Source organism: Ranitomeya imitator, chromosome 5, assembly GCF_032444005.1.
Source record: "Ranitomeya imitator isolate aRanImi1 chromosome 5, aRanImi1.pri, whole genome shotgun sequence".
Lineage (NCBI taxonomy): Eukaryota > Metazoa > Chordata > Amphibia > Anura > Dendrobatidae > Ranitomeya > Ranitomeya imitator.
This window is the reverse complement of record NC_091286.1, coordinates 315579607-315651695: the sequence shown is the minus strand read 5'-3', so window position 1 is coordinate 315651695 and position 72089 is coordinate 315579607. Positions and strand designations below refer to the sequence as shown.

The 72089-nt window shown below is 45.0% G+C and overlaps 1 protein-coding gene across 2 annotated transcripts; it reads right to left on the bottom strand.

The window, feature by feature from the left end:
• Positions 1-29211: 29211 nt before the first annotated feature.
• On the bottom strand, positions 29212-67603 carry PNISR (PNN interacting serine and arginine rich protein). 2 transcript variants are annotated; one of them, XM_069726325.1, is made up of 12 exons: positions 67455-67603; positions 51109-51224; positions 49486-49674; positions 48501-48733; positions 48218-48398; positions 45247-45434; positions 44912-45091; positions 42192-42291; positions 41647-41700; positions 40514-40681; positions 29716-30751; positions 29212-29569 (listed from the first exon to the last, which is right to left on the bottom strand). In XM_069726325.1, exons 2-12 carry the CDS (start codon positions 51194-51196, stop codon positions 29539-29541), a joined length of 2448 nt encoding a protein of 815 aa, XP_069582426.1. In that variant the 5' UTR covers positions 51197-51224; positions 67455-67603; the 3' UTR covers positions 29212-29538. The 2 variants fall into 2 exon arrangements, with proteins under 2 accessions (XP_069582426.1, XP_069582427.1); XM_069726326.1 differs by having other exon boundaries at positions 67519-67598.
• Positions 67604-72089: the final 4486 nt, after the last annotated feature.

Sequence of the window (72089 nt, the reverse complement as noted above, 5' to 3'; positions counted from 1 at the left end):
GACCAATGCTGCCCGTGTACCCCTGGACCCTATTTTAAAGTGCCTACAGCCTGCTTTTGTTATGTTAGATATACACTTATAGTGTTACTGATCATGGTACATAACTGGTAATTATTAAATATTTATAGTACCACAGATAGGACTATACAACACCCTATCATCAAATATCAAAACCATACCCAAAAAAAAAGATGACATAAGGTGAAATTAAGAGTACAAAACACAATACTTTATTATTAAAACATTATAGACCATACATGCTTGAAAGCAATAAAAAGAACAAAACAAGCTGAGTGTCATAAAACAATGGCAGGAGGAAGGTTAGGGAAAGGTCCTAATACATAATCCAACAATAAAGGGGATACAACCCCATATAATTGTCACTATAAACGGCGGGATATCCTCTCCTAAAGAATCAGGAGTAAGTGGTAGAAACAACGCAACTAAGACCAGCACCATGCGGAGAAATCCCCACAAATTCATAAGGACATGCGGACGCCCCCTGGACGCCCGATAATTTCTGGGAGGGGCAATTATCTGGAAAAGGTGAATCAGTGGATTGATTCCCAATTGCAGCCCCTGGTTGAGAGTTTACCTTCTTTTTTGAAGGATACTGGGGATTTTTTGAGGCGGATAGACAGCATACATTTGGAGGATGATGAGACGTTGGTCACTGCCGACATTGAATCATTATATACTAATATAAGACATCAAGATGGATTGCGGGCTGTTAATTTTTTTCTGGGTATGTCCCACCTATCCAGTAAAATTGTTACTTTGATCCTTCAATTGTTAGAATTTGCTTTAACCCACAATTTCTTTATTTTTAAGGGGTCCTTTTTCCTGCAGCTCCAGGGGACGGCTATGGGGGCGCCGTTTGCTCCGGCGTATGCCAATCTGTTCCTGGGGCTGTGGGAGAGGGACCTCTCCCTGCCGGATCATCCGTCGTCGATGGGCCGCGTCCTCTTTTGGGCGCGGTACATCGATGACATTTTGATGATCTGGCAGGGATCTAATAAATATTTACTGGATTTTATGTCGACATTGAACACCAACGATCTCAACATCTTTTTGACCTATAAATATGACAGGGACACTATTGAGTTTCTAGATGTTATGATTAGAAGGGATGACTATGGCGAACTCCAGACTGACATTTATCGCAAGCCCACATCTACGAACTCATTGTTGCATGTCTCCTCCGCCCATCCGGGTCATGTCATACGAGCTATTCCTATAGGACAGTTCCTCCGTCTTCGAAGACTATGCTCCACAGAAAGGGATTTTTTGACACAGGCAGAGGATTTAAAGGGGAGATTATTGTCACGAGGCTACAGTAATCGTAGCATTAAAAGGGCTTTCAATAGAGCAAGACATTCGTCTCGCCACTCTCTATTATATGATACCAAGAATAGGCATGACAGGGAGATCGTCCGTTTCGTGATGAACTATCATTATCAATTTCCGCGCATGCGTAAGATTTTGAAAAAATCGTGGCATGTACTTAAGGCCGACCCTGTGGTAGCTAAATTTATCCCTGATGTGGGCATTGCTGTTAGATGCGCAAAAAATTTGAGAGATATCTTGGTGCAGAGTCACTATACTGGAACACCAGTGATGACATTTTTAGACTCCATGCCAGCCAAGTGGGGATGTGGCCCATGTGGCCACTGTGTGGCTTGCCCCAATGTTGAGCGCATTAAGGTTTTCTCTAATTCAGACGGATCACGGGAATTCACAATTAGAAAGAATATTACATGTTCCAGTAAGAATGTTATATATTATGCGGTATGCCCGTGCAACAAAATTTATATCGGTATGACTACGAGATTATTAAAAATACGTGTCAGAGAGCATGTACGGGGCATTACCGCAGCGACTGATGCCGATGATGTTTCTCTCCTAAAGACTTTGCCCTGACATTTTAGGAAATTTCATAACTGTGATGCCAGGCTCCTTAAAATCAGGGGTATTGACCAATTGGAGGTGGGAATACGAGGAGGGGGCACTTTTAAACAAAGTGGATGACGCTGCCACTCTATATAACACCACAATAGCTGTAGCTTTGGAATCTGCTGCCCCACTTACACATACCAAAGCTCGCAAAATCAAGACAGCCCTGGCACACCAGCCTGACCAAAGAACTGAGGCGAGCATCCAGGGATGCTGAGCACAGATGGAAAAGATCCCACTCCAACGAGCACTTCATCGCATTCAAACAGTCCCTCACTACTTTCAAGAACACACTCGCCACAGCTAAACAAACCTACTTCTCATCTCTCATATCCTCTCTGTCTCACAACCTTAAACAGTTATTCAACACCTTCAATTCTCTCCTCCGTCCCCCAGCACCTCCTCCCTCCCCACTTATCTCATCAAGACTTTGCCTCATTTTTCAAGCAGAAGATTGATAGCATCAGAGACAGTTTTGGTCAACAACCCCCAGAGCCCTTCCTCCCGACTTCCCAGCCCTCTACCTCCAAAACCAACTTCTCCTCCATTACAGAAGATCAACTCTCCACTCTACTCTCAAGATCGCATCTCACCACCTGTGCACTTGACCGACTCCCATCCCAAACCTCACCAGTCTTCATCCCAACCCTAACCTATCTCTTCAACCTATCACTAACTGGTGTTTTCCCCTCAAGCTTTAAACATGCCTCCATCACACCTATCCTCAAAAAGCCCTCTCTTGACCCATCCTCTGTATCTAGCTATCGCCCTATATCACTTCTCCCTTATGCCTCCAAACTACTGGAACAACACGTTTACCTTGAACTGTCCTCCCATCTCTCTTCTTGCTCCCTCTTTGACCGCTTACAATCTGGCTTCCGGTCACACCATTCCACTGAAACTGCCCTAACTAAGGTCACCAATGACCTCTTAACCACCAAGAGCAAGCAACACTACTCTGTCCTCCTCCTCCTGGACCTGTCGGCTGCCTTTGACACAGTGGACCATTCCCTATTATTACAGATCCTCTCATCCCTTGGCATCACAGACTTGGCCCTATCCTGGATCTCATCATACCTAACAGACCGGACATTCAGCGTCTCCCACTCACACACCACCTCCTCACCTCGCCCCCTATTTGTCGGAGTCCCTATAGGTTCAGTCCTTGGGCCTCTGCTCGTCTCCATTTACACCTTTGGCCTGGGACAGCTCATAGAATCTCATGGCTTTCAGTATCACCTCTTATGCTGATGACACACAGATCTACATCTCTGGACCAGATATCACCTCCCTACTAACCAAAATCCCTCAATGTCTGTCCACTATTTCATCCTTCTTCTCCGCTAGATTTCTGAAACTTAACATGGACAAAACAGAATTCATCATCTTTCCCCCATCTCACGCGACCCCCCCAACGAACATATCCATTACAGTAAATGGCTGCCCACTCTCCCCAGTCCAACAAGCTCGCTGCCTCGGGGTAATCCTTGATGCTGATCTCTCCTTCAAACCACATATCCAAGCCCTTTCCACTTCCTGCCGACTTCAACTCAAAAATATTTCACAAATCCGTTCATTCCTCAACCAAGAATCTGCAAAAACCCTAGTCCATGCTCTCATCATCTCTCGCCTTGCCTACTGCAACCTCCTGCTCTGTGGCCTCCCCTCTAACACTCTCGCACCCCTCCAATCTTATCTAAACTCTGCTGCCCGACTAATCCACCTGTCCCACCGCTATTCCCCAGCCTCTTCCCTCTGTCAATCCCTTCACTGGCTCCCCATTGCCCAGAGACTTCACTACAAAACCCTAACCATGACGTACAAAGCCATCCACAACCTGTCTCCTCCATACATCTGTGATCTTGTCTCCCGGTACTTACCTACACGCAACCTCCGATCCTCACAAGACCTCCTTCTCTACTCCCCTCTTATCTCCTCTTCCCACAATCGTATACAAGATTTCTCTCGCGTATCACCCTGTTATGAACAGGTAATTCAGAACCACAATGGACCTTGAAGTTCAGAGCACACAAAGTGACCTGACAATTACCAAAAACATAGGACAAGCTCTGAGACGTGGAAACTCTGCTGACCACAATCCCTAATCCTATCACACCACACTAGAGGTAGCCGTGGATTGCGCCTAACGCTCCCTATGCAACTCGGCACAGCCTGAGAAACTAACTAGCCCTGAAGATAGAAAAATAAGCCTACCTTGCCTCAGAGAAATTCCCCAAAGGAAAAGGCAGCCCCCCACATATAATGACTGTGAGTAAAGATGAAAATACAAACACAGAGATGAAATAGATTTAGCAAAGTGAGGCCCGACTTACTGAATAGACCGAGGATAGGAAAGATAGCTTTGCGGTCAACACAAAAACCTACAAACAACCACGCAGAGGGACAAAAAGACCCTCCGTACCAACTAACGGTACGGAGGTGCTCCCTCTGCGTCTCAGAGCTTCCAGCAAGCAAGAAAAACCAATTAAGCAAGCTGGACAGAAAAATATAGCAAACAAAAGTAACACAAGCAGAACTTAGCTTATGCAGGATAGACAGGCCACAGGAACGATCCAGGAGGAAGCAAGACCAATACTAGAACATTGACTGGAGGCCAGGATCAAATCACCAGGTGGAGTTAAATAGAGCAGCACCCAACGACTTAACCTCATCACCTGAGGAAGGAAACTCAGAAGCCGCAGTACCACTCTCATCCACCAAAGGAAGCTCATAGACAGAACCAGCCGAAGTACCACTCACGACCACAGGAGGGAGCTTGGCCACAGAATTCACAACATCACCCCTACTCTGGAACCCTCTACCACAACATATCAGACTCTTGCCTACCATCAAAACCTTCAAAAAGAACCTGAAGACCCACCTCTTCCGACAAGCCTACAACCTGCAGTAACCACCGATTGACCAAACAGCTGCAGGACCAGCTCTATCCTCACCTACTGTATTCTCACCCATCCCTTGTAGATTGTGAGCCTTCGCGGGCAGGGTCTTCACTCCTCCTGTACCAGTTATGACTTGTATTGTTTAAGATTATTGTACTTGTTTTTATTATGTATACCCCTCCTCACATGTAAAGCGCCATGGAATAAATGGCGCTATAACAATAAATAATAATACCACTGATTGAATAAAATCCTTAATACCAGATCATAGCAGTACCCCACCTTATCCTTGCTGGCATCCGAGTTGAAGTGGAGGTTTGTGCCCATCACTGATCCAGCCAGGATGTGATCCATCAAGTCACACTCACCTCATCAAGTTATAAAACCTTTGAAAAACCTGTCATCAGATACTTCTTACAGAAATAGCAGCCCTACTTGCAAAGTCATATGCAGACACAATTGCACAACATGATGCAGCAGGTCCCCCATAATAGAGACAGGGCAATACAGGTGCAAAATACTAATAAAACAACCACTTACTAACCCACCATATGTAAACCTGTATGCATTTTTAATACTAGGCATCCACCCCGCAAATGTTTGGTGGGTTAGTAATTGTTTTAATAATTAGTATTTTGCACCAGTGTTGTCTTTGCCTTTATCATGGGGGACCTGCTTCATCCTGTTGAACATTTGTGCCTAGTTCAAATTTACACAGCTTGGAATTGAAATATTTGCTCAAAAAAAGACATGGTCAAAATATTTCCTTGCTTAATTGTGCACACATAATTCTGCAAACAGATTCCAACTCTTATTTATGTACGGCGCTTAGGAGACTGAGGGCAGTGATTTGACTGGTTGTGAATTGATCTGATCAGATGGTGAATTCCAGGGATCCTGATTGGAAACTTGAGTGCCATCACTGAACAACATTCAGAAAAAAATGTAAATGAAATCCATTTAAAAGGATTATTTTATTCCATTATGCAAATACACCAAACAATATACACACACCACTCACAAAAAGTTAGGGATATTTGACTTTCCGGAAAAATTTTGCGATGATCCGAAAATGCACTCTAACGTTTTCAGGTGAACTTATTATGACCTTCTCTAAACTTTTGAATACACGTCCAACTGTTTAACGTTTCAGTACTTTTTACACAATTTGCTGCTCTTGAACAAGGAGCGTAATGGCAAAATTCACAACAGGTGGTAGATCCATGAATCACCCAATAAATGTCAGGGTTTAATTAGAAGTGAAAAAAAAAATTATAGATTTTCTAAAATTTAATTATCTGCTCGGTCCAGTGCATGTTCTAATTGTTAAATTAGAATTGGTATTAAACAGTCCTCCTCATCATGCTGTTCACATTTTGACATCATGAGACCAAGACGACGCCTAATAACTGAAGTGGCCACTCAGCTAGAGTGTCAAAGTATCATCAGCAGGTTGCAACAGAGAAATAGACTGGAAAAGTTACCGAGAGGCAGAGAAGTGGACGTCACTTGGCCACATTCAATACTTCATTGTGAACAATGCGTTTGATGAATGCCACACAACTCCAGTCACATTTAAGAGAGGGGAGAGGCACTCAAGTGTCACTTCTGACCATTAAGAAGTTTAGCGTGGGATGCGGTGCTGGACAACTTGCAAGGACACCTGACCACATTATTATTTGTTTATATAGCACCATTAATTCTATGGTGCTGTACATGAGAAGGGGTTACATCAAAATACAAATATCACTTACAGTAAACAAAACTAACAATGACAGACTGATACAGAGGGGCGAGGATCGTGCCCTTTGCGGCTTACATTCTACAGGATTATGGAGGAGACAGTAGGTCAGGGGTTGCGGTAGCTCTGATGGTGTTGAGGTGGCCGTGTGGTCATTACAGGCTGTAAGCTTACATAGTAACATAGTAAGGCCAAAATAAGACATTTGTCCATCCAGTTCAGCCTATATTCCATCATAATAAATCCCCAGATCTACGTCCTTCTACAGAACCTAATAATTGTATGATACAATATTGTTCTGCTCCAGGAAGACATCCAGGCCTCTCTTGAACCCCTCGACTGAGTTCGCCATCACCACCTCCTCAGGCAAGCAATTCCAGATTCTCACCGCCCTAACAGTAAAGAATCCTCTTCTATGTTGGTGGAAAAACCTTCTTTCCTCCAGACGCAAAGAATGCCCCCTTGTGCCCGTCACCTTCCTTGGTATAAACAGATCCTCAGCGAGATATTTGTATTGTCCCCTTATATACTTATACATGGTTATTAGATCGCCCCTCAGTCGTCTTTTTTCTAGACTAAATAATCCTAATTTCGCTAATCTATCTGGGTATTGTAGTTCTCCCATCCCCTTTATTAATTTTGTTGCCCTCCTTTGTACTCTCTCTAGTTCCATTATATCCTTCCTGAGCACCGGTGCCCAAAACTGGACACAGTACTCCATGTGCGGTCTAACTAGGGATTTGTACAGGGGCAGTATAATGCTCTCATCATGTGTATCCAGACCTCTTTTAATGCACCCCATGATCCTGTTTGCCTTGGCAGCTGCTGCCTGGCACTGGCTGCTCCAGGTAAGTTTATCATTAACTAGGATCCCCAAGTCCTTCTCCCTGTCAGATTTACCCAGTGGTTTCCCATTCAGTGTGTAATGGTGATATTGATTCCTTCTTCCCATGTGTATAACCTTACATTTATCATTGTTAAACCTCATCTGCCACCTTTCAGCCCAAGTTTCCAACTTATCCAGATCCATCTGTAGCAGAATACTATCTTCTCTTGTATTAACTGCTTTACATAGTTTTGTATCATCTGCAAATATCGATATTTTACTGTGTAAACCTTCTACCAGATCATTAATGAATATGTTGAAGAGAACAGGTCCCAATACTGACCCCTGCGGTACCCCACTGGTCACAGCGACCCAGTTAGAGACTATACCATTTATAACCACCCTCTGCTTTCTATCACTAAGCCAGTTACTAACCCATTTACACACATTTTCCCCCAGACCAAGCATTCTCATTTTGTGTACCAACCTCTTGTGCGGCACGGTATCAAACGCTTTGGAAAAATCGAGATATACCACGTCCAATGACTCACCGTGGTCCAGCCTATAGCTTACCTCTTCATAAAAACTGATTAGATTGGTTTGACAGGAGCGATTTCTCATAAACCCATGCTGATATGGAGTTAAACAGTTATTCTCATTGAGATAATCCAGAATAACATCCCTCAGAAACCCTTCAAATATTTAACCAACAATAGAGGTTAGACTTACTGGCCTATAATTTCCAGGTTCACTTTTAGAGCCCTTTTTGAATATTGGCACCACATTTGCTATGCGCCAGTCCTGCGGAACAGACCCTGTCGCTATAGAGTCCCTAAAAATAAGAAATAATGGTTTATCTATTACATTACTTAGTTCTCTTAGTACTCGTGGGTGTATGCCATCCGGACCCGGAGATTTATCTATTTTAATCTTATTTAGCCGGTTTCGCACCTCTTCTTGGGTTAGATTGGTGACCCTTAATATAGGGTTTTCATTGTTTCTTGGGATTTCACCTAGCATTTCATTTTCCACCGTGAATACCGTGGAGAAGAAGGTGTTTAATATGTTAGCTTTTTCCTCGTCATCTACAACCATTCTTTCCTCACTATTTTTTAAGGGGCCTACATTTTCAGTTTTTATTCTTTTACTATTGATATAGTTGAAGAACAGTTTGGGATTAGTTTTACTCTCCTTAGCAATGTGCTTCTCTGTTTCCTTTTTGGCAGCTTTAATTAGTTTTTTTAGATAAAGTATTTTTCTCCCTATAGTTTTTTAGAGCTTCAATGGTGCCATCCTGCTTTAGTAATGCAAATGCTTTCTTTTTACTGTTAATTGCCTGTCTTACTTCTTTGTTTAGCCACATTGGGTTTTTCCTATTTCTAGTCCTTTTATTCCCACAAGGTATAAACCGCTTACACTGCCTATTTAGGATGTTCTTAAACATTTCTCATTTATTATCTGTATTCTTATTTCTGAGGATATTGTCCCAGTCTACCAGATTAAGGGCATCTCTAAGCTGGTCAAACTTTGCCTTCCTAAAGTTCAGTGTTTTTGTGACTCCCTGACAAGTCCCCCTAGTGAAAGACAGGTGAAACTGTACAATATTGTGGTCGCTATTTCCTAGATGCCCAACCACCTGCAGATTTGTTATTCTGTCAGGTCTATTAGATAGTATTAGGTCTAAAAGTGCTGCTCCTCTGGTTGGATTCTGCACCAATTGTGAAAGATAATTTTTCTTGGTTATTAGCAGAAACCTGTTGCCTTTATGGGTTTCACAGGTTTCTGTTTCCCAGTTAATATCCGGGTAGTTAAAGTCCCCCATAACCAGGACCTCATTATGGTTTGCAGCTTCATCTATCTGCTTTAGAAGTAGACTTTACATGGTTTCTGTTATATTTGGGGGATGGTAACAGACCCCAATGAGAATTTTGTTACCATTTTTCCCTCCATGAATTTCGACCCATATGGACTCGACATCCTCATTTCCTTCGCTAATATCCTCCCTTAAAGTGGACTTTAGACAAGACTTTACATAGAGACAAACCCCTCCTCCTCTCCGATTTTTACGATCCTTTCTAAACAGACTGTAACCCTGTAAGTTAACTGCCCAGTCATAGCTTTCATCTAACCATGTCTCGGTTATTCCCACTATGTCAAAGTTACCTGTAGATATTTCTGCTTCTAGTTCTTCCATCTTGTTTGTCAGGCTTCTGGCGTTTGCGAGCATGCAGTTTAGAGGATATTGTTTTGTTCCAATCTCGCTGTGGATTGTTTTAGAAATGTTCTTACCTCCCATCTGAGTATGTTTTCCTGTGTCTTCTCTGTTCAAGTCTAATGTTTTTCTTCCCGTCCCCTCTTCTTCTAGTTTAACGCCCTCCTGATGAGTGTAGCGAGTCTTCTGGCGAATGTGTGTTTCCCAGGTTTGTTGAGGTGTAGTCCGTCTCTGGCGAGGAGTCCATCGTACAAGTAATTCACACCGTGGTCCAGGAATCCGAATCCTTGTTGTCTGCACCATCGTCTTAGCCAGTTGTTTGCATCAAGGATCCTGTTCCATCTCCTGGTGCCATGCCCGTCTACTGGAAGGATAGAAGAAAAAACTACCTGTGCATCCAGTCCCTTTACTTTCTTCCCCAACTCTTCAAAGTCTTTGCAGACTGTCGGTAGGTCCTTCCTTGCCGTGTCATTGGTGCCAACATGTATCAGAAGAAATGGGTGGACGTCCTTGGAGCTGAAGAGCTTTGGTATCCTATCGGTCACATCCTTGATCATCGCACCTGGAAGGCAGCATACTTCTCTTGCAGTTATGTCCGGTCTGCAGATGGCTGCTTCTGTGCCTCTCAGTAGTGAGTCTCCCACCACCACCACTCTTCGTTGCTTCTTGGCTGTACTTTTTGCTGTCACTTGTTGCTGTGTGCCCTTTTCTTTTTTGCTTGCTGGTATTGCTTCATCCTTAGGTGTGCCATCTTCATCCTCTACAAAGATTTGATATCGGTTCTTCAGATGTGTGGTTGGTGATTTCTCCATCGTCTTCTTGCTTCTTTTGGTCACATGCTTCCACTCATCTGCTTTTGGAGGTTCTCTGACACTTTTTTCACCTTCTGTGACCAGTAGAGATGCTTCTGTTCTGTCTAGAAAGTCTTCATTCTCTTTGATGAGTTTCAAAGTTGCTATTCTTTCTTCCAGACCCCGCACCTTTTCTTCTAAAAGGGCAACTAGTCTACACTTCTGACAGGTGAAATTTGATTCTTCTTCTGGTCGATCTGTGAACATGTAGCACATGCTGCAGCTCACCATGTAGGTTGTCACATTTGCCATGTTGCTCCTAGATCCTGCTGACTTGCTGTGTGTTTTCCTTCTTGTGTAATCTACTCAGCCAAGCTCTCTTCAAATAATGTCCTACAGGCAAAAATTACGGCGCGCGGTTTGGTGATGCTTTCCAAGCAGCTGGTCCCGGCTGTACCCAACGATCTTCTAGCTTAGGGAGACTCTTCGCTTTTCCCAGAAGGCACCTGGAATATGCAAATTAGCCTCCTCAGCTTGAATCCCTGGTTTAGCTTCTTTGAAGAAATGGGTTTTCAGGTTCCGTTTGAACCTGACACTTCTCTGACACTTCCGTTCTCTGACACTTTTTTCACCTTCTGTGACCAGTAGAGATGCTTCTGTTCTGTCTAGAAAGTCTTCATTCTCTTTGATGAGTTTCAAAGTTGCTATTCTTTCTTCCAGACCCCGCACCTTTTCTTCTAAAAGGGCAACTAGTCTACACTTCTGACAGGTGAAAATGACAGGCAAAAATTACGGCGCGCGGTTTGGTGATGCTTTCCAAGCAGCTGGTCCCGGCTGTACCCAACGATCTTCTAGCTTAGGGAGACTCTTCGCTTTTCCCAGAAGGCACCTGGAATATGCAAATTAGCCTCCTCAGCTTGAATCCCTGGTTTAGCTTCTTTGAAGAAATGGGTTTTCAGGTTCCGTTTGAACCTGACACTTCTCTGACACTTCCGTTCTCTGACACTTTTTTCACCTTCTGTGACCAGTAGAGATGCTTCTGTTCTGTCTAGAAAGTCTTCATTCTCTTTGATGAGTTTCAAAGTTGCTATTCTTTCTTCCAGACCCCGCACCTTTTCTTCTAAAAGGGCAACTAGTCTACACTTCTGACAGGTGAAATTTGATTCTTCTTCTGGTCGATCTGTGAACATGTAGCACATGCTGCAGCTCACCATGTAGGTTGTCACATTTGCCATGTTGCTCCTAGATCCTGCTGACTTGCTGTGTGTTTTCCTTCTTGTGTAATCTACTCAGCCAAGCTCTCTTCAAATAATGTCCTACAGGCAAAAATTACGGCGCGCGGTTTGGTGATGCTTTCCAAGCAGCTGGTCCCGGCTGTACCCAACGATCTTCTAGCTTAGGGAGACTCTTCGCTTTTCCCAGAAGGCACCTGGAATATGCAAATTAGCCTCCTCAGCTTGAATCCCTGGTTTGGTGATGCTTTCCAAGCAGCTGGTCCCGGCTGTACCCAACGATCTTCTAGCTTAGGGAGACTCTTCGCTTTTCCCAGAAGGCACCTGGAATATGCAAATTAGCCTCCTCAGCTTGAATCCCTGGTTTAGCTTCTTTGAAGAAATGGGTTTTCAGGTTCCGTTTGAAGGATCCAAATGTGGTGGATAACCGGACGTGTTGGGGCACAGAATTCCAGATAATGGGGGATATTCAGGAGAAGTCTTGGAGGCAATTGGGGGAGGAGAGAATAAGCGTGGAGGAGGTCTTGGGAAGACCGGAGATTACGTGAGGGAAGATATTGAGGGATTAGTATGGAAGTATACAGAGGAGAAAGGTTATAGATGGCTTTGTAGGTCAGTGTTAGTAGTTTAAACTGGAAATAAATAGATAAATGGAGGGCACCGCAAAAATACACCAAAGATTGGAAGGTTCGCTGTGGGCTTGTGATTAAACATGAAGAAAGAGCAAGAAAAAGATCATGCCCACATAGACAGGAACACCTCCATATATAATCAAGTATCAAAAATAGTTTTTATTAAATTGGCAAAAAACTCAAGACTGCACATAAGTACACACACAAAACAACAACACAAAAACCATTAAAAACACTTAAAAAATGCAAACATGCAAGAAAACATGCCCATATATATATATATGTCATATCCTAGAATGAAAATGACAGCCCACAAAACATGTGTTTTTTGCCAATTTAATAAAAACTATTTTTGATACTGGATTATATATGGAGGTGTTCCTGTCTATGTGGGCATGATCTTTTTCTTGCTCTTTCTTTAGTTTAAACTGGATACGCTGGGAAATTGGGAGCCAGTGAAGGGATTTGCAAAGAGGGGAATGAGTGTAGCGAGCAGAGATTAATTAGTTGGGCATCAGAATTAAGGACGGACTGGAGGGGTGCGAGTGTTAGAGGGTACATTACCAAGAACATGTGTCATCTTGCATGGGCCTGACATCTACGCTGGACAAGGGACCAGTTTGGCCTCAGTCCTGTTCACTGATGAAAGTCAATTCACGCAGAGCAGAAATGATGGCCATCAACGACGTTGGAAACGTCAAGGAGAGAGCTATGCATCAGCCACTGTTGTCACCAGACGAGCCCTTGGTGGGCAGGTGTGTCTAGTCAATGCAGAACTGCCCTACACTTTGTGAATGGTACAGTGACAAGCCCCTACTACTTGAATAACACTATTATTGATTCAAAAGTCTGCAGTCACATGGTGTGACTGCAGACTTCATTTTAGACTAGACAACTCCTTAAAAATGTACTGTTTGTGGGACAACCCCTTTAACGCCTCCAGTGCTCAGGGCCCTGATGGCCCCCCCAATAAAGATGGGTGAACCCGAACAGTAAAGTTCGGCGTCTGTACTGAACACCTAGTGTTTGGGCACAGACACCGAACACGAACTTCACCAGGAAGTCCGTGTTACTGTTCAGCTGCCTAAACACCGAGTGTTTGTAGCACTGTCATATGCATGACAGCGCGGCAAACTTCGCTTCTGATTGGCGGTGAACTCATCCCCACCGATCAGAGAGCTGCGGTTCCCATGCTGTCAAAAGACAGCGGGAGCGCTCAGCTGTGATCGAAGGTATAAAGTTTACCTCCGGCCACTGGTGTCAGCTGATGGGACGAATGCTCCCATCATCCGACACCTGCTGCCGCTAATAACAGCGAGAGCAGGAGCGGTGGGAGTATTCATCAGAAGCTCCTGCGCAGTAAAATAATAAGATAAAACTCAGCATGGGTTCCCCTGTATCTTTGCTAACCAGCCAGGCAAAACTCACAGCTGGGGGCTTTAAACCTCAGCTGTCAGCAAGGCTAGTTATCAAGAATAGAGTGGTCACACCATATTTTTTAATTAAAAAAAAAAACTCGGCATGGGGTCCCCCCATTTTTGACAACCAGTCTTGCTAAAGCAGACAGCTGGGTGCTGGTATGCTCAGGCTGGTAAGGGGCCATGGATATTGACCACCCCCAGCCTAAAAATAGCAGCCTGCAGCTGCCCAGAAAAGGCACATCTATTAGATGTGCCAACTCTGGCGCTTTGCTCGGCTCTTCCCACTTGCCCTGTAGCGGTGACAAGTTCTGTTAAAATTTGCAGGTTGATGTCACTTTTGTATTGTCAGGTGACATTAAGCGCACGGCTTAGCAATGGAGAGACGTCTGTAAGATACCTATCCATTACTAGTCCTACAGTTGTATTGTAAATTCACAGCCAGAATAAAGTCCTTTATTAGAAATAAGACTAAACAGTTTTCCTTTTATTTAAAAATAACAAACAGTTATACTCACCTAACCCCCAATTCCACCGAAGCCCTCGTTCTCCTGTAATAAAACTAAAATAATAAAAACAGTATCCCTCACGCCTCCGTCATTCTGTCCCAAGCCGTAATCCATGTCTGGAGGAAAAACAGTTTTCAACCTTGATGTTGCCAAAATGTGACCGTCCAGGCTAAGAATCGCTGGTGACTGAACTGCTGCGAGCAGCCTCAGTGACTGGCGGTGACGTCATCGAGGTTAAATCCGGTTACAAAGGCTCCATTCCCAGCCGGGCTGAACTGCCGTGACCTCGGTGACATCCCGGCTAGCTGCAAGTGCTAGCGGGGAATGTCACCAAAGTCATGACAGTTCAGCGAGTACCAATTCGCCACTGGCGCCCTGTGCTCTTCACAGATGAAAGCAGGTTCACACTGAGCACATGTGAGAGTCTGGAGACACTGCGGAGAGCGATCTGCTGCCTGTAACATCCTTCAGCATGATCGTTTTGGCAGTGGGTCAGTAATGGTGTGGGGTGGCATTTCTTTGGAGGGCCGCACAGCCCTCCATGTGCTTGCCAGGGGTAGCCTGACTGCCATTAGGTCCCGAGAGGAGATCCTCAGACCCCTTGTGAGACCATATATTCTGGTGCAGTTGGCCTGGAGTTCCTCCTAATGCAGGACAATACCAGACCTCATGTGGCTGGAGTGTGTCAGCAGTTCCTGCAAAATGAAGGCATTGAAGCTATGGACTGGCCCGCCCATTCCCCTGACCTTAATCTGATTGAACACATCTGGGACATTTTGTCTCGCACCATCCAACGTCACATTGCACCACAGACTGTCCAGTTTAGTACAGGTCTGGGAGGAGATCCCTCAGGAGACCATCCGCCACCTCATCAGGAGCAAGCCCAGGCATTGTAGGGAGATCATACAGGCACGCGGAGGCCACACACACTACTGGGCATCATTTCCTTGTCTTGAGGCACTTCCACTGCTGTTGGATCAGCCTGTAACTTTATTTTCCACTTTGACTTTGAGCATCACTCCAACTCCAGACCTCGGTGGGATATTAGTTGTGATTTACGTTGATCATTGTTAGGTTTTATTGTTCTCAACACATTCCACCATGTAATGAATGAATAAAGATTTACAACTGGAATATTTCATTCAGTGATATCTATGATGTGGGATTTTAGTATTCCCTTTATTTTTTTTGAGCAGTGTATTTAGAATGATCATATCATACAATACAGACCAAAAGTTTGGACACACCTCATTTAACCCCTTTACCCCCAAGGGTGGTTTGCACGTCAACGACCAGGCCAATTTTTACAATTCTGACCACTGTCCCTTTATGAGGTTATAACTCCGAAACGCTTCAACGGATCCTGGTGATTCTGACATTGTTTTCTCGTGACATATTGTACTTCATGATAGTGGTAAAATTTCTTTGATAGTACCTGCGTTTATTTGTGAAAAAAACGGAAATTTGGCGAAAATTTTGAAAATTTCGCAATTTTCAAACTTTGAATTTTTATGCAATTAAATCACAGAGATATGTCACACAAAATACTTAATAAGTAACATTTCCCACATGTCTCCTTTACATCAGCATAATTTTGGAACCAATTTTTTTTTTTTGTTAGGGAGTTATAAGGGTTAAAAGTTGACTAGCAATTTCTCATTTTTACAACACCATTTTTTTTTAGGGACCACGTCTCATTTGAAGTCATTTTGAGGGGTCTATATGATAGAAAATGCCCAAGTGTGACACCATTCTAAAAACTGCACCCCTCAAGGTGCTCAAAACCACATTCAAGAAGTTTATTAACCCTTCAGGTGTTTAATAGGAATTTTTGGAATGTTTAAATAAAAATGAACATTTAACTTTTTTACACAAAAAATTTACTTCAGCTCCAATTTGTTTTATTTTACCAAGGGTAACAGGAGAAATTGGACCCAAAAAGTTGTTGTCCAATTTGTCCTGAGTACGCTGATACCCCATATGTGGCAGTAAACCACTGTTTGGGCGCATGGGAGAGCTCGGAAGGGAAGGAGCGCTATTTGACTTTTCAATGCAAAATTGACAGGAATTGAGATGGGACGCCATGTTGCGTTTGGAGAGCCACTGATGTGCCTAAACATTGAAACCCCCCACAAGTGACACCATTTTGGAAAGTAGACCCCCTAAGGAACTTATCTGGATGTGTGGTGAGCACTTTGACCCACCAAGTGCTTCACAGAAGTTTATAATGCAGAACCGTAAAAATAAAAAATCATATTTTTTCACAAAAATTATATTTTTGCCCCCAATTTTTTATTTTTCCAAGGGTAAGAGAAGAAATTGGACCTCAAAAGCTGTTGTCCAATTTGTCCCGAGTACGCTGATACCCCATATGTGGCAGTAAACCACTGTTTGGGCGCATGGAAGAGCTCGGAAGGGAAGGAGCGCCGTTTGACTTTTCAATGCAAAATTGACAGGAATTGAGATGGGACGCCATGTTGCGTTTGGAGAGCCACTGATGTGCCTAAACATTGAAACCCCCCACAAGTGACACCATTTTGGAAAGTAGACCCCCTAAGGAACTTATCTGGATGTGTGGTGAGCACTTTGACCCACCAAGGGCTTCACAGAAGTTTATAATGCAGAGCCATAAAAATAAAACAAAATTTTTTTCCCACAAAAATTATTTTTTAGCCCCCAGTTTTGTATTTTCCCTAGGGTAACAGGAGAAATTGGACCCCAAAAGTTGTTGTCCAATTTGTCCTCAGTACGCTGATACCCCATATGTGGGGGGGGAACCACCATTTGGGCGCATGGGAGGGCGCGGAAGGGAAGGAGCGCCATTTGGAATGCAGACTTAGATGGAATGGTCTGCAGGCGTCACATTGCGTTTGCAGAGCCCCTAATGTACCTAAACAGTAGAAACCCCCCACAAGTGACACCATTTTGGAAAGTAGACCCCCTAAGGAACTCATCTTGATGTGTTGTGAGAGCTTTGAACCCCCAAGTATTTCACTACAGTTTATAACGCAGAGCCATGCAAATAAATATTTTTTTTTCCACAAAAATTATATTTTAGCCCCCAGTTTTGTATTTTTCCAAGGTTAGCAGGAGAAATTGGACCCTAAATGTTGTTGTCCAATTTGTCCTGAGTACGCTGATACCCGATATGTGGGGGGGAACCACCGTTTTGGCGCATGGGAGGGCTCGGAAGGGAAGGAGCATCATTTGGAATGCAGACTTAGATGGATTGGTCTGCAGGCGTCACATTGCGTTTGCAGAGCCCCTAACGTACCTAAACAGTAGAAACCCCCCACAAGTGACCCCATATTGGAAACTAGACCTCTCAATGAACTTATCTAGATGTGTTGTGAGAACTTTGAACCCCCAAGTGTTTCACTACAGTTTATAACGCAGAGCCGTGAAAATAAAAAATCTTTTTGTTTTCCCACAAAAATTATTTTTTAGCCCCCAGTTTTGTATTTTCCCAAGGGTAACAGGAGAAATTGGTCCACAAAAGTTGTTGTCCAATTTGTCCTGAGTACGCTGATACCCCATATGTTGGGGTAAACCCCTGTTTGGGCACACAGGAGAGCTCGGAAGGGAAGGAGCACTGTTTTACTTTTTCAACGCAGAATTGGCTGGAATTGAGATCGGACGCCATGTCGTGTTTGGAGAGCCCCTGATGTGCCGAAACAGTGGAAACCCCCCAATTATAACTGAAACCCTAATCTAAACACACCCCTAACCCTAATTCCAACGGTAACCCTAACTACACCTCTAACCCTGACACACCCCTAACCCTAATCCCAACCCTATTCCCAACTGTAAATGTAATCTAAACCCTAACCCTAACTTTAGCCCCAACCCTAACTGTAGCCCCAACCCTAACCCTAGCCCTAACCCTAGCCCTAATGGGAAAATGGAAATAAATACATTTTTTTTTATTTTTCCCTAAGGGGGTGATGAAGGGGGGTTTGATTTACTTTTATAGCGAGTTTTTTAGCGGATTTTTATGATTGGCAGCCGTCACACACTGAAAGACCCTTTTTATTGCAAAAAATATTTTTTGCAATACCACATTTTGAGAGCTATAATTTTTCCATATTTAGGTCCACAGAGTCATGTGAGGTCTTGTTTTTTGCGGGACGAGTTGACGTTTTTATTGAAAACATTTTTGGGCACGTGACATTTTTTGATCGCTTTTTATTCCGATTTTTGTGAGGAAGAATGACCAAAAGCCAGCTATTCATGAATTTCTATTGGGGGAGGCGTTTATACCGTTCCGCGTTTGGTAAAATTGATAAATTAGTTTTATTCTTCGGGTCAGTACGATTACAGCGATACCTCATTTATATCATTTTTTTATGGTTTGGCGCATTTATACGATAAAAACTATTTTACAGAAAAAATAATTATTTTTGCATCGCTTTATTCTCAGGACTATAACTTTTTTATTTTTTTGCTGATGATGCTGTATGGTGGCTCTTTTTTTGCGGGACAATATGACGCTTTCAGCGGTACCATGGTTATTTATATCTGTCCTTTTGATCGCGTGTTATTCCACTTTTTGTTCGGCGGTATGATAATAAAGCGTTGTTTTTTGCCTCGTTTTTTTTTTTTTTCTTACGGTGTTTACTGAAGGGGTTAACTAGTGGGACAGTTTTATAGGTCGGGTCGTTACGGACGCGGCGATACTAAATATGTGTACTTTTATTGGTTTTTTTTTTATTTAGATGAAGAAATGTATTTATGGGAATAATATTTTTTTTTCTTTTTCATTATTTTGGAATATTTTTTTTAATTTTTTTTACACATTTGGAAAAATTTTTTTTAACTTTTTTACTTTGTCCCAGGGGAGGACATCACAGATCAGTGATCTGACAGTTTGCACAGCACTCTGTCAGATCACTGATCTGACATGCAGCGCTGCAGGCTTCACAGTGCCTGCTCTGAGCAGGCTCTGTGAAGCCACCTCCCTCCCTGCAGGACCCGGATCCGCGGCCATCTTGGATCCGGGGCTGGAGGGAGCAGGGAGGGAGGTGAGACCCTCGCAGCAACGCGATCACATCGCGTTGCTCCGGGGGTCTCAGGGAAGCCCGCAGGGAGCCCCCTCCCTGCGCGGTGCTTCCCTGCACCGCCGGCACATCGCGATCATCTTTGATCGCGGTGTGCCAGGGGTTAATGTGCCAGGGGCGGTCCGTGACCGCTCCTGGCACATAGTGCCGGATGTCAGCTGCGATAAGCAGCTGACACCCGGCCGCGATCGGCCGCGCTCCCCCCGTGAGCGCGGCCGATCGGCTATGACGTACTATCCCGTCCAGGGTCAGATAAGCCCAGGGCACCTCGACGGGATAGTACGTCTAAGGTCACAGAGGGGTTAAAGATTTTTGTGTATTTTCATGACTATGAATATTGTAAATTCACACTGAAGGCATCAAAACTATGAATTAACACATGTGGAATTATATGCTTAACAAAAAAGTGTGAAACTGAAAATGTGTTATATTCTAGGTTCTTCAAAGTAGCCACCTTTTGCTTTGATGACTGCTTTGCACACTCTTGGCATTCTCTTGATGAGCCTTAAGAGGTAGTCACGGGAAATGGTTTTCACTTCACAGGTGTGCCCTGTCAGGTTTAATAAGTGAGATTTCTTGCCATATAAATGGGGTTGGGACCATCAGTTGTGTTGAGCATTAGTCTGGTGGATACACAGCTGATAGTCCTACTGAATAGACTGTTAGAATTCGTATTATGGCAAGAAAAAAGCAGCTAAGTAAAGAAAAACGAGTGGCCATCATTACTTTAAGAAATGAAGGTCAGTCAGTCCGAAAAATTGGGAAAACTTTGAAAGTGTCCCCAAGTGCAGTTGCAAAAACCATCAAGAGCTACAAAGAAACTGGCTCACATGAGGACCGCCCCAGGAAAGGAAGACCAAGAGTCACCTCTGCTTCTGAGGATAAGTTTATCCGAGTCACCAGCCTCAGAAATCGCAGGTTAACAGCAGCTCAGATTAGAGACCAGATCAATGCCACACAGTTCTAGCAGCAGACACTTCTCTACAACTGTTAAGAGGAGACTTTGTGCAGCAGGCCTTCATGGTAAAATAGAAGCTAGGAAACCACTGCTAAGGACAGGCAACAAGCAGAAGAGACTTGTTTGAGCGAAAGAACACAAGGAATGGACATTAGACCAGTGGAAATCCGTGCTTTGGTCTGATGAGTCCAAATTTCAGATCTTTGGTTCCAACCATCGTGGCTTTGTGCGACGCAGAAAAGGTGAACAGATGGACTCTACATGCCTGGTTCCAACCATGAAGCATGGAGGAGGTGAGATGGTGTGGGGGTGCTTTGCTAGTGACACTGTTGGGGATTTATTCAAAATTGAAGGCATACTGAACCAGCTTGGCTAGCACAGCATCTTGCAGTGGCATGCTATTCCATCCGGAGTGCCTTTAGTTGGACCATCACTTATTTTTCAACAGGACAATGACCTTAAACACACCTCCAGGCTGTGTAAGGGCTATTTCACCAAGAAGGAGAGTGATGGGGTGCTACGCCAGATGACCTGGCCTCCACAGTCACCAGACCTGAACCCAATCGAGATGGTTTGGGGTGAGCTGGACCGCAGAGTGAAGGCAAAAAGGCCAACAAGTGCTAAGCATCTCTGGGAACTCCTTCAAGATTGTTGGAAGACCATTCCCGATGACTACCTCTTGAAGCTCATAAAGAGAATGCCAAGAGTGTGCAAAGCAGTTATCAAAGCAAAAGGTGGCTACTTTGAAGAACCTAGAATATAAGACATTTTCAGTTGTTTCACACTTTTTTGTTAAGTATATAATTCCACATGTGTTAATTCATAGTTTTGATGCCTTCAGAGTGAATTTACAATTTTCATAGTCATGAAAATACAGAAAAATCTTTAAATGAGAAGGTGTGTCCAAACTTTAGGTCTCTACTGTATGTAAAACAGATCAAGGCCTATATATCTGGGGTCATTGAACATTACACTGAAACACAGAATTACGGTACTAGGTTATGAATGTTCACATGCAGCGGTTTAAAAGCAAAATGAATGAGATTTCTTAAGTCTCCTGCAAGTTTATTCCCTTGCATTCTTTCACCTGCGGTGCATTCTTTTCAAACCTTTCAATGTTTCTTAAACCATTAAGATTAATGAGATTAAAAAAAGTATACACCTCCGGAATCATTTTATTTTTTCTTCCCAGGAGTCATTTTTAGAATTTCTTTCTTAGAGTACTTTTTTAACATACCATTTTGACTCCAGGCCCATTTATTTTTGTGAGCATTTTTTTTTTAAATGAAGAATTTGCTAATAGTTTTTGAAGCAAAAATCCTGGCAAAACGCTCAAAAAGACGCCCCAGCATCTATTGAACCTTTCCATTGACTATTATAATGTATATAACGTCTTTAAAGCGGAAAATGCCTTAAGAATGGTCGTTTCACTTCTTGTAAAGGGAATCATCACCAAGCTCCTGCACCAAATCTGAGGGCAGCATATCATTACTGGGTTGCTTAGTGTAGTTCTGTAATCACAGTTCCTTCAGCAGGAGATCACTAGAGGACTTGTGAATCGGCTGACTTGCAGTCAAACCCTCCTGCCTATGTACAGTGAACACAAAGTTGATTTCCGTGAAGCTGGATATGTTCTTTTCTACAGATTCTCAACCTCTCAGTGTCTTTGAAAACTAAAGCGGTTAACAGATGCTCAAAAGAAGAAACATATGAACAGCAACTCGTTTTTACCTAGAAGTAGGTATGTTTATTCTCTTGACCGTTTAGTTGGCGGTTTTCGGAGTGAAATCTGCCTGAAAAAGACGTAGTGTGTACATACCCCAAGGATGTTTTTGCAGTGTTAACCCCTTCATGACCCAGCCTATTTTGACCTTAAAGACCTTGCCGTTTTTTGCAATTCTGACCAGTGTCCCTTCATGAGGTAATAACTCAGGAACGCTTCAATGGATCCTAGCGGTTCTGAGATTGTTTTTTTGTGACATATTGGGCTTCATGTTAGTGGTAAATTTAGGTCAATAAATTCTGTGTTTATTTGTGATAAAAACGGAAATTTGGCGAAAATTTTGAAAATTTCGCAATTTTCACATTTTGAATTTTTATTCTGTTAAACCAGAGAGTTATGTGACACAAAATAGTTAATAAATAACATTTCCCACACGTCTACTTTACATCAGCACAATTTTGGAAACAAAATTTTTTTTTGCTAGGAAGTTATAAGGGTTAAAATTTGACCAGCGATTTCTCATTTTTACAACGAAATTTACAAAACCATTTTTTTTAGGGACCACCTCACATTTGAAGTCAGTTTGAGGGGTCTATATGGCTGAAAATACCCAAAAGTTACACCATTCTAAAAACTGCACCCCTCAAGGTGCACAAAACCACATTCAAGAAGTTTATTAACCCTTCAGGTGCTTCACAGCAGCAGAAGCAACATGGAAGGAAAAAATGAACATTTAACTTTTTAGTCACAAAAATGATTTTTCAGCAACAATTTTTTTATTTTCCCAATGGTAAAAGGAGAAACTGAACCACGTAAGTTGTTGTCCAATTTGTCCTGAGTACGCTGATACCTCATATGTGGGGGTAAACCACTGTTTGGGCGCACGGCAGGGCTTGGAAGGGAAGGAGCGCCATTTGACTTTTTGAATGAAAAATTGGCTGCACTCTTTAGCGGACACCATGTCACATTTGGAGAGCCCCCGTGTGCCTAAAAATTGGAGCTCCCCCACAAGTGACCCCATTTTGGAAACTAGACGCCCCAAGGAACTTATCTAGATGCATAGTGAGCCCTTTAAACCCCCAGGTGCTTCACAAATTGATCCGTAAAAATGAAAAAGTACTTTTTTTTCACAAAAAATTTATTTTCGCCTCAATTTTTTCATTTTCACATGGGCAACAGGATAAAATGGATCCTAAAATTTGTTGAGCAATTTCTCCCGAGTACGCCGATACCTCATATGTGGGGGTAAACCACTGTTTGGGCACACGGCAGGGCTCGGAAGGGAATGCGCGCCTTTTAACTTTTTGAATGGAAAATTAGCTCCAATTGTTAGCGGACACCATGTCGCATTTGGAGAGCCCCTGTGTGCCTATGCAATGGAGCTCCCCCACAAGTGACCCCATTTTGGAAACTAGACCCCCCAAGGAACTTACCTAGATGCATACTGAGCACTTTAAACCCCCAGGTGCTTCACAGAAGTTTATAATGCAGAGCCATGAAAATAAAAAATAATTTTTCTTTTCTCAAAAATGATTTTTTAGCCTGGAATTTCCTATTTTGCCAATGGTAATAGGAGAAATTGGACCACAAATGTTGTTGTCCAGTTTGTCCTGAGTATGCAGATACCCCATATGTGGGGGTAAACCACTGTTTGGGCGCACGGCAGGGCTCAGAAGGGAAGGCACGCCATTTGGCTTTTTAAATGGAAAATTATCTCCAATCATTAGCGGACACCATGTCGCGTTTGGAGAGCCCCTGTGTGCCTAAACATTGGAGATCCCCCACAAATTACCCCATTTTGGAAACTAGACCCCCAAAGGAACTAATCTAGATGTGTAGTGAGCACTTTGAACCCTCAAGTGCTTCACAGAAGTTTATAACGCAGAGCCATGAAAATAAAATAAAAAAATTATTTTCTCAAAAATGAATTTTAGCCCGCAATTTTTTATTTTCCCAAGGGTAACAGGAGAAATTTGACCCCAAAAGTTGTTGTCCAGTTTCTCCTGAGTACGCTGATACCCCATATGTGGGGGTAAACCACTGTTTAGGCACATGCTGGGGCTCGGAAGTGAAGTAGTGACGTTTTGAAATGCAGACTTTGATGGAATGCTCTGTGGGCGTCACGTTGCGTTTGCAGAGCCCCTGATGTGGCTAAACAGTAGAAACCCCCCACAAGTGTCCCCATTTTGGAAACTAGACCCCGAAAGGAACTTATCTAGATGTGAGGTGAGCACTTTGAACCCTCAAGTGCTTCACAGAAGTTCATAACACAGAGCAGTGAAAATAATAAATACGTTTTCTTTCCTCAAAAATAATTTTTTAGCCCAGAATTTTTTATTTTCCCAAGGGTTACAGGAGAAATTGGACCACAAAAGTTGTTGTCCAGTTTCTCCTGAGTACGCTGATACCCCATGTGTGGGGGTAAACCACTGTTTGGGCACACGTGGGGGCTCAGAAGGGAAGTAGTGACTTTTGAAATGCAGACTTTGATGGAATGGTCTGCGGGCGTCACGTTGCGTTTGCAGAGCCCCTGGTGTGCCTAAACAGTAGAAACCCCCCACAAGTGACCCCATTTTGGAAACTAGACCCCCAAAGGAACTTATCTAGATGTGTGGTGAGCACTTTCAACCCCCAAGTGCTTTACAGAAGTTTATAACGCAGAGCCGTGAAAATAATAAATACGTTTTCTTTCCTCAAAAATAATTTTTTAGCCCAGAATTTTTTATTTTCCCAAGGGTTACAGGAGAAATTGGACCACAAAAGTTGTTGTCCAGTTTCTCCTGAGTACGCTGATACCCCATGTGTGGGGGTAAACCACTGTTTGGGCACACGTGGGGGCTCAGAAGGGAAGTAGTGACTTTTGAAATGCAGACTTTGATGGAATGGTCTGCGGGCGTCACGTTGCGTTTGCAGAGCCCCTGGTGTGCCTAAACAGTAGAAACCCCCCACAAGTGACCCCATTTTGGAAACTAGACCCCCAAAGGAACTTATCTAGATGTGTGGTGAGCACTTTCAACCCCCAAGTGCTTTACAGAAGTTTATAACGCAGAGCCGTGAAAATAATAAATACGTTTTCTTTCCTCAAAAATAATTTTTTAGCCCAGAATTTTTTATTTTCCCAAGGGTTACAGGAGAAATTGGACCACAAAAGTTGTTGTCCAGTTTCTCCTGAGTACGCTGATACCCCATGTGTGGGGGTAAACCACTGTTTGGGCACACGTGGGGGCTCAGAAGGGAAGTAGTGACTTTTGAAATGCAGACTTTGATGGAATGGTCTGCGGGCGTCACGTTGCGTTTGCAGAGCCCCTGGTGTGCCTAAACAGTAGAAACCCCCCACAAGTGACCCCATTTTGGAAACTAGACCCCCCAAGGAACTTATCTAGATATGTGGTGAGCACTTTGAACCCCCAAGTGCTTCACAGACGTTTACAACGCAGAGCCGTGAAAATAAAAAATCATTTTTCTTTCCTCAAAAATGATGTTTTAGCAAGCAATTTTTTATTTTCTCAAGGGTAACAGGAGAAATTGGACCCCAGTAATTGTTGCGCAGTTTGTCCTGAGTATGCTGCTACCCATATGTGGGGGTAAACCACTGTTTGGGCACACGTCGGGGTTCGGAAGTGAGGGAGCACCATTTGAATTTTTGAATACAAGATTGGCTGGAATCAATGGTGGCGCCATGTTGCGTTTGGAGACCCCCTGAAGTGCCTAAACAGTGGAAACCCCTCAATTCTACCTCCAACACTAACCCCAACACACCCCTAACCCTAATCCCAACTGTAGCCATAACCCTAATCACAACCCTAACCCCAACACACCCCTAACCACAACCCTAACCCCAACACACCCCTAACCCTAACCACAACCCCAATTCCAAACCAACCCTAAGGCTATGTGCCAACGTTGCGGATTCGTATGAGATTTTTCAGCACCATTTTTGAAAAATCCGCGGGTACAAGGCACTACGTTTTACATGCGGATTTTCCGCGGATTTCCAGTGTTTTTTGTGCGGATTTCACCTGCGGATTCCTATTGAGGAACAGGTGTAAAATGCCGCGGAATCCGCACAAAGAATTGGCATGCTGCGGAAAATACAACGCAGCATTCCCGCGCGGTATTTTCCGCACCATGGGCATAGCGGATTTGGTTTTCCATATGTTTACATGGTACTGTAAACCTGATGGAACACTGCTGCGGATCCTCAGCCAAATCCGCACCGTGTGCACATAGCCTAATTCTAAAGGTATGTGCACACGCTGCAGAAAATGCTGCGGATCCGCAGCAGTTTCCCATGAGTTTACAGTTCAATGTGAACCTATGGGAACCAAAAATCGCTGTACACATGCTGCGGAAAAACTGCACGGAAACGCAGCGGTTTACATTCCGCAGCATGTCACTTCTTTCTGCGGATTCCGCAGCCGTTTTACAACTGCTCCAATAGAAAATCGCAGTTGTAAAACCGCAGTGAAATGCGCAGAAAAACCGCGGTAAATCCACGATAAATCGGCAGCGGTTTAGCACTGTGGATTTTTCAAATCCGCTGCGGAAAAATCCGCATAGGACCAGAATATGTGTGCACATACCGAAACCCTAACCCTACCCCTAACCCTACCCCTACCCCTAACCCTACCCCTAACCCTAGTTCTTACCCCAACCTTAGTGAAAAAAAAAAAAAATTCTTTATTTTTTTATTGTCCCTATCTATGGGGGTGACAAAGGGGGGGGTCATTTACTATTTTTTTTATTTTGATCACTGAGATATAACCTATCTCAGTGATCAAAATTCACTCTGGAACGAATCTGCCGGTCGGCAGATTCGGCGGGCGCACTGCACATGCGCCCGCCATTTTGGAAGATGGCGGCGCCCAGGAAAGAAGACGGACGGACCCCGGGCGGCCAGGTAAGTATAAGGGGGGGGAGATCAGGGCACGGGGGGGGGGGGGCGTCGGAGCATGGGGGGGGTGGATCGGAACACGGGAGGGAGGGTTGGAGCACGGGGGAGGATTGGAGCACGGGGTGAGGGATCGCTGTGCGGGGGGGTGGATCGGAGCACGGGGGGGGGGTCGCTGTGTGCGGGGGGGGGATCGGAGTGCGGAGGGGTTTGATTGGAGCGCGGGGGGTGTGATTGGTGCACGGGGGAAGCGGACAGGAGGACGGGGGAGCGGAGCACAGGACGGAGGGGAGCGGACCACAGATCGGGGGGCTGGGGGGGGCGATCGGAGGGGTGGGTGCACATAAGTGTTTCCAGCCATGGCCGATGATATTGCAGCATCGGCCATGGCTGGATTGTAATATTTCACCAGTTTTTTAGGTGAAATATTACAAATCGCTCTGATTGGCAGTTTCACTTTCAACAGCCAATCAGAGCGATCGTAGCCACGAGGGGGTGAAGCCACCCCCCCTGGGCTAAACTACCACTCCCCCTGTCCCTGCAGATCGGGTGAAATGGGAGTTAACCCTTTCACCCGGCCTGCAGGGACGCGATCTTTCCATGACGCATATGCTGCGTCATGGGTCGGAATGGCACCGACTTTCATGACGCAGCGTATGCGTCAAAGGTCGGGAAGGGGTTAAAGACACAAGAATCTGACGTCAGCGGACAAGAAACCATGTGCCGCTATGGCAGGAAAACTGCATGTATGTCAATTTTATTTTCAATAGTTTATTGATTTATAACAACCACAGGGGACAGAACTGTTTGGTTTCTATGCAATACACAGTACTCAATGAGCTCTAAAATACAGTACACACAAATTCTAAAATATGCTCATTCAATATCCCTTCTCTCTTTTCATCTTAATTTTGAGCTACTGTAATTCATAAAAATATAATATCAAATATTATACAAAGAAATATTGTTTGTCACAAGCCACTTTCTCAACCCTCAGATTAGTGTGGTTTCTGGCTATGTGGTAACACACCACACCAGGAGCCCTTCCCCACTGGTAGGCTATGGTCAGATTATTGCCCTCAACATTAGCCCTGACAGAGCTGCAGCTTTCTGATTGTGCAGACAGTCAGGAATAATGCTGGGGCATATCCTACCGATTAGGGCAGGGGTCCCCAACCTGTAGCTCGGGAGCCACATGTGGCTCGCTGGCCCGTGATGTGTGGCTCGTGGCTGCCTGCCAGCTTGGTCCAATAGCACCAGGTGTAAAGAACTATTAAGAGCAGATGTCTAAATGGTGACTTTTGTGTGTAGCCCTGTATGGAAGAGCAGGTCTGAATGGGAGTGAGATAGGAAACCGTGGAGCTTGGCATACTGCCTTGGTGTGATTTCAGTGGAAAAGCTTTGGTTATCATTATACCGGTAATGGAGGCTCTCACGTGTCACTACTGTGAGTGGGGAAGGAGCTGGTTGTGGATCACGACCCTCTCTCAGAGCTTAATGTGGCTCGCGACCCTCTTTCATAGCTGGATGTGGCTCTCAAGGTCAGAAAGGTTGGGGACCTCTGGATTAGGGCATCAGAACTCCTCATCCTTGCAGGTATTTGCACAAATCAGGCCTGAGCAGTATGGTCAGCAGCTGCTATTAGCGTAGCTTGCTTACAAGCATTCCTAACCTTTTCACTACCTCCGGTGTCATACCAATTCCATATTTTCCATGTTAATGTGATGGCCATCCTATCACTTTAACGGTGTGGGTCTGACGTTTGGGTTCAGAATCTGGACCGCTGCAGTAAAGATTCAGTTCAATGTCAAGGGTTTATAACAAAGTGCTGTTACTCCTTTCAAGAGTTCTCACAAGATTTAGAAATTTTCACAAGATAAGTATTCTGCATCAGTATTTTTAGGCAAAAACGAGGTGTGGAGCCTACAAAGACACACATTTGGCTGCGTTACTAATGCAAAATATTGCAATGTGAAAATGGCCTCAAAGTGTGGAGGCCCGTTCATTTAGGCTCACGAGAAACCGCTGCTGTTGTGCCTAATTTCGCTATCCATAAGCTTGGCTCTGTGTATTTTGGGAATGGTGGTTTCTGGAGCACTTGGAAGGAAAACGAAATCATTGACGATTTCTTTCCATTCCAGCGCCACAGAGGTGTCGCAGTTTCTGAAATAAAATCAGCCATGGTTTCTAATCCCAGACAATCTCCTAGACTGAATTATTTCAAACAGCTCCAACTATAAAATAGTAAACTTCGGTGACACTGCATATACCACCTCAAAGCCTCTAAATGCATGGATTTGTGGGATGAGTAGTCACCTTCTTCTATTTCAATATAAGCAGAGTGAAAGTTACAAAATGGTAATGGCAATTTTTCTTTAAGAAAAAATAAGCACAAAGCTTTATTAACATCACAAGACAGATTACTGTGTTGAGAACATTACAGCTAAAAATAAAATACTCATTCCTAATATGTTGAAAATATACCATACAAAGTAATTTTAGGATTTCTTTTACTTCCAGGAGCAAGAAAATGGAAAATATATACACATATTTAAAAAGTAGAGAATAGGGAAATGGAAAAGGAAAGAAAGAACTCATTTTTTCACACCTACGTAGCCGTAATGTGCCTCTAGAATGAGACAAGCCTTTAAAACTCATGGAATTTTTAAAAATGAATGTCATGGTCCGAGAGCCATCAGCGCTTACGACGAACAGGAGTGGACGATCTGTAAAACAAAAATGAGCACAGTATGAGTATAAAGTACAATTCAATAAAGCTTTTTGGAAACTTCTGGTAAAGAGAGGAAAAAATCCCATAACACAAAAAAATTACATTCATTATATTACACAATAGATTGAAAAAGTGTACTACCTTGATCGGGTCTTAGACTTGTGTTTGCGGCTTGCCTTCTTACCAGACCTTTGAGATTTCTCCACAGAACGTGAGCGGCTGCGCTTCAATTTCTTAGATTTTTTATCCTTGTAAACAACCGGAGATTCTGAGCTGCTTCTTCCACTAGATGAGGCTCGTTTCTTACTTTCCTTGGTAGAGCCTTTTTTACCATCTTGCCTAGAATCCTGCCGAGACATCTTTGAGGAGGAAGACTCACTGCGGGAGAATGTCCTCTCACTTTCTCTCCTACTCTTCATTTTCTCCTCTTCCTGAATTATATACCTAAACTTCTCTTCCTTCTTTTGCTTTTCTTTTTTCCTGTCCTTTTCTGACTCTCTTCGCTTCCTATCCACTTCCACACTTCTGCTCCTCGCCTTCTCTCTTTCTCGGCTACCGCCTCTATGCTTGTGTCTGTTCCTGCTGGAGCTCCTATGATGAGCATCACTTTTACGCCGTTCTCTGCTTCTGCTACGGCCGTGTGTGTCCTTGGAGCGAATTGCCCTTTTCTCTCTGCTGAGACTCCGATCTCTACGCCAATCCCTCTCAATGCTATTCTTACTGGACCTTCTACGTTCAATAACTTTCTCCCTGCTTTTGCTCCTTTCCCTCCGACTCTTGCGTGTTGGACTCTTACTTCGGCTACGTCTGGTTTTACGCGTTGGAGACACACTATGACTACGTCTCTTTTTCCTCTTAGGTAAAGATGGAGAGGAACTAGGGCTGCTAGAGGAGCTAGAGCTGTACACACTACTGCTGCTGCTACTACTACTGCGATCTTTACTGCTACTGCTGCTACTACTGCTACTAGTTGAGCTCCTAGACTTACTAACAGCTGGCCTTTCCTTAATCTCTTTACCGATGTCAATTAAAGGTAATGTCTCACTATTCACTTTTTTCTTTTCAATCTCTAAATCCCCCTCAATTTTTCTTTTTTCATGTACTTCCAAATTGTTAGGAAGATCTGTAACAGGCTCAATTACTTCATTATTGCGCGCCTCCTTTTGTAGTTTTTCCTCTGAAAGCAAAGAACAAATTGGTATATTTAGGTAACATGGCCAACCAATCAGCTGCATTCTGGCGCATTTACATAGTTACATAGTTATTAAGGTTGAAGGAAGACTATATGTCCATCTAGTTCAACCCATAGCCTAACCTAACATGTTGATCCAGAGGAAGGCAAAAAAACCCCATGTGCAAAGAGTAAGCTCCACATTGGGGAAAAAAATTCCTTCCCGACTCCACATACGGCAATCAGACTAGTTCCCTGGATCAACGCCCTATCAAGGAATCTAGTGTATATACCCTGTAACATTATACTTTTCCAGAAAGGTATCCAGTCCCCTCTTAAATTTAAGTACCGTATATACTCGAGTATAAGCCGACCCGAGTATAAGCCGACCCCCCTAATTTTGCCACAAAAAACTGGGAAAACTTATTGACTCGAGTATAAGCCTAGGGTGGAAATGCAGCATTTACCGGTGAATTTCAAAAATAAAAATAGATCATTATTTCCCCATAGCTGTGCCATATAGTGCTCTACACCATTCATATTTCCCCATAGCTGTGCCCCATATAGTGCTCTGCACCGTTCATTGTGCCCCCTAGCTGTGCCTTATACGGTGCTCTGCACCGTTCATTGTGCCCCCTAGCTGTGCCATATACGGTGCTCTGCACCGTTCATTGTGCCCCCTAGCTGTGCCTTATACGGTGCTCTGCACCGTTCATTGTGCCCCCTAGCTGTGCCTTATACGGTGCTCTGCACCGTTCATTGTGCCCCCTAGCTGTGCCATATACGGTGCTCTGCACCGTTCATTGTGCCCCCTAGCTGTGCCTTATACGGTGCTCTGCACCGTTCATTGTGCCCCCTAGCTGTGCCTTATACGGTGCTCTGCACCGTTCATTGTGCCCCCTAGCTGTGCCTTATACGGTGCTCTGCACCGTTCATTGTGCCCCCTAGCTGTGCCTTATACGGTGCTCTGCACCGTTCATTGTGCCCCCTAGCTGTGCCTTATACGGTGCTCTGCACCGTTCACTGTGCCCCATAGATGTGCCTTATACGGTGCTCTGCACCGTTCATTGTGCCCCCTAGCTGTGCCTTATACGGTGCTCTGCACCGTTCATTGTGCCCCCTAGCTGTGCCATATACGGTGCTCTGCACCGTTCATTGTGCCCCCTAGCTGTGCCTTATACGGTGCTCTGCACCGTTCATTGTGCCCCCTAGCTGTGCCTTATACGGTGCTCTGCACCGTTCATTGTGCCCCCTAGCTGTGCCTTATACGGTGCTCTGCACCGTTCATTGTGCCCCCTAGCTGTGCCTTATACGGTGCTCTGCACCGTTCATTGTGCCCCCTAGCTGTGCCTTATACGGTGCTCTGCACCGTTCACTGTGCCCCATAGATGTGCCTTATACGGTGCTCTGCACCGTTCATTGTGCCCCCTTAGCTGTGCCTTATACGGTGCTCTGCACCGTTCATTGTGCCCCCTAGCTGTGCCTTATACGGTGCTCTGCACCGTTCATTGTGCCCCATAGATGTGCCATATACGGTGCTCTGCACCGTTCACTGTGCCCCCTAGCTGTGCCATATACGGTGCTCTGCACCGTTCACTGTGCCCCATAGATGTGCCTTATACGGTGCTCTGCACCGTTCATTGTGCCCCCTAGCTGTGCCTTATACGGTGCTCTGCACCGTTCACTGTGCCCCATAGATGTGCCTTATACGGTGCTCTGCACCGTTCATTGTGCCCCCTAGCTGTGCCTTATACGGTGCTCTGCACCGTTCATTGTGCCCCCTAGCTGTGCCTTATACGGTGCTCTGCACCGTTCATTGTGCCCCATAGATGTGCCATATACGGTGCCCTGCACCGTTCACTGTGCCCCATAGATGTGCCTTATACGGTGCTCTGCACCGTTCACTGTGCCCCATAGATGCTCCACATTAATCTGTGCTGCCGCTGCTACTGCTGCAATAAAAAAAAAAAAAACACATACTCACCTCCCTTGATTGCAGCTCCCAGCGTCTCGTTCCGGCGCCTCCATCTTCCCGGCGTCTCTGCTCTGACTGATCAGGCAGAGGGCGCCGCGCACACTATATGCGTCATCGCGCCCTCTGCCTGATCAGTCAGAGAGCGCAGACGCCGGGAAGATGGAGGCGCCGGCCGGGAAGATGGAGCGGCGCCCGGCGGCTGGAACGAGGACAGGTGAATATAACATACTCACCTAGTCCTGGCGATCCTCGCGCTGTCCCCTCCTGTCTTCGGCGCTGCAGCTTCTTTCTCTATCAGCGGTCACCGGCACCGCTGATTAGAGAAATGAATAAGCGGCTCCGCCCCTATGGGAGGTGGAGCCGCTTATTCATATCTCTAATGAGCGGTCCCACGTGACCGCTGAAGAGAGGAAGAAGCTGCAGCGCCGAAGCCCGTGGGACGGCAGGGACAGCGCGAGGATCGCTGGGACTAGGTAAGTATACCCCAGCGCCCTCAGCCCCTCACCTGCCGACCCCACCGCTACCGTGACTCGAGTATAAGCCGAGGGGGGCACTTTCAGCCCTAAAATTTGGGCTGAAAATCTCGGCTTATACTCGAGTATATACGGTAATGAATCACTCATTACAACATCATACGGCAGAGAGTTCCATAGTCTCACTGCTCTTACAGTAAAGAATCCGCGTCTGTTATTATGCTTAAACCTTATTTCCTCCAACCGCAGAGGATGCCCCCTTGTCCCTGTTTCAGGTCTATGATTAAAAAGATCATCAGAAAGGTCTTTGTACTGTCCCCTCATATATTTATACATTAAAATAAGATCACCCCTTAGTCTTCGTTTTTCCAAACTAAATAGCCCCAAGTGTAATAACCTATCTTGGTATTGCAGACCCCCCAGTCCTCTAATAACCTTGGTCGCTCTTCTCTGCACCCGCTCCAGTTCAGCTATGTCTTTCTTAAACACCGGAGACCAGAACTGTGCACAGTATTCTAAGTGTGGTCGAACTAGTGACTTGTATAGAGGTAAAATTATGTTCTCCTCATGAGCATCTATGCCTCTTTTAATGCATCCCATTATTTTATTTGCCTTTGTAGCAGCTGCCTGACACTGGCCACTGAATTTAAGTTTGTCATCCACCCATACACCCAGGTCTTTTTCATTGACGGTTTTGCCCAGAGTTTTAGAATTAAGCACATAATTATACATCTTATTACTTCTACCCAAGTGCATGACCTTACATTTATCCCCATTAAAGCTCATTTGCCATTTATCAGCCCAAGCTTCTAGTTTACATAAATCATCCTGTAATATAAAATTGTCCTCCTCTGTATTGATTACCCTGCAGAGTTTAGTGTCATCTGCAAATATTGAAATTCTACTCTGAATGCCCCCTACAAGGTCATTAATAAATATGTTAAAAAGAAGAGGGCCCAATACTGACCCCTGTGGTACCCCACTGCTAACCGCTACCCAGTCCGAGTGTGCTCCATTAATAACCACCCTTTGTTTCCTATCCCTGAGCCAGCTCTCAACCCACTTGCACATATTTTCCCCTATCCCCATTATTCTCATTTTATGTATCAACCTTTTGTGTGGCACCGTATCAAAAGCTTTTGAAAAGTCCATATACACTACATCCACTGGGTTCCCTTGGTCCAATCTGGAACTTACCTCTTCATAGAAACTGATCAAATTAGTCTGACATGAACGGTCCCTAGTAAACCCGTGCTGATACTGGGTCATGAGGTTATTCCTCTTCAGATACTCCAGTATAGCATCCCTTAGAATGCCCTCCAGTATTTTACCCACAGTAGAGGTTAAGCTTACTGGCCTATAATTTCCGAGTTCAGTTTTTGTCCCCTTTTTGAATATTGGCACCACATTTGCTATACGCCAGTCCTGTGGCACAGACCCTGTTATTATGGAGTCTTTAAAGATTAAAAATAATGGTCTATCAATGACTGTACTTAATTCCTGCAGTACTCGAGGGTGTATCCCATCCGGGCCCGGAGTTTTGTCAATTTTAGTGATTTTTAGACGCCGCCGCACTTCCTGCTGGGTTAAGCAGGTGACATTTAATTGGGAATTTTTATCACTAGTCATTTTGTCTGCCATGGGATTTTCTTGTGTAAATACTGATGAAAAAAAGTCATTTAGCATATTGGCTTTTTCCTCATCCTCATCCACCATCTCACCCAGACTATTTTTAAGGGGGCCAACACTATCATTTTTTAGTTTCTTACTATTTATGTAGTTAAAGAATATTTTAGGATTATTTTTACTCTCTCTGGCAATGAGTCTCTCTGTCTCAATCTTTGCTGCCTTGATTTGCTTTTTACAGAATTTATTTAATTTTCTGTATTTATTTAATGCCTCCTCACTACCTACTTCCTTTAATTCTCTAAATGCTTTCTTTTTGTCACTTATTGCGCCCCTTACAGCTCTATTTAGCCATATTGGTTTCCTCCTATTTCTAGTATGTTTATTCCCATACGGTATATACTGTGCACAGGTCCTATCCAGGATGCTAATAAACGTCTCCCATTTTCTTTGTGTATTTTTGTGTCTCAGGATATCGTCCCAGTTAATTGCACCAAGATCCTCTCTCATCCGTTGGAAATTTGCCCTCCTGAAGTTTAGTGTCCTTGTAACCCCTCTACTACACATCTTTTTAAAGGATACTTGAAAACTTATTATTTTGTGATCGCTATTTCCCAAGTGACCCCCAACCCTTATATTTGATATGCGGTCTGGCCTGTTGGTTAATATTAGGTCTAGCAGTGCCCCCCTTCTTGTTGGGTCCTGAACCAGTTGTGAAAGGTAATTGTCTCTCATAATTGTCAAAAACTGATTACCTTTGCTGGAACTGCAGGTTTCTATTCCCCAATCTATTTCAGGGTAGTTGAAGTCCCCCATAATAATGACTTCTCCTTGAGTCGCAGCTTCATCTATTTGCTTTACGAGGATATTCTCCATTGCTTCCATTATTTTTGGAGATTTATAACAAACCCCTATCAGTAATTTATTATTTTTCCCCCTCCCCTTATCTCCACCCACAGGGATTCTACATTTTCATTAAATTCACCTATATTATCGCGCAGGATGGGTTTTAAGGACGATTTTACATATAGACACACCCCTCCCCCTCGCTTATCTGTACGGTCATTTCTGAACAGGCTGTAGCCCTGCAAGTTAACAGCCCAGTCATGGCTCTCATCCAGCCACGTTTCAGATATCCCCACCATGTCATAATTATGCTCCAACAACATTAGTTCTAATTCGTCCATTTTGTTGGCGAGGCTTCTGGCATTAGTATACATGCACTTTATGTTCCTCTCTGTACTTCTATTTCTTAAATTATTAACTGTTCTGACCCCAACCCCCATGCCACCGCCACCCCCAACTTCCTTATTTGTGCCCAGGTCTCTGTCTGCACTATCTTCCCCTCCTATAAAATGAATACCCTCCCCCCCAATTCCTAGTTTAAACACTCCTCCAACCTTCTAGCCATTCTCTCCCCCAGCACAGCTGCACCCTCCCCATTGAGGTGCAGCCCGTCCCTAGCGTAGAGCCTGTAGCCAACTGAGAAGTCGGCCCAGTTCTGCAGGAACCCAAACCCCTCTTTCCTACACCAATTCTTGAGCCACTTATTAACCTCCCTAATCTCCCGTTGCCTCTCTGGCGTGGCACGTGGTACCGGCAGTATTTCGGAAAATACCACGTTGGAGGTCCTTGCTTTCAGCTTGCAGCCTAATTCCCTGAAATCATCTTTAAGGACCTTCCACCTACCTCTAACTTTGTCATTAGTGCCAATGTGCACCATGACCGCTGGGTCCTCACCAGCCCCTCCCAATAATCTGTCCACCCGATCAGCGATGTGTCGGACTCGAGCGCCAGGTAGGCAGCACACCGTTCGACGATCCTTGTCTTTGTGACAGATTGCCCTATCTGTTCCCCTAATAATTGAGTCCCCCACTACCAGCACCTGTCTGGCCTGCCCTGCTCTCCTATTTCCCTCCTTACTGGAGCAGTCACTCCTCCGGCTTTCAGAGGACATGCCTGGCTGCAGCAGTGCTACCCCTGTACTGGCACCCCCCTCATCTGTCAACTTAGCAAACTTATTGGGGTGTTCCAGATCAGGACTAGCCTCCCTGGCACTCTTCCCTCTACCCCGCTTCCTAACTGTCACCCAGCTTGCTACTTCATTGTCCTGCAGCTCCATCCCACCATCACCCCCCTCATCTGTCCCATTGAGCGTCTGCTCCGTGAGCAGAAGACTCCTCTCCATATTGTCTATGGATCTCAGTGTTGCCAGCTGCACATTTAGAGTCAGAATCTGGGTTTCCAAATGCACAACGTGCTCACATCTCGCACAGCAGTATGCACCCTCGATCGGCTGCTCAAGGACTGCATACATGTGGCAAGATGTGCACTGGATGGCATTAACAATCGTGGAGCACATTTCCTAATGGGGATTGCACCAGACAGAACAGTTCAATTAAAAAAAAAAAAATAAATAAATACAAAGTATTAATAAAAATCAGACAGCAATTCCTCCCCTGGAAACTCCCTGAATCCAAAGTCACTGAATCACAAGTCACACTTACCGCCGTCCACACTTACGCTCAGGACACACTCAGCTCGCTCACACTCGCTCTGCTGAAGATTTATAGATTTTTTTTTTTTTTTTCTAGTTCCCCTCAACAGCAATCAACCTTGCTGTTCAAATGCACTTCCAAAAAGGACTTGAGCCCCAAGCAGCTGCCCCTTATAAACCCTTAACTATGAGCCCCCACCCTAAGTTAACCCTTATGAATATACCTACCCCCAATTCAGCAACTCACACCAATTCACACAGGTATTTGTTAAAGGCTTTCCAAATACCTCTTCACTGAATCACAAGTCACACTTACCGCCGTCCACACTTACGCTCAGGACACACTCAGCTCGCTCACACTCGCTCTGCTGAAGATTTATAGATTTTTTTTTTTTTCTAGTTCCCCTCAACAGCAATCAACCTTGCTGTTCAAATGCACTTCCAAAAAGGAACCCCTTAATGCTATGGCAAATTTCAGTTTTTGCGCTTCCATTTTTTTCCTCCCCTTCTTCCCAGAGACTTCACACTTATTTTTCAAGTTGTGCTTTTGCATTTTTGAATGGCACAATTCATTTTACCACATAGTGTACAGTCATGGACAAAAATTGAGAATGAGACAAATATTAATTTTTCCAAAGTCTACTGCTTCATTTTTTCTAATGGCAATTTGCATATACTCCTGAATGTCAGAGTGATCAGCTTAACAGCAATTACTGTACTTGCAAAGTCAATATTTGCCCAGAAAATGAACTTTAACCCCCAAAACACATTTCAACATCATTGCAGTGCTACCTTAAAAGGAGCAGCTAATATCGTTTTAGTGATTGATCCATTAACACAGGTGTGGGTGTTGATGAGGACAGGGCTGGCGATCAATCAGTCATGATTAAGTAAGAATGACATCACTGGACACTTTAAAAGGAAGCTGGTGCTTGGTATCATTGTTTCTCTTCAGTTAACCATGGTTATCTCTAAAGAAACACGTGCAGCCATCATTGCACTGCACAAAAATGGCCTAACAGGGAAGAGTATCGCAGCTACAAAGATTGCACCTCAGTCAACAATCTATCGCATCATCAAGAACTTCAAGGAGAGAGCTTCCATTGTTGTCAAAAAGGCTCTAGGGCACCCAAGAAAGACCAGCAAGCGCCAGGACCGTATCTTAAAACTGTTTCAGCTGCGGGGTCGGACTACCAGCAGTGCCGAGCTTGCTCAGGAATGGCAGCAGGCTGGTGTGAGTGCTTCTGCACGCACTGTGAGGCGGAGACTCTTTGAGCAAGGCCTGGTTTCAAGGAGGGCAGCAAAGAAGCCACTTCTCTCCAGAAAAAACATCAGGGACCGACTGATATTCTGCAAAAGGTATAGGGAGTGGACTGCTGAGGACTGGGGCAAAGTCATTTTCTCTGATGAATCCCCTTTTCCATTGTTTGGGACATCTGGAAAACAGCTTATTCGGAGAAGAAGAGGTGAGCGCTACCACCAGTCTTGTCTCATGCCAACTGTAAAGCATCCTGAAACCATTCATGTGTGGGGTTGCTTCTCAGCCAAGGGAATCGTCTCACAGTCTTGCCTAAAAACACAGCCATGAATAAAGAATGGTACCAGAATGTCCTCCAAGAGCAACTTCTCCCAACCGTTTAAGAGCAGTTTGGCGCCCAACAATGCCTTTTCCAGCATGATGGAGCACCTTGCCATAAAGCAAAGGTGATAACTAAATGGCTCATGGAACAAAACATAGAGATTTTGGACCCATGGCCTGGAAACTCCCCAGATCTTAATCCCATTGAGAACTTGTGGTCAATCATCAAGAGACGGGTGGACGAACAAAAACCAACAAATTCTGGCAAAATGCAAGCATTGATTATGCAAGAATGGACTATCAGTCAGGATTTGGTCCAGAAGTTGATTGAGAGCATGCCAGGGAGAATTGCAGAGGTCTTGAAGAAGGGTCAACACTGCAAATATTGACTTGCTGCATTAACTCATTCTAACTGTCAATATAACCTATTGGTACTCACAATATGATTGCAATTATATTTCTCTATGTGATATAAACATCAGACAAACACTAATAAAAACCAGAGGGCAGTAGATCATGTGAAAATATAATTTTGGTGTCATTCTCCAAAATTTTGGCCATGACTGTACTGTAAAAGTAAAAAAAAAAAAAGAAGCAAATTTTGACATTTTTCGGTAGTTGTTTTTACGGTGTATATTCTATGGTAAAAATGACCATGCATATCGATTCTACTCATCAATTCGATTATGGTGATACCCAACATGTCAAGTTTTTTATAATTATTAAAGTGGTAAAAAAAAAAAAAATAAATCCGAAGCTTTTGTGACCATTCCACTGGCATCCAGTTCTGGCTCGAAAACTGACAAAATCTGCTGCATTTTTATGTAAAAGTGTGTGTGTGTGTGTGTGTGTGTGTGTGTGTGTGTGTGTGTGTGTGTGTGTGTGTGTGTGTGTGTGTGTGTGAAACTATCCTTCAAGGATCATGAACAGTCAATTTGCAAGAATACATAAGAGAACAACCAGGACAGATGTAGTGTAAGCTCTAGAAAGAAATTCAGTGGCGCATTGTACAGAAAGAACTTATTATATAATATTATGCCTGCTTGAAAAACGAAAAATTGTTCTTTGGTTACAGACAATAAAAGCCAAAACTTCACATGGTGGATGTAGGCGTATTGTTGCCTGGAACAAAGACATTTAGTCTTGTGATATTTTAAAATAACATTTAAATAGAGTTAAAATAACCCATAGAAAATAAAACGACTAATACTCACCCCCCAGAATGGTGCCATTCCCTGCTGTCCATGATCACTGCAACCAATAAGCAGCCGCCCATCAGCTGCAGTCTTTACCATTTCATCAGAGTGGATGTCCGCACTGACTGAGTACTGATGAGCTGCAGCCCATCGGTGGCAGCTGATTACTGGGTCATGTGACTGCTGTCGCCGAAGACAAGTGACCCAGCAGGAATAGCATAACTAACATCGCAGGAATGGCGCCATTGCAGGAGCAGTGCACAAATGGTTTTATTTTCTATAGGGCCCAGAAATTATTAAGGTTATGCAGGGGTTGTCTAATAGTGGAAAGCTTCTTTATACTTCCCTACAGGATACAAGACCATGAGTGCCATTGCCTCCATGACAAAACTCTACACCTGAAGCCATATCACTGGCCCTACCTTCGAGTTGTCTCTCAAGTATCTGCTGCTCTCTTTCCTTCCGCTTAAATGCGTCTATCTTTTGTCGTATCCTGTGCCGGAGTTCCTCTTCATCAGTATCAGAAGATTCAGAGCCTCTGTCGCTCCTCTCATCTTCACTTTCAGCTGACCCATAACCACCCAGTCCACCTGCGTACATAAATCACAATCCGTCATGCAGCAATAGGAATTTATCCACTACATTTAGGTTTCAATTTACAATACACGTGAAGACAACAAGAACTATCATTGACCGAAATGAAACCTCAGGGGCACAGATTTACATACATAATTTGATGGTCAACTAAAAAAAAGATCCAAGTTCACTAGATTTCCCCTTTAAATTTGTTTACCATGTAAGTTCTACATGACCCTAGGACCTAATTATTTCCTGAATTTATATGGCAATCTTTATAACCAATATACATTGTGATATCCAGCTAAACTCAAACCTTTGATTTTAGAAACTAGGTAAAGTGGAGTAAATGCCTTACACATAAATAGCTATTTTTTATACACTGTCTATAGGAACAGCTAACTTAACCAAAGCTTTGGAAATGAGCTATAAAAAACAATATTAACCTCACCGATCTTCTGCCGGTCTCCCTTTACTGCCACCTCACTGGTCCAATACAAGCAGTAACTATCACAGTCCCGGTGACGGGAGGTCATTGCTGCAGAAGCAGAGACCAGTGGGGGACCCGGCAGCATCAGGACCTGAGCACTGAGGGATCGGTAAAATGAATATTGCCGTTTTTAAAATCAATATCCAACATTTAAAAAAAAAAAAGAAGATGCTTTTGACTGACAAATATTAAACAGAATCTAGCATTTGAGAGACCAAACTTATTTCATTTGCAACAATACTTTTTTTTCTTATTTGACAAAACATATCCAGCATGTTGTATACAACGTGACACTGATGTAGGAGGAACTGCTCATTAAGGAATCACAAACTTCCAGATCTGTCATTGTATAGTTTTAAGGACTTGCTGAAAACGCATGGATTTGTAGCAGTCTTCTGTGCCACGGAATACACTGGACAGGTTTTATTTCGGACCATGCACACTAGATACCCCCAACTAACCCGTCTGTGAGCAGTGGAACGTACTTACCGAGTCCAGTAAGGGAAGCCAGTGCACTGGACTGTGCCAGCTGCCTTGCAGGAGCTTTGTATCACATCAACAACAGGAACAACATGTTAACACACATAGCCACGACTGCAAAGTCATGAGCTTCTATGCAAAATTTATTACTAGTGCTGCTATTTGGGGGGAGAGAAGAAAGGTTAAAATACAAAATCCATTAGAAAACATGCAGTCTTTCTTTGCAAAACAGCCAAATGAATGGGAGACGGGGGTGGGGAATAAAATCTAAAATATAAACATATGGGGCTTTAGATACAGAAAGGGTATATTTCACATAGCAAAATGTGAGACCGACGCGCTTCAGAATTTTCACTTATATTCGTCACTTCTAGATCTCACTTTTGAATTATAATTCACTACACAAAACTTTGACGTTGGAGACAGAAATATCTGGCTTAGGGCTCGCTACATTTATGAGTTCTGCTTTAGAGGTACAAGTAACTGAAAGCCTCACTCATCCACATCACACTAGATAAGCAGCCATGCATTCAGGAGACAACCGGAACATCTACCTTTAGTTGCTTTACGATGAGTCTCTCTAGCCACATTGTAAATTTCTTCATTTGTGACATCTAATAGAATCTCCGTTAGCAGCGTTTTTGTCATCACCATCTAGATGGCAAAGAAACAAGGTTTAGGCGGTTACAAGCCCACGATCATGGGTCCCCTATAGCTCTAAATACCTACGGGGCTGTCCAGGATGAATATATTGATGACCTAGACACAGTGTAGGGAATCTGATCAGCCGATATCTGTTCTGGCCCAGATGTAAGCAATGTACGGAGGCATTGTCTAGTGACCACTGCTGATCTAATGAGAGGTGAAGTGCGCATGCTCCGAGGCCGCAGAGTCACAATGATGCACACTGACTCAGCGGCCCCAGAGCATGCGCTCATAGGATATGAAGCTGGGACATACACCCAGATACAGTGCGCATGTCTGGAAAGCTGAGGGTCATTGCAGGACCTGCCGGGAGACAGTGGTGATGTGAAGGGGAGGAATTATGATGTGATGAGCACGGAGAATTTAAAAAAGGAATCCGACTGACTGGAAAGCTAGAGATCCCACCACTACGACTGAAACAGGAGGTATGTGGGGCAATCAAAGTATAAAAAGTGATTTTTGCTATAAATACTGGGATCCGTCGAAGCGCAAGAGGAGCGAAACGGCTGTCGTCCAGAATGTATCTCATGAGTACCTTCCTGCTGGCATGTTTTAACCAAGAGTACCAATAAAGGACGTTTTAATAAGTACAGGTGAGTGCAACCAGTTTTCTTCTATGGACACTATAAATACTGGGACGTTTTGCTTGAGAAACACATTAGTGATGCAATTTGCATCACCAACAAGACATTGGGGGCAGCTTAATAGCAAAAAGGATGTGACAGGTTCCCTTTAACAGCAGTGACTGAAGCCATGCTCTGAACACAGATATTAAAAGCGGTTGTCCTTTGTAAAATATAACACTTCGGCCACGTTCACATGTTCAGTATTTGGTGAGTTTTTTTTACCTCAGTATGTGTAAGCCAAAACCAGGAGAGAACAGTCAAAGGAAAAGTATAACAGAAATACGACACCACTTCTGTATTTATCACCCACTCCTGGTTTTGGCTTCAGATACTGAGGTAAAATACTGACCAAATACTGAGCGTGTGAACGCGGCCTCCTACACACGTCCAGTGGTGTTGGCACTGGTTCCCCCGGGGATCGTGTCACATTGTTAGACCAATCAACACTGGCTTCGGACAAATCGCATACACCTGGGTAAAGCTACTTTCACACTAGTGTCGGCCCGTCGCAGTGCGTCGGGCCGACGTACCGACGCATCCTGTGCCAACGCAGCACAACGGGGGCAGCGGATGCATTATTACAACGCATCCGCTGCCCCATTGTGAGTTGCGGGGAGGAGGGGGCGGACCAGCCGCGCATGCGCGGTCGAAAATGGCGGACACAACGCACCAAAAAACGTTACAAGCAAATTTTTGGTGCCGACGGTCCGCCACAACACGACGCAACCGTCGCACGACGGTTGCGACGTGTGGCAATGCGTCACTAATACAAGCCTATGGAGAAAAAAAACCATCCTGCAAACAACTTTGCAGGATGCGTTTTTTCTGCATAACGCCGCACTGCGACGTGCGTCGTACGACGCTAGTGTGAAAGTAGCCTAAGACAGAGCTGGCGCTCTCTAATTTACTGCGGACGTATGTGACATTAAAACAAATTAATAAATACTGAAAGCCATAATGAAAAAAAAAAAAATCAAAACATCAGAATTTCAGTTTTTTAGACATTCCACTTCTTTATCCCCTTAACCCCCAGAGCTTTTTTCATTTTCATTTTTCGCTCCCCTCTTTCCCCGAGCCATAACTTTTTTATTTTTCCGTCAATATGGCCATGTGAGGGCTTATTTTGTGCGGAACGAGTTGTACTTTTGAACGACACCATTGGTTTTAGAGAACAGGAAAAAAAAATTCCAAGCGCGGTGAAATTGCAAAAACAGTGCAATCTCACACTTGTTTTTTGTTTGGCTTTTTTGTTAGGTTCATAAAACTGATCTGCCATTATGATTCTCCAGGTCATTACGAGTTCATAGACACCTAACATGACTAGGTTATTTTTCATCTAAGTGGTAAAAAATAAATAAATCCAACCTTTGCCAAAAAAAAATAATTAAAAATTGTGCAATTTTCCGATACCATTTTTCGTGATCTCGGGTTGGGTGAGAGGTTATTTTTTGCGTACTGAGCTGATGTTTTTAATTATGCCATTTCGGTGCAGATACAATCTTTTCATCGCCCATTATTGCATTGTAACGCAATGTCACGGCGACCAAAAAAAAAGTAATTCTGGTGTTTTTTTCCTTGCTACCCCCCCCCCTCCCCCATTTTCAACTAGACTGAATGTTAAAATGAAAGGGGTCGGTAAAAACTACAAACCGTTCTGTAAAAAAACAAGCTTTCATACAACTGGGAAAGGTTTTTTTTTTGGAGGAGAGTGAAAAACTAAAGTGCAAACACTAAAAATAGTCTGCTCCCTAAGGACGGGGAGAACGGACATGTGAAGCTTGCATGAAGTCTGCACTGAAAACAGTCACAGCATCTCTCGATAACATGAGGCCGGTTACCATTCCCTCCTTGGTGGGACAGTGTTATTAAATTGCAAGATCAGAGCCAAAACAAAATATATTTGTTCCTTATATGGCTATTGCATAACTAAAATAAATATTTACCATTTGAAATGCCCTCTCCTCTTCAGTTATTTCTGGCTCGCTATGCTCTTCTTGCGTCGGTGGAGAAGGACTACGGCTGGGTTTTGGACTAACTTTGTCCTCTTCATGTTCATCATCTTCTTCATCTTCCTCATCATCATTATCATCATCATCATCATCTTCCTCCTCTTCATCGCTGTCCTAAAAAAAAAAATAGTAAAAAAAAATATTTACATAAGCAATTTCTGTATAATAGAGTAAATTGAGAACTTTAAGTGCAACCAGACTTGTCAATCATATACGGTAGAAATCCTAACCAGTTGCATTTTGCGTGGTCAGCAATTGGTCATACGTACAAACTTGCTTTTTTGCGGCAAACGTGGACCATCACCCTCCTCCTCGGTTTCCTGCTCCTTTATTTCCTTTTTCATTTGTGAGCGCTGCTGTTCCATTCTCTCACGTTCCAACTTCTTCTGCTTTTCTCTTTCCATCTTCTCTAAACCCTCACGAATCCATGCAGGCAAAGTCCTACGTTTAACTGCGTCTGCAAGGAAAAAAAATTACGTTTTATTCCCCCAATATCAATCATAGCTCGGAGGCTTAGAAATCTAAAATAAATAAGGCTGTCAAAAGCAGTTGCCAAAAGTGCTCACTGCTCCATCGATCCCCCACTGAAAAGCTCACGTCGGAGGTTCCTGCTACCTGGTTACATCTTGTAGTGCTTTCATGACAGGTCACACATGCTCAGTGGATACCTGCTATTTTTCCTGCTAAATATGGAGAAAAGGTTGCACCACAAAATGAGCTGATGGATCAATGTATATATAAGTAATAGAAAAAAGGGGACTGCATGGAAATAAACAAGGGAAAGAGAAAAGACCTCAGCACACAAGGTGCGCACACCTAATGGATAATTGGAAATACCAACATTTTATTGACAAACAAAACACACAGAGTAAAACATTTAAAAACATGGACACAACAATACAACAGCCCTGTATCCACTTGGGCCTGACATTATATATATATATATATATATATATATATATATATATATATATATATATATATATATATATATATATATATATATATATATATATATATGTGTATATATATATATGTGTATATATATATATATAGATGGGACAATCAAAGGATATCAACCAAAGCCGCCAGACAACACTGTCTAGGCAAAATAATCACATAAACAAGCTAGAGGCACAAATGTATAAATAACAGCCAAAAGTGGGCATCCCCAAGATGGGTATAGCAACCCAGCATAATAGAAAAAGGGACCCAGTAGGCAAACCCCCTACAGCACGTGCATATGTATAAGAGTTGGTATAATAAGGAGGCGCCTTATTAGATATCAATGGTGGCAAATAGACCAGAGAAGGGCACAGATGGAGAGAAGCACATGGTGGGGTATCCAACTGTAAAGGACTAGAGAGATCCAGCGGCTGGTCAGAGGCAGAGTACAAGTCAGGTGCCGGCAGAGGATGCCATGACCAGCGGCCAGCCCAGGGATTAAGGTGTGTGGAAGCCCCACGCATATGGCTGCCTGTGCAATGTGTGCCCACTACTGTCATAGGAGGACCAGCTCCCCTTCTGACAGCGGGAGTCGGATATCCTTCTTGCCGATAGCAATAAGAGCTCAGCTTTCATTTAAACAACTTTAGTGAAATGAAATCTGCACTGTGATTGGTTGCTATGAGCAATAAAGACATAGAATTGGAGGATTAGAAACCTTCACACAGGGTGGGAGGGACAGACAAGAAGTCCATTTATTAATACAGCACCATGTCTCCTCATCAGCTCTGGCCCTGTGGCCACTAGCGGAGAGCAGTGGCTAATGTTACAGTGCATGGCACAGAGCGCCAGGAGAAGAAGAAGGTGGTTGTGGGATATGCAGTGGTCACATGGCAGTACTGAAGGACCGCCCACTTCACACTGAGCAAAGAAACGGAGGAGCTGGAGCCAGACCAGAAACTATACAGTGTGTATCTGAAGCCATGGACAGGATACATTACAGAGGTTATTAGATTCTGGGATAGTCCCTTTATCAGGAAATCCCGCATAACTGGAGATCTGTAATTAGAAGTATAAGCCCTTTTCCGTCTCTATATCAGCAAAATCTTACCCTATATGTTTATGTATGTTAGCCAATCAGATACACTCACGCACAGGAAAATATCTACAGTATCCAAGTTTTACACACACCACTCATGCTTATAAGGCTATGTGAACACGTTGCAGAAATGTCCACTGCATTCCCGCAACTCCCTGCCATGGGTAAAACGCATGCGCAATTCGCATGCGTTTTCCTGCAAAACACTAGCGGTTTGCAAGCGTTTTTAGCTTGCAGAATGCTAGCGCTTTACAAGCGATTGACAGGCTGGTCACAAGCATAGTGCTTGACAAGTGTGACCAACTTTCTACTACTGATGCTGCCTATGCAGCATCGATAGTAAAAGAGAGAACGTTAAAAATAATAAAAATGGTTATTCTCACCTTCCGACGGCCCCTGATCTCAGCGGTGCTCCTCGTACGTTACGTTCCCAGTGATGCTTTGCGCGAAGGACCTTTGTGACCGCAACATCATCTCAGGTGATTCACGCAATGCATCCCTGGGAACGGAAGCCGCCATGTGCACCGCTGAGAGTATATCCCTATTTTTTATTCTTTTTTTGTTACAGGAATATGGTTCCCAAGGGCCTGGAGGAGAGTCTCCTCTCCTTCAGACCCAGGTACCATCCGCACATGAAGCGCTCACTTTATGCATGGTGGGCATAGCCACATGCGTAAAGTGAGCCTTCAGTGCAATCCTATGGCATCGGAATCACCGCGATTCCGCAGAAATAATGAACATGCTGTGGATTTTACCGCTAGGCGATTCCGCAGCAGGAAAATCCGCAGCATGGGCACAGCAACTGCGGAAACCTATAGGATTTCATGGGAATGCGTTTAAGAGTTTCCGCTGCGACAAAAAACACGGCAGAAACGCATAAAAAACGCAACGTGGGCACACAGCCTAAAGATTCTAAACAACCTAAATCTAAAGAATAGGTCAGGGGGATAGTTACACAAAGGTTAAGTTTGTGAATTCCACACATCATTCATAAGAATCACCTACGTACAGACTAGATCCTGAGCCTGTGACAGTCCCAGCAAGTGACCACGGCATTCAACCACTGGGTACAGAGGTGATGCACCATCACTGAGCTCTGATGCCAAGAAAAGTGACCATTGCAGCTGTTGACTGAAAGCTAGAGCATCAGCAGTGGGTTGCTGGAGGAAAGGAGAGGCTAAAACAAGCACTTATACCTATCTGCAGAGGCTCTTGTTTTGGTGGAATTGGTATAGGTGAACGTTGCCTTTCCCTGAAAGGAGGCCTCTCTCTTTTATTAGTAGAATGCTCAGGTGGTCCTGGAGGTCCAGGTGGTCCTTGCTGCCAATATGGAGGGTGAAAGTTACCTTGAGGAGGACCATAGCCTCCAGAACCGTGCTTTAAAAGAAAAAAATACAGAAGAATACAGTTAAACCTAAAGGTAACATGAGCAATTGATTAAGAAAAAGTAAAACAGAAGTAGAATACAAATATCTTTACCTGGTAATCGTACTGATTGACCGGCGCCATGGGAAAGTTTTCAGGCGGCCCACTGAAGCCATGATTGTTTTGGTTAAACATGTGCCTGTTGTCGTTAGTGAAATCTCCACTATCCTGGCTGTTACTGTCTTCAGATGGTGGAACAATATCCATTGGTCCAGGGGCTGGAGGGATCCATGGTTGCTCTGGGGGAGGGTGGTGAGGTGGTGGTTGGTGGTGCATGCCTCCCCATTCTACACACAAGCAAAAAACGGGAACAATTTCATATCTAGCTACGTGGTGTAATACGGAATACAAAGGGGAGCTGTCACCAAATAACAGCTGACACATGGGAACAGCGGGTGTCAGAGACGGAGAAGGATTTTCCTCTACTATACATATCGTTCTTACTTATAAACGGAGCAATTTCGTTACTGGAAACATTTTAGGGGAATTCAAGCTTTTCTCTCTGAAGCTTACTTTCCCGATTTACAAAAATGCATATAATAGCTTAGTGTTCATATTTCCAAAAGAGCCATTTTAAAGAGGTTGTCCAACCAGATTTAACCCTTTAATGACTGCCGATATGCCTCTCAATGGCGGCAGTTAAGGGGCCTTATTCCTTAGTGCTGAGAAATAAGTGTATAGCGCCCCCCAGCATCAGAAAATCAGTGATCAGCTGAGTCATTCCCCTGCGGCCTTGCACTGTATGCTGCACAGGGAGGCTGGAGCAGAAGAGTCTGGCACAGACTGGGGGCGGCTATGACCGCTCTCTGCCAGACAGGAAAACTCAAGTTGGTGAGTGAGCAGCTCCTCACATAACTAGGTGATACCTAGGACACCATGCAGAGTGCTGATAGGGAGTATATTACAAACTGTCTGCAGAATTCTACATCCTAGATGCACACAAACTATATAGGAGGACCAGACAACCCCTTTAATTAAAAGACAGCTCATTGGCTATAAAGTAGAAAGGTAGTAGTAATGTTAGACCAACATGACTTACCTGGTTGCCACATCTGATTAAAATTGGGATCACCTTGAAAATTATGATTGTTGGGTGCAGGGTCTATTTGTGGAACTGGGGGCAGATCTTGTCCATTGGGCATCACTGGTTGCTGCTCTGCCGCCCCTTGCCCTGTTGTCTCACGTTGTGCAATCCATGCCTGGGCTAATGCTGCCCAATCAATCTGACCTTAGGTTTATAAGAAATAAAAGAAGTGTTCAGTTAAACGCGCTGTATGGCAGTCACCATACTATTTTGTTTGTACAGGTATCAGTATTTGACATACTGGCCAGCCTCTGAAGTCACATGAAGTAAGTCCCTATAGACTAAAGGTACCGTTACACTAAATGACTTACCAACGATCAACGACCAGCGATACGACCTGGCCGTGATCGTTGGTAAGTCGTTGTGTGGTCGCTGGGGAGCTGTCACACATACAGCTCTCTCCAGCGACCAACGATCCGGGGAACGACTTCGGCATCGTTGAAACTGTCTTCAACGATGCCGAAGTCCCCGGGTAACCAGGGTAAACATCGGGTTACTAAGTGCAGGGCCGCGCTTAGTAACCCGATATTTATCCTGGTTACCATTAAAGTAAAAAAACAAAAACACTACATACTCACATTCCGATGTCTGTCACGTCCCCCGCCGTCAGCTTCCCGAACTGACTGTGTGTTAGCGCCGGCCGTAAAGCAGAGCACAGCGGTGATGTCACCGCTGTGCTCTGCTTTACGCCGGCACTGACAGTCAGTGCAGGGAAGCTGATGGCGGGGGACGTGACAGACATCGGAATGGGAGTATGTACTGGTTTTTTTTTTTAACTTTTACAATGGTAACCAGGGTAAATATCGGGTTACTAAGCGCGACCCTGCGCTTAGTAACCCGATATTTACTCTGGTTACAAGTGAACACATCGCTGGATCAGCGTCACACACGCCGATCCAGCGATGACAGCGGGTGATGAGCGACCAAAAAAAAGATCCTGATCATTCCCCAACGACCAACGATCTCCCAGTAGGAGCATGATCGTTGGTCGCTGTCAAATAACGAGATCGTTAGCGGGATGGTTGCTACGTCACAAAAAGCGTGACGTTGCAACGATATCGTTAACGAAATCGTTATGTGTGAAGGTACCTGTTGGTTTGTGTACAGACGGTAGCTGTGACCCCACGGAAATAGAAGTCACAGACCGAAACACAAGATCCTTGTTAGAACTCCTGACTGAAGGAGAGTCACAAAGTACTTTATTTTCCACTGAACCCATTTTGACACTTTTGGGTTCAGTTTAGCAGATAACTCACTAATAATTATGCGACCAGATTCACACATGCAGTACGGTGAAGTCTCTACTGCCAAAAGCAAGCAAATCAAAGTAAAAGACTGCAGGCCAACATGACTTTCTGATGGACATATAGAGAGAATATCGGGGTCTGTAAAACTGCAGAGACAACTACAGGCGAGAGATTCGGGAGAAGCCACTTACATATGGAAGCCAAATACACCCACACTACCAAAAATCAGGTAAATGATGGATTTAATAAAAAATTGATAACTCGTCTAAATAAGGTAAAGAAACAAACTCTATGATGTAAGCATACTAACACAAAGCAGACAAAATCTTACTTGGGTCTTGCTGGTGCTGAAAGGATTCCATCCATTGTTGCTGATTTAATGGCCATTGTTGCCAAGGCTGTCCGCCTTGATCCCACATGCCTGCCACGTAGTTCGCAAATCACTGCCTGCAGGAAAACAAAAAGTCATATTGCTATTAATACTGGAAAACAGTTGGAATATGAACTAAATATGCTGCAGTCATTACGGAAGGTTTAAAGGACAGATTTAACAAGGCTTATCGTCGTCCTAAAATGAAGCAATTATGGACATTTGCAAATAGTCTGTATCCCCTTCATGCTATTTTCCTTTTATTCCTCTCCTTCTTCCAAGTGACAGAACTTTTTTATTTTTCTGTCAATATAGCAGCACGGTGGCTGGATTTGTGTGTGACGAATTGTACTTTTGAATGACACCATTTATTCTACCACATAGTGTACTGGGAAACAGGAAAGAAATTCCAAGTGTGGTGAAATTCCAAACTGAAAGTGCCATTTCATTATCGTTTCTTTTTTACTTTCTATTTATCATGTTCACTGTATGGTAAAAGTGACTTGGCAATTTGATTCTCTAGTACCAGTGTACAAATACCAAACAGGCACTTTAAAAAATAAAAAATGTAACCCCTTCCCGACATGCGCCATACTAGTATGGCGCACCGATAGTGTGACCTCACGATGAGCAATGCGGTGATCAGGTGACACCACACAGCAACGCCCATGATAGGTGCTAGCGTTTAACCCCTCTGATGTCGCTGCCACTATTGACAGTGACATAGAGGGGTATAGTGCAGAGAGTGGGCTCCCTGCGTGCTTCCATCAGGACAACATGATGCAATCACGTTGTCCTGATGGTCTCCACGGAGACCCACGGCCCCAAGATGGTCATGGGGTCCTGCAGGGAAGGTGGCTTCACAGTGCCTGCAGAGAGCAGGACCTGAGATGCCTCCTTCCCTGCCCGTCAGTCTCTGCTCCATTGTTCTGCAGTGCAGATGCATTGCAGAACATCAGATTAGCAGTCTGATGTTATACACTAATGTCCCATACTGGGACAATGTAAAAAAAAAAGTAAAAAAAAATCTATTAGAAAGTGTAAAAAAATATTTTTTAAAATCCCCAAAGACAAAAAATATTTTTCCAATAAATACATTTATGTAAATTTAAAAAAAGAAACAATAAAAGTACACATATTTGGTATCGCCATGTCCGTAACGACGCTCTCCATAAAACTGTCCCACTAGTTAACCTCTTTAGTGAACACCCCAAAAATTAAACGGGGCAAAAAAAAATAAATGCTTTATCATCATACCACCGAGCAAAAAGTGCAATAAAACGCGATCAAAAAGACGTATGTAAATAAAAATGGTACCGCTGAAAAGGTCATCTTGTCCCGCAAAAAACCACCACCATACAGCTCCATCAGCAGAAAAATAAAAAATGTTATAGCTCTCAGAAAAAGGTTTCTATTGTGTAAAAGCGCCAAAACATTAAAAAAAGAAGATATAAACGGGGTCGCGCTGCAATCGTACTGACTCGACGAATAAATCTGCCTTATCAATTTTACCATATGCAGAACAGTATTAAAAAACAAAAAGAACAAAAAGCAATTCCTGTTCATTCAGTCTCCCAAAAATCGGAATAAAAAGCAATCAAAAAATGTCATGTGTCTGAAAATTGTACCAATAAAAACGTCAGCTCGTCCCGCAAAAACCAAACCACAACATAACTGTCAGCCGAAATATGCAAAAATTATAGCTGTCTAAATATTGTGATGCAAAAACTAGTTTTCGCAATAAAAAGTGTCTTTTAGTGTGTGACAGCAGCCAAACAAAAACCCAATATAAATCTGCTATCGCTGTAATGGCACAGACCCGAAGAATATACCATATATACTCGAGTATAAGCCGACCCGAGTATAAGCCGACCCCCCTAATTTTGCCACAAAAAAACTGGGAAAACTTATTGACTCGAGTATAAGCCTAGGGTGGGAAATGCAGCAGCTACCGGTGAATTTAAAAAATAAAAATAGATGCTCCATACCGTTCATTATTGCCCCATAACATGCTCCATATAAAGCTGTGCCACATATAATGCTCCATACTGTTCATTATTGCCCCATAGATGTGCCATATAAAGCTGTGCCATATAGTGCTCTGCATCGTTCATTATTGCCCCATAGATGTGCCATATAGTGCTCTGCACCGTTCATTACTGCCCCATAGCTGTGCCATATAGTGCTCTGCGCCGTTCATTATTGCCCCATAGATGTGCCATATAGTGCTCTGCACCGTTCATTATTGCCCCATAGCTGTGCCATAGTGTTCTGCGCCGTTCATTATTGCCCCATAGCTGTGCCATATAGTGCCCTGCACCGTTCATTATTGCCCCATAGCTGCCATATAGTGCTCTGCGCCGTTCATTATTGCCCCATAGCTGCCATATAGTGCTCTGCGCCGTTCAGTATTGCCCCATAGCTGCCATATAGTGCTCTGCGCCGTTCAGTATTGCCCCATAGCTGCCATATAGTGCTCTGCGCCGTTCATTATTGCCCCAAAGCTGCCATATAGTGCTCTGCGCCGTTCATTATTGCCCCATAGCTGCCATATAGTGCTCTGCACCGTTCATTATTGAACCATAGCTGCCATATAGTGCTCTGCACCGTTCATTATTGCCCCATAGCTGCCATATAGTGCTCTGCGCCGTTCAGTATTGCCCCATAGCTGCCATATAGTGCTCTGCACCGTTCATTATTGCCCCATAGCTGCCATATAGTGCTCTGCGCCGTTCAGTATTGCCCCATAGCTGCCATATAGTGCTCTGCGCCGTTCAGTATTGCCCCATAGCTGTGCCATAGGAAGCTGTGCCATTGCTGCTGCTGCAATTAAAAACAAAAACGCCATACTCACCTCTCTTGCTTGCAGCTCCCAGCGTCCCGTCGTCTCTCCGCACTGACTGATCAGGCAGAGGGCGCCGCGCACACTATATGCGTCATCGCGCCCTCTGACCTGCACAGTCAGAGCGGAGAGACGCTGGGAAGATGGAGCGACGCCCGGCGTGTGGAACGCGGACAGGTGAATATTACATACTTACCTGCTCCCGGCGTCTCGCTGCCTCTGCCTGTCACACGGTCTTCGGTGCCGCAGCCTCTTCCTCTATCAGCGGTCACCGGCACCGCTGATTAGAGAAATGAATATGCGGCTCCACCCCTATGGGAGGTGGAGCCGCGTATTCATTTCTCTAATGAGCGGTTCCACGTGACCGCTGAAGAGGAGAAGAACTGCAGCACCGAAGACCGTGTGACGGGCAGGGGGAGCGCCAGGACTAGGTGAGTATGCCTCAGCGCCCTCTCCCCCTCATCCGCCGCCGACCGTGACTCGAGTATAAGCCGAATGGGGCACTTTCAGCCCAAAATTTTGGGCTATAAATCTCGGCTTATACTCGAGTATATACGGTAGTTGTCTAATCACAAAGGCTATGTGCCCACGTTGCGAATTTCTGTGCGATTTTTCCACGCAGTTTTTGAAAAATCCGCAGGTAAAAAGCACTGCGTTTTACCTGCGGATTTCCAGCGTTTTTTGCGCGAATTTCATCAGCGTTTTAACACCTGCGGATTCCTATTGAGGAGCTGGCATAAAACACTGCAGAATCCACACAAAGAATTGACATGCTGCGGAAAAAAACACAACGTTTCCGAGCGGAATTTTCTGCAGCATGTGCACTGCGGATTTTGTTTTCCATAGGTAATAAAAAAATAAATAAAGCCAATTCTCCACATGCTGTTGATTTTTTCATTCTGCCTCCCAAAGATCGCAGGAAGGCTTTGCACATATTTATGCCGGACTGGGACTAAAATTCAGCCCTGGCATTTGAAGTTACACACGCCCACTAGTCACATGTTGACTGTATAATATCTTTGTACACTTGTAGGTTACAAGAAGTGAGGGGAGTGTAACACGACTATATAACATATAATTACAGCTGTATCCAGCATTACAGCTCAGTCCTATTTATTGCTTTTAGTTGCAGTACCAAGAAAAGCAGCTACTTTACCTACATAACTGGATCTCGTAGATAATGAAGGGATTGAGACGACCAAAGGCTATGGACTCTCATTCTGATGCTCCATAAACTTTGCCTATAGCCACTTTTAGTTCCGCTGCGGAGCACGAGACCCGGTGACTCTGAAGAGCGGTGACATCAGTAACTCAGTAACATCACCGCTCCTCAGATATTCCAGGTCTTGCGCTGAGATCGGCAACTGAAAAGCAGTATTGTTACTACCGTCACCGCTCTTCAGAGTCGCTGGGTCTCGCCAGGTCTGGGCTAGTACTGGGGGTGTCTGATAGACACCTCTCCATTACTTACACCAGGGATTGATAGCAGCTGACATTACGCAGCTGACATCAACCCTAAAAATCATTACACATACCAGAATTAAATGCTCTGGCTGCTGGGAAAAGCAGTAGAGTTAGCGCTATTCCCAGGCGCCGGGTGCTAACTACAACTGTCATCATCCTTGCCTTGTCTCCCTTCGAAGCATTTCTGTTGTATTTATATTGGCTAATCTCAGGCCACTAAACGAGTGTGATCAACAATACTGAAGTCATTCGCTTGTTTCCTGGCCTCTTTACACCAACTGAGAAAGAATGAAGGGAACAGAACAATCACAATTAGATCAATCTGTCCCCATACAGTATCATGTTATCAGCAGCACAACTACAGTTTACACCGGCGATGTGCTGATGAGAACAAGGATTTCTGTTCCCACATAAACAATCCAATCACTCGATGTATAGGCAGCATTTTGCTTGTTTAGTATAATACACCCCATAGTCCTCCATATAGTATAATACACTCCTCAGTCCTCCATATAGTATAATACACTCCTCAGTCCTCCATATAGTATAATACACTCCTCAGTCCTCCATATAGTATAATACACTCCTCAGTCCTCCATATAGTATAATACACTCCTCAGTCCTCCATATAGTATAATACACTCCTCAGTCCTCCATATAGTATAATACACTCCTCAGTCCTCCATATAGTATAATACACTCCTCAGTCCTCCATATAGTATAATACACTCCTCAGTTCTCCATATAGTATAATACACTCCTCAGTCCTCCATATAGTATTATACACTCCACATAGTCCTCCATATAGTATTATACACTCCACATAGTCCTCCATATAGTATAATACACTCCTCATAGACCTCCATATATTAAAATACACTGCAATTCCTCCATATAGTACAATACACTCCTCAGTCCTCCAAATAGTATAATACATTCCTCAGTCCTCCAAATAGTATAATACATTCCTCATAGTGCTCCATATAGTATAATGCCCCGCAATTGTCATCCATGTAGTACAATTCACTTCCCATAGTATAATGCACCCCATAGTTCTTTATATAGTATAATGTATCCCCCATAGTCCTCAATACAGTATAATGCAGCCCACATATAGTATAATGATGCCACCCCAAAGTATAATGCAGCCACCCCACAGAATATATTGTAGCCCCCTGAGTATAATGTAACCCCCAGAGAATATAATGCAGCCCCCTCATATAGTATAATGCTGCCCCTGCATATATAATATATGGTAACCCCCTCAGTGCATAAGGCTACTTTCAGACATCAGGTTTTTTGTTTCAGGCTAAATCCGGCTCTATAGAGAAAAACCGGAAAAAATAAAAACCGGAGCCGTTTTTTCCCCCATTGACTTGTATTAGCGCCGGATCGCGCCGCATGGCCCAGCACTTCTTCCGTTTTTCCGGATCCGGCTAAAAATCCGATTCGGGCGTCTAGAAAAAACATCTACTGCAACGGATTCGGCGCTTCTGGCTGTTTGCTAGAATGGAAGCCTATGGGAGCCGGAAAAAGGCGGATCCGGCGGCCTGATCCGGTTTTTTAAACTGAGCATGCTCCAATTTTTTTTTTATCAAATAATCTGGATAGGCTAGTCGGATCCATCAAAAAAACGGATCCGTTACATCAGTTTTTCACAATCTGTGCCGAATCCAGTTTTTCCAACATTCGCCAGATTTAGCCTGACATTGAGTACCTGATGTGTGAAAGTAGCCTAATGCAGCCCCCATAGAATATAATGTAGCCCCTCCATAGAATATAATGCAGCCAGCCCCCACAAAATGCAATACAGCACAGCCCCCACAGAATGTAATACAGCCCCCACAGAATGTAATACAGCCCCCACAGAATGTAATACAGCCCCCACAGAATGTAATGCAGCCCCCACAGAATGTAATGCAGCATAGCCCCCATAGAATGTAATGCAGCATAGCCCCCATAGAATGTAATGCAGCATAGCCCCCATAGAATGTAATGCAGCATAGCCCCCATAGAGTGTAATGCAGCATAGCCCCCATAGAGTGTAATGCAGCATAGCCCCCATAGAGTGTAATGCAGCATAGCCCCCATAGAGTGTAATGCAGCATAGCCCCCATAGAGTGTAATGCAGCATAGCCCCCATAGAGTGTAATGCAGCATAGCCCCCATAGAGTGTAATGCAGCATAGCCCCCATAGAGTGTAATGCAGCATAGCCCCCATAGAGTGTAATGCAGCATAGCCCCCATAGAGTGTAATGCAGCATAGCCCCCATAGAGTGTAATGCAGCATAGCCCCCATAGAGTGTAATGCAGCATAGCCCCCATAGAATGTAATGCAGCATAGCCCCCATAGAATGTAATGCAGCATAGCCCCCATAGAATGTAATGCAGCATAGCCCCCATAGAATGTAATGCAGCATAGCCCCCATAGAATGTAATGCAGCATAGCCCCCATAGAATGTAATGCAGCATAGCCCCCATAGAATGTAATGCAGCATAGCCCCCATAGAATGTAATGCAGCATAGCCCCCATAGAATGTAATGCAGCATAGCCCCCATAGAATGTAATGCAGCATAGCCCCCATAGAATGTAATGCAGCATAGCCCCCATAGAATGTAATGCAGCATAGCCCCCATAGAATGTAATGCAGCATAGCCCCCATAGAATGTAATGCAGCATAGCCCCCATAGAATGTAATGCAGCATAGCCCCCATAGAATGTAATGCAGCATAGCCCCCATAGAATGTAATGCAGCATAGCCCCCATAGAATGTAATGCAGCATAGCCCCCATAGAATGTAATGCAGCATAGCCCCCATAGAATGTAATGCAGCATAGCCCCCATAGAATGTAATGCAGCATAGCCCCCATAGAATGTAATGCAGCATAGCCCCCATAGAATGTAATGCAGCATAGCCCCCATAGAATGTAATGCAGCATAGCCCCCATAGAATGTAATGCAGCATAGCCCCCATAGAATGTAATGCAGCATAGCCCCCATAGAATGTAATGCAGCATAGCCCCCATAGAATGTAATGCAGCATAGCCCCCATAGAATGTAATGCAGCATAGCCCCCATAGAATGTAATGCAGCATAGCCCCCATAGAATGTAATGCAGCATAGCCCCCATAGGTTGTAATGCAGCATAGCCCCCATAGAATGTAATGCAGCATAGCCCCCATAGAATGTAATGCAGCATAGCCCCCATAGAATGTAATGCAGCATAGCCCCCATAGAATGTAATGCAGCATAGCCCCCATAGAATGTAATGCAGCATAGCCCCCATAGAATGTAATGCAGCATAGCCCCCATAGAATGTAATGCAGCATAGCCCCCATAGAATGTAATGCAGCATAGCCCCCATAGAATGTAATGCAGCATAGCCCCCATAGAATGTAATGCAGCATAGCCCCCATAGAATGTAATGCAGCATAGCCCCCATAGAATGTAATGCAGCATAGCCCCCATAGAATGTAATGCAGCATAGCCCCCATAGAATGTAATGCAGCATAGCCCCCATAGAATGTAATGCAGCATAGCCCCCATAGAATGTAATGCAGCATAGCCCCCATAGAATGTAATGCAGCATAGCCCCCATAGAATGTAATGCAGCATAGCCCCCATAGAATGTAATGCAGCATAGCCCCCATAGAATGTAATGCAGCATAGCCCCCATAGAATGTAATGCAGCATAGCCCCCATAGAATGTAATGCAGCATAGCCCCCATAGAATGTAATGCAGCATAGCCCCCATAGAATGTAATGCAGCATAGCCCCCATAGAATGTAATGCAGCATAGCCCCCATAGAATGTAATGCAGCATAGCCCCCATAGAATGTAATGCAGCATAGCCCCCATAGAATGTAATGCAGCATAGCCCCCATAGAATGTAATGCAGCATAGCCCCCATAGAATGTAATGCAGCATAGCCCCCATAGAATGTAATGCAGCATAGCCCCCATAGAATGTAATGCAGCATAGCCCCCATAGAATGTAATGCAGCATAGCCCCCATAGAATGTAATGCAGCATAGCCCCCATAGAATGTAATGCAGCATAGCCCCCACAGAATGTAATGCAGCATAGCCCCCACAGAATGTAATGCAGCATAGCCCCCACAGAATGTAATGCAGCATAGCCCCCATAGAATGTAATGCAGCACAGCCCCCATAAAATGTAATGCAGCACAGCCCCCACAGAATGTAATGCAGCCAGCCCCCACAGAATGTAATGCAGCCAGCCCCCATAGAATGTAATGAAGCCAGCCCCCCATAGAATGTAATACAACACAGCCCCCATAGAATATAATACAGCACAGCCCCATAGAATGTAATACAGCACAGCCCCCATAGAATGTAATACAACACAGCCCCCATAGAATGTAATACAGCACAGCCCCCATAGAATGTAATGCAGCACAGCCCCCATAAAATGTAATGCAGCACAGCCCCCATAAAATGTAATGCAGCACAGCCCCCATAAAATGTAATGCAGCCAGCCCCCATAGAATGTAATGAAGCCAGCCCCCCATAGAATGTAGTACAACACAGCCCCCATAGAATATAATACAGCACAGCCCCCATAGAATGTAATACAGCACAGCCCCAATAGCCCCACAATCCAGTTATCACTCAGTGATATATTTAAAGGGAACCTGTCACCCCGTTTTTTGAGATTGAGATATAAATACTGTTAAATAGGGCCTGTGCTGTGCGTTACTATGGTGTATGTAGTGTACCCTGATTCCCCATGTATGCCGAGAAATACATTACCAAAGTCGGCGTTTTCGCCTGTCAATCAGGCTGGTCTGGTCAGGTGGGCGTGTTCACAGCGTTCTTTTCTTCCCCAGGTTTCCGTTGGTGGCGTAGTGGTGTGCGCATGTCCAAGGTCCGGATTCCCTGTGCCCACGTGAAGACACAGCGCGCGATCTGCGCTGTCATTCCTTTCATCGGTGCGGGCGGCCATCTTCCTGGGGCCGCGCGTGCGCAGATGTAGTGCTCTGCTGCACGGGGCTTCAGGAAAATGGCCGCAGGATGCCGCGCGTGCGCAGAAGAGATCGCGGCGGCCATTTTCCCAAAGCCGAGATGCAAACTCGGCTTTGGGAAAATGGCCGCCGCGATCTCTAATGCGCACGCGCGGCATCCCGCGGCCATTTTCCTGAAGCCCCGTGCAGCAGAGCACTACATCTGCGCACGCGCGGCCCCAGGAAGATGGCCGCCCGCACCGATGAAAGGAATGACAGCGCAGATCGCGCGCTGTGTCTTCACGTGGGCACAGGGAATCCGGACCTTGGACATGTGCACACCACTACGCCACCAACGGAAACCTGGGGAAGAAAAGAACGCTGTGAACACGCCCACCTGACCAGACCAGCCTGATTGACAGGCGAAAACGCCGACTTTGGTAATGTATTTCTCGGCATACATGGGGAATCAGGGTACACTACATACACCATAGTAACGCACAGCACAGGCCCTATTTAACAGTATTTATATCTCAATCTCAAAAAACGGGGTGACAGGTTCCCTTTAAAAAAAACAAACAAAAAAAAACACCTCACCTTGTGCCCAGCGCTGCTCCTGGCTCCGGTCTCAGCAGCTGCAGTCTGCCCGGTCACACAGCAGGTGCGAGATGATATGATGTCATGGCGCACCCGCAGTGTCAGCGCCAGGGCAGAGCGGGGAATGATGGGAGAGGGAGCATCAGCAGACGCTCTCTCCTCCATCATTGCATTCAACTGTACCGGCGTTATAGACGCCGATATAGTTGAATGAGGCGGCGCTGCTGGGGGGGTTGAGTCAGCGGCGGCGGGGTCAGGGTGAGTCGGGGGGGGGGGGGGAAGGGGACGACGAAGACTGACCCACGACTGCCACCGGCCCTTCTGGCATTTGCCAGAACTGCCCGATGGCCAGTCCAGCCCTGGCTTTGCGCTTACATTGGGGATAGAGATAGAGACACTGTGGATTCTGTCTGACCTGTGGTCCGGCGATGTCCGTCTTTTTTAGGATGGCATAAAAGTGCAGTTGGCCACAGTTTTGAGCACTTCTGAAAAGGACACCACTGAGCAGAGGCCAGATTGAGTCCAGAGTAACTCTGTCCAAATGCCCCCTCCCTTCTGAGCCCGTGTGCCTTAACCACACTTAGCGCCCACATGTTTGGCATTTCTGTAGTGATGAGAGCCCGCCTAATTTACAGATGTGTCTCCAGAAGCACGAGCTGGGAATAATGTACTGGTGATTGCAACGTACTGGTCACTACAACGGCAGTTTGCAATTTTCACTCCACAACATCCATTGCTGCTTGTTTCTGGAAAACACCCATGGAGTCATAATTGTCACTACATATGCAGATAAATTCCCAAACGGCTATAATTTCCAAAAATGGGGTCACTGGAGGGGGGATTCTGCTTTTTGTCACTTAGGGGCTCTTTATATGGAATAAGCCAACAATTCTAGGAAAATTTGTGTTCCGTCCCTCACAAGTCTCTCCATGTGGCTAAGTAGTACTGGGGTATTGCCATGTTCAGTAGCAATGCTGAGACAAATTTTGGTGCAATTTTTACCCATTTCCCAGTATGAAAATGTAAAACTTGGGGCTAACACACAATCTTGGTGGTAAAAATGTAAATTATTTTATCTTCACTGCCCAATGGTATAAGTCGGTGACACACCTGCAGTGTCAATATAATCACTGCAACCCTAGATGAATTAATTGAGAGGATTAGTTTGTAAAACGGGGTCCCATATGGGGGTTCTGCTGTATTGGCACCTCGGGCTCTGCCAATGTAACATGGCACCCACAAACCAGTGCAGCAAAATCTGCACTGTAATATGGTGCTACTTCACTTCTGAGCTTTGCACTGTGCCTCAAAAGTAGCTCTTTGGGTCAGTACGATTACTGCAATAACACATTTATGGTTTGTTTGTTTGTTTTTTTTTGTTTTTTTTAAGTTTTTGCATAAAAACTAGTATTCAATAATTTTTGCATCACTGAGAGCTGTAACTTATTTTTCAGCTGATAATGCTATGGAGCTGTATAGCGGATTGATTTTTGTGGGACAAGATGACCTTTTCAGCAATACCATATTTATTTACGGTACATTCGTCATTTTGATTGCTTTTTATTCTACCTTTTCCCATAGGTATGATGAAAAAGCATAGTTTTCCACGCTTTTTTTTTTTTCACGGTGTTCACTAAGGGGTTATCTAGTGCAACACATTTCGTTCTGGACGTGGCGATACCACAATACGTGTTTTTATTTTTTTCATAAAAAGGTGTATTTATTAGTGTAATATTTTTACAATTTTTTGTACTATTTTCAACCTTTTTTACTTGGTCCCGCTATGAGACTCACTTTTTCCACAGGTACAATGCCTTTGCAATTCAACAGCATTGCAGTGCATTATACCTGTGCAGAAAGCTTCTTAGACCATGCTTTTAGCATGGTCTAAACAACTTCCAGGATCTTTGTGACTCGGGGGTCACCATGGCAACAATGGGGCCCCCGCAATGATGTCGCGTGAGTGCCCATCTGAAGGCAGAGGGAGCTCCAATCCATCAGCCTACCTCCTGAATGTTGTGAGCGCTCGCGGTCACAGCATTTATGGGGTTAACAGCTAGGGGCGGTGCTGGCACCACTCCTGGTTATCAGGGCAGGAGCAGAATAGCACAGATTGACTGACTGATCACAGGCCCTGACAGCATGTCTTCCTGTGCCGCTCAGCTGTCTGCACTGAACGGTCATTGCCCGTTCACACAGTCTACAGTGGCCCATTAGACACTTTTAAATGGGAGCCCCTGTCGGGCAGAGGTAGTGCCATAGATGTCGTCTGTAAAGCGCTGCGGAATATGTTGGCGCTATAAAAAGAGATTATTATATTAAAGACATCAGTCAGATAAACCTCCTAAGTAAATCAGGCTCTCCATCCTTGCTCATGGAGGAAGATCTTAATTAGAGGAATATGACCAAGATTTGCCTTCAGGATACAACCCCTTCAGTACTGATTCTAATTCCCAGAATACAGATTTTAAAGGGAACCTATCACCCCGAAAATGGAAGTTGAGCTAAGCCCACCGGCATCAGAGGCTTATCTACAGCATTCTGGAATGCTGTAGACAAGCCCCCGATGTATCCTGAAAGATGAGAAAAAGAGGTTAGATTATACTCACCCAGAAGCGGTCGCGGTACGATGGGGGTCACAGTCCGGGGCCTCCCATCTTCGTAGGATGACGTCTTCTGGTCTTCACGCTGCGGCTCTGGCGTACTGTGTCTGTCCTGTTGAGGGCAGAGCAAAGTACTGCAGTGCGCAGGTGCTGGGAAAGGTCAGAGAGGCCCGGCGCCTGCGCACTGCAGTACTTTGCTCTGCCCTCAACAGGACACAGTACGCCTGTGCCAGAGCCGCAGAGTGAAGACAAGAAGAGGACGTCATCGTAAGATGGGCAGCGCTGGACCGGACCGCGACACCCATGAGATCGGATCGCCCACCCAGGTGAGTATAATCTAACCTCTTTTTCTCATCTTTCAGGTTACATCGGGGGCTTATCTACAGCATTCTAGAATGCTGTAGATAAGCCCCTGATGCCGGTGGGCTTAGCTCAACTTCCATTTTGGGTGTGACGGGTTCCCTTTAAGAAATAAAGCTTAAAGGGAACCTGTCATGTGAAAAAAACGCTATTAACCTGCATATAGTGTCCTGAAGCCATGCTGCCACCACACTTAGAGCCTAGCTGTTCAAGCTTTTAGTTATGGCTCAGAACATAGCGAGCTGCGGCTATAACCGTGCGCTGCACTGACAGCTGGCTTTGCACTGATGCACTGCTGAGCTGGCTGTCAGTCACTGCAGGGGCGATGTCAGCTGCCGCTCACTGAGCAGTGACTGAAAACCAAGGCTGTCGGGAGAAATGAAGTTAATTTTCTCCTGGCAGCTAAGCCTTCAGTGTGGCGACTGTACGGCTTCAGAGCATTATTACCTACAGATTAACAGCACTTTTTCACATGCCAGATTCTCTTTACCCTCTTCCCCCTCATTTTCTTTTTATCCTCCCCCTGTTCCAAGACATATACCTTTTTGATTTTTCCTTTTACATAGCCTTATGAGGTTTTGCTTTTGAGGGCTGAGCTGTAGTTTTGAATGACATCATTCATGTTATGTACAATGTAATGGAAAATTAAAAAAAAAAAAAATAAATTAAAGTACGGCCGAATGGGTAAAGAAACGCAATTCTGACATTGTTTTCTGGCTTTTCTTTTTTACAGCATTTGTATGGCAGTAAAAGTGACCTGGAAACAGGATTCTCCAGGTCAGTACTATTACCCCGATACCAAGCTTATAAAGGGAATGAGATGCAGAGTTCCTGCTTCACTGTTTAGAGTCGGCTGTTAGAGCAGATATTGGCTTATCAGTGGGGGTGCTGCACCGTACTGATTTAATACTGAGGACATATCCTTAGGATAGGTCAACAATCTTAAATTGACCCGTGAGTAAATTTATGCTGCTCAACCATAGGCATGAATGAGAGCCTGGCTGGGATTTAGAGCCAGGTAGCGTTTCTCTTAGGCTACTTTCACACTTGCATTTTTTTTAATCCGTCGCAATGCGTCGTTTTGGGCAAAATACGGATCCTGCAAATGTGCTCGCAGGATGCGTTTTTGCCCATAGACTTTGTATTAGCGACGGAGGATTGCGATGGATTGCCACACGTCGCGTCCGTCATTCGATGGATCCGTCATGTTTTGGCGGACCGTCGTCACAAAAAGTTCAATGTAACTTTGTTTGTCCGTCGCATCCGCCATTTTCTACTGCGCATGAGCGGCCGAAACTCCGCCCCCTCCTCCCTGGACTTCAGAATGGGCAGCGGATGCATTGAAAAACTGCATCCGCTGCCCATGTCGTGCACAAATTTCACAACGCGCGTCGGTACGTCGACCCGACGCATAGCGATGGACCCGTACCGACAGAAATGTGAAAGCCTTAGGCCTCTTTCACACTTCCGTCTTTTCTCTCCCGTCGATTTTTGAAAAAACAGGATCCTGCTAATTTTTCTGCAGGATCCTGTTTTTTCCCATGGACTTGTATTAGCGACGGATTGCCTTCTGTTTCATCCGTAGTGCACTGGATCCGTCGGAAAATAGCAGACCGTCGGGAGGAGAAAACGTTCAGAGGAACGTTTTTTCAGCACATCGGGAAAATCGCTCAGCGATGGGTCCTGCGTCGTTGGCTATAATGGAAGCCTATGGACGCAGGATCTGTCGTTGACCGTCAAACACAGGAATCAAGCAAAGTATCCCGTTTTTCCACTCTGAGCATGCCCGGAAGGATTTTCAAGTCCGAGAAAAAGTCTCTCTCATCTTATACCTGAAAATCCAGGCAGGAACTCCTTTGATGCATCCATCATAACACTGGATCCATTGCACAAGTTTTCAGTTACTTTCACAGCATCCATTGATACGTCGCTTCACTGCATTGGGACGCACCCGCAGCGACAGAAGTGTGAAAGAGGCCTTAAGCAGTGTGACAAGAAAACAAAGCCAGCGGGGGACTATAGGGAGGTGTCCAGTTTGGTGTGCCACACACACACTCCGGTTAGCTTATCTTCGCCCCAGCTGACAGATGTTGCGAGACCTGTCAATCACATGGAGTGCTGCAGGAAGAAGCCGGTCAGGGGGCTGCAATGAACTAGTCAGGTGTTTCCCTGTGGTCCAAGGCCGGCTCCTAAAACTGTGCTCTCTGGAATCTTAAAGAAAAATATTCCTAGGTGCACTTGTCTAACCAGACTGATTCATGCGGCTAATGATTTGGCGAGCATGAATCATGTGACAGGTTCCCTTTAAGGGGATCCTGTCACCAGGTTTACCCCATATAGAGTACATCCAGAATCTTTAAGCGCTCTTTTACAACATTCTAATATGTTGTATATATGTCCCCAATCGGTTCTGCAGGATACACACAAAAAAGATTATATTATACCCACAGTATACACTGGCCAGTCCGATTGGCATCTCTGGTCTATATACAACACCCGCTCTCCAGACTGCCGTCCTTCTTCCCTGCTTTATGTGGATGACATGTCCTAAGGCTAGGTTTCCACGGTCCGGAATAGCAGCACTTTGGACGCAGTAGATACCTGCCCAGTCCAAAGCGCTACCGGCTTTTGCATGCGCGGTGAATCCGCCAGTGTTCATTGAACCATGCGGAATCACCGCATCCTATGCACAGACTGCGTTATTTATCTTGCGGAGAGTAAGCGTCTCCGCAGGATAAATACATGCTGCGGTCTATAAAAACGGTTACGCAGGTTGAATGCATAATGGAGATGGGATTTCATAAAAGCTGTGGTTTGAACGCTGCGGCTGTACGAGGCATCCAATCCGCAGCAAATACGCCACGTGGAAGCATACCCAAGTCATCCACAGTGTGTCCCACATTCCGCACATGTGCCACAAAAGGCCAAAGTGCCCGATGACCCACAGGTAAAGCAAGTGCATGAGCACATTAGCGATCGTAAGAAAGGAGGCGTCAGATCAGGCCCAGAGACGCCCATCGGACCACAGACTATGGTGAAAGGTCTTTTTGTGCCTTGCAGAGTGGATTGGGAACCAGCCTATAAGGGCGCACAGGACCTGGCGATTAGGTAGTGCTGCACTCATGCCCAGAAGCCAGCCACTCACACATCCAGCCATTGCCAACCAACTAGTCCCCATATATCGCCCCATGCAGATTCCCATAGGGACCTACATACTGATCGTGGCATCCGTGAGCCCAGCCCAGGGGCAGAGGCCTACTGCAGCCCACCGTCAGGGCAGCGCTGCCCATGCGGCCCTGTCACCCACAGCAGCCTGCGGCCATTATTTCTCCTCTCACCCCTGCACACAAGGGAGCGGCGGGCGGAACACCCAGGCGGCCATAGATGCTCTGCACCAGCCCAGCCTCCCGCGCCTGCGTGCTAGGCCCCGTCACTACCGAGAATCCTGATAGCCGCGTCCTGCCCGCCATTCACTTACATGCAAACTACGAGAAACTCCTTAGGTAACTCAGAGGTTAATAAGGCCCCACGCGTGTGTTTACCGGCACCGGATCCGTCTATGGCGGCCGAGCTCTCCTGCCAGACAATATGGCGCCGACTCCGAGAGCCTGGAGAGCGGAAGTGATCAGCATGAGAGGTGGAGGAGAGGCGGTGACCGGCGCCACAGAGAAACGGCTGTCACATCGCCCCCTGCTGGCCGCACCATAGGAAGCTCCTCAGTGCGGCGTGGAGTCCCGCAGCCAGTTACGTCACGTCAGTTCTGTCCCTGGCTGTACCCATGGCCGGCGCTCCATCCATTACATCGGGGTTTATTACACCCTGCCTCACACCGTGCCTCTATTACATCGGGGCTTACACCCTGCCTCCATTACACCGTGCCTCTATTACATCGGGGCTTACACCCTGCCTCCATTACACCGTGCCTCTATTACATCGGGGTTACTCCCTGCCTCTATTACTCCGGGGCTTACACCGTGCCTCTATTACATCGGGGCTTACACCCTGCCTCCATTACACCGTGCCTCTATTACATCGGGGCTTACACCCTGCCTCCATTACACCGTGCCTCTATTACATCGGGGTTACTCCCTGCCTCTATTACTCCGGGGCTTACACCGTGCCTCTATTACATCGGTGTTACACCCTGCCTCCATTACACCGTGCCTCTATTACATCGGGGCTTACACCCTGCCTCTATTACATCAGTGTTACACCCTGCCTCTATTACACCGTTTTGTGGGGGGGATCGGCGCAGCAGCTCGGGGATTTTATGGATCAACTTAATAAGAACCCCTTTAACATCAAATTGACGTACAACTTTGATTCACGGCATATCGACTTCCTGGACGTCAAGCTGGAGATCGATGCTACACGTCGGATCCAGACGGACGTTTTCAGGAAGTCCACTGCAGTTAATGCTTTACTGCATGCCGGTTCTGCACATAATCCTTCCACCATTGGGGCCGTCCCGGTCGGACAGTTCCTAAGAATGAGGCGTATTTGTTCCACCGATGATAGATTTTTTGCACAGGCGGCTGACCTTGAGGGGTGCTTCAGGGATCGCGGATATAGCCGCAGAAGCATTAGGCGGGCCTTTGAGAGGGCAAGGAGGACGCCCCGTAGAGACCTTCTGTACACCAACAGTATGGGACGTAGGGAGAGAACCGATGGAAATAAAATCAGGTTCATCGCAACATACAATCATGAATGGTCCAACATGAGAAACATACTTTAGAGGCACTGGTCGGTCCTGATGACCGAACCCTCTCTAGCCCAAGCCCTGGGTGACTTTCCGCTAATGACCGCCAAAAGATCCCCTAATTTAAACAACTTGCTTGTCCGCAGTCATTATGTCCCTGCTGCTGCCAACCCTTTTAGCTCTAGGGGTCCGATGCTCGGCTCCTTTAAGTGTGGCCATTGTTTGGCATGTAACAACATCGTGCGGGCCACCACATTTAAATCTTCCAACGGTGGAAAAGAGTTCACGATCAGGCAACACATCACGTGTAGCACTTCAAACATTGTCTATTATGCTACATGTGGGTGCTCTCTGATCTATATCGGCCTGACATCCAGGGAGCTAAGGGTACGTGTCCGTGAACACGTTAGGGACATACGGGCAGCAAGGACTCTTGACGATGCCTCTGATCTGAAGACTTCCCCGCCATTTTAAACAATTTCATGACTGTGATGCGGGGACTCTTCAGATCAGGGGCATCGAGAGTATCCATCTTGGCACTAGGGGAGGCAACTACAGTCATGGCCAAAAGTATTGACACCCCTGCAATTCTGTCAGCTAATACTCATTTTCTTCCTGAAAATGATTTCAAACACAAATTATTTGGTATTATTATCTTCATTTAATTTGTCTTAAATGAAAAAACACAAAAATAATTGTCCTGAAGCCAAATTGGATATAATTCCACACCAAACATAAAAATGGGGGTGGACAAATGTATTGGCACTGTTCGAAAAATCATGTGATGCTTCTCTAATTTGTGTAATTAACAGGACCTGTAACTTACCTGTGGCACCTAACAGGTGTTGGCAAACACTAAATCACACTTACAGCCAGTTGACATGGATTAAAGTTGACTCAACCTATGTCCTGTGTCCTTGTGTGTACCACATTGAGCATGGAATAAAGAAAGAAGACCAAAGAACTGTCTGAGGACTTGAGAAACCAAATTGTGAGGAAGCATGAGCAATCTCAAGGTTACAAGTCTGTTATGACCTGGTGGTCAGGACAATAATGGACCTGGTGGTTAAGAGCACACGGAATGACCTGATAGTTACTTATAATAAAGGACGAGCTCTGGGACGTGGGAACTCTGCTGACCGCAATCCCTAATCCTATCAAACACACTAGAAATAGCCGTGGATTGCGCCTAACGCTCCCTATGCAACTCGGCACAGCCTAAGGAACTAGCTAGCCCTGAAGGAAGAAAAATAAAGCCTACCTTGCCTCAGAGAAATTCCCCAAAGGAAAAGGCAACCCCCCACATATAATGACTGTGAGTAAAGATGAAAATACAAACACAGAGATGAAATAGATTTAGCAAAGTGAGGCCCGACTTACTGAACAGCACAAAAACCTACAAAAAGACCACGCAGAGGGCGCAAAAAGACCCTCCTCACCGACTCACGGTGCGGAGGCGCTCCCTCTGCGTCCCAGAGCTTCCAGCAAGCAAGACAACAAAAAAAATAGCAAGCTGGACAGAAAAATAGCAAACCAAAGAAATACAAGCTGGAACTTAGCTTCTGCTGGGAAGACAGGTCACAAGAACGATCCAGGAGTGAACTAGACCAATACTGGAACATTGACAGGTGGCATGGAGAAAAGATCTAAGTGGAGTTAAATAGAGCAGCCTGCTAACGAATTAACCTCGTCACCTGTGGAAGGAAACTCAGAAACACCCACCAGAGGAAGTCCATGGACAGAACCAGCCGAAGTACCATTCATGACCACAGGAGGGAGCCCGACAACAGAATTCACAACAGTACCCCCCCTTGAGGAGGGGTCACCGAACCCTCACCAGAGCCCCCAGGCCGACCAGGATGAGCCAAATGAAAGGCACGAACCAGATCGGCAGCATGAACATCAGAGGCAAAAACCCAGGAATTATCTTCCTGACCATAACCCTTCCACTTGACCAGGTACTGGAGTTTCCGTCTCGAAACACGAGAATCCAAAATCTTCTCCAGCACATACTCCAACTCCCCCTCAACCAACACCGGGGCAGGAGGATCAACGGATGGAACCACAGGCGCCACGTATCTCGGCAATAACGACCTATGGAACACATTATGGATGGCAAAAGAAGCAGGAAGGGCCAAACGAAATGACACAGGATTGATAACCTCAGAAATCGTATACGGACCAATGAAACGAGGCTTAAACTTAGGAGAGGAAACCTTCATAGGAACATAACGAGACGACAACCAAACCAAATCCCCAACACGAAGTCGGGGACCCACACAGCGCCGGCGGTTAGCGAAACGTTGAGCCTTCTCCTGGGACAATGTCAAATTGTCCACCACATGAGTCCAAATCTGCTGCAACCTATCCACCACAGCATCCACACCAGGACAGTCCGAAGACTCAACCTGCCCTGAAGAGAAACGAGGATGGAAACCAGAATTGCAGAAAAACGGCGAAACCAAAGTAGCCAAGCTGGCCCGATTATTAAAGGCGAACTCAGCCAACGGCAAAAAGGACACCCAATCATCCTGATCAGCAGAAACAAAGCATCTCAAATATGTTTCCAAAGTTTGATTAGTTCGTTCGGTTTGGCCATTTGTCTGAGGATGGAAAGCCGAGGAAAAAGACAAATCAATGCCCATCCTTGCACAAAAGGATCGCCAAAACCTCGAAACAAACTGGAAACCTCTGTCAGAAACGATGTTCTCCGGGATACCATGTAAACGAATCACATGCTGGAAAAATAATGGCACCAAATCAGAGGAGGAAGGCAATTTAGACAAAGGTACCAAATGGACCATCTTAGAAAAGCGATCACAAACCACCCAAATGACCGACATCTTTTGAGAGACGGGGAGATCCGAAATAAAATCCATAGAAATATGCGTCCAGGGCCTCTTCGGGACCGGCAAGGGCAAAAGCAACCCACTGGCACGAGAACAGCAGGGCTCAGCCCGAGCACAAGTCCCACAGGACTGCACAAAAGAACGCACATCCCGTGACAAAGACGGCCACCAAAAGGATCTAGCCACCAAATCTCTGGTACCAAAGATTCCAGGATGCCCAGCCAACACTGAACAATGAATCTCAGAGATAACTCTACTAGTCCATCTATCAGGGACAAACAGTTTCTCCGCTGGGCAACAGTCAGGTCTATCAGCCTGAAATTTTTGCAGCACCCGCCGCAAATCAGGGGAGATGGCAGACAAAATTACCCCCTCTTTGAGAATACCCGCCGGCTCAGGAACACCCGGAGAGTCAGGCACAAAACTCCTTGACAGGGCATCAGCCTTCACATTCTTAGAGCCCGGAAGGTACGAAACCACAAAATCAAAACGGGAGAAAAATAACGACCATCGAGCCTGTCTCGGATTCAACCGCTTGGCAGACTCAAGATAAGTCAAATTCTTG

What these genes read in the sequence shown, in the direction of transcription:
- PNISR (XM_069726325.1), bottom strand. Translation starts at nt 51,196, where the DNA reads ATGTGGGATCAAGGCGGACAGCCTTGGCAACAATGGCCATTAAATCAG. An exon ending in TGCCGCAAAAAAGCAAGTTT is followed by an intron (nt 45,092 to 45,246) that starts GTACGTATGACC and finishes TTTTTTTTTTAG; the next exon opens with GACAGCGATGAAGAGGAGGA. An exon ending in GGCTTCCCTTACTGGACTCG is followed by an intron (nt 40,682 to 41,646) that starts GTAAGTACGTTC and finishes TTATGTACGCAG; the next exon opens with GTGGACTGGGTGGTTATGGG.